Raw genomic sequence first — 72,089 nt, 5'->3', positions numbered from 1 at the left:
TAAAAATTATAGTATGGGGCCATCCCAAATATTGGTAAGGGGGTGGAACACTGCAAACTCCCATTTGTTTGTGTTAAAAATTTAATTGGCGTAATCCTTTCTGAAAACAAATTTTCATTGTTTAGTGCAATTGAATACATGAGTGCCTATGGCCCAGCAATTCTACTTTCAGGTATACTTTGGAGAAACTCTAGTCCATGTTTACCAAGACATGTGTATAAGAATGAAATTAATAACATTATTTCAGATAATCCTAAACCGGAAATAATTCATATATCCATAAATTCTAGAATGGATCAATTAATTTAGATACAGCTATAAAATGGATTACCATATAGCAATGAAGTTGAATGATTTGAAGCTATGTACAATGATATGGTTGAATCTCAAAAAAACATAATATTGAGTGAAAGAAGCAAGCTCAAGGAATATGAACATATAGATTAGAAAAACAGTCAATAGTAAATTATGTTGTTGAATGCTTCATACCTGGGAGCTAAAACTACAAAGAACATGCTTTTATGTTTTTGTTTTGTTTAATTTTTTTTATCAAAGCCAAGAAAGCAGTAATCTTTATGGCAACTTCTGAGGCGGTAACGTTCCATTTCTTGATCTGGGAGTCATTACTTGGTGTCAAAAGAAATGGTCATTATCTGTGTAATCAAAGCTGTGGGTTTATTGAAGCAGAAACTGCTCCAGCAGGGAGATCTCAAACTGGGAATGCTGGTGTGAACATTTCAGCGGCCATCTGGTCACAGCTGCTTATAAAGGAATTATAGGGAATTTCCAAGCAGGGGTAAAATGACTAATTGATATTTAAATTCCTTATTGTATAAAGGGGGTCTTGCAAAGCAGGGAGCTGATATCTGTTTCTTAGGAAGGTGTGCTTGTCCATTCTGATAAGCTGTATCTACTGAACCCAACTTGACTGCCACTTAGTTGTTGCTTAATTGCAATTCTGTAGAGTGTGTTCCATTTTCTCAGAAGTCCATTGCGGTCAATTGTTTTTGTAAAGTCTCTGCCATTTCTTAGAAAAGGGTCACTCTTGACAATGCAGGTGACCATTTTATTTTACTTAACAATAGGTATTTGCTGTATAATTTCTTATAAAATTAAATATACATGTTTTATCCATTTTTCTATATCTATGTTTTATTTCACAATAAAATACTTCATTCAACTCAAGTTTATTGGGTTTTTGAAGTGTTTTTTAAAGCCTAAGTTTAATATCATCCAAATAATGTATAAATGTCATTTTTGTACATAGATTAAACATCATTATAATCTGCCAAGTGAGATGGAAAGGGGGGAATAATCAAAGCAAATAGGGATCTAGAGATCAGGCAGGCAGATGAATGAAGAAAATAGAATAGTGATAGGAATAGAGTCTATTCTTAAATGTGACGATCTTAAATGACAGTCTGATCTCAAAAAGTTTTTGTATGCTCCTTGCTAGTCCTGGGATGGGAGATGGGCCTGGGCTGCTCTATCCCGGTGGGCAGACATTCAAGGAAGAAACTGCTGCTGATTGAAGCCCAAGAGGAACCAAGAATCCTCTGAAATTTCCTGGGTAGCAAAGAAGAAATTACAAGTACATTCTTCCATTGTGCACTGTCCTTGACTTCAGAGTAGTACATCACGGTTTTGCTTTCACTCCCTCAGAATCTGAAATAGCCAGGAGAATGCCTTTGGGCTTCTTACACCTCTGTCCTGGGCATCCCATAGTCTCTGGAATTCAGGAGTTGGAATACTCATTACCATGTGAAAGACAGCTGTGGAACCAACATTTATTATTATTTTTTTAATTGTGAAAATTAATGTTTTTTTAATTGTGAAAAATAACTTATATACAAAAAAAAAAAAACAAGCAATAAATTTCAAAGCATACCACATCAATTGGTTGTGGAACAGATCTCAGAGTTTGGTGTGGGTTGCAACTCCACAATTTTAGGTTTTTCCTTCTGGCTGCTCCAAGACACTGGAGACTAAAAGAAATGTCAATATAATGATTTAGTAGTAATACTCATCTGTTAAATCTTGTCTTCTCTGTTATAACTCCACCTTCTCCTTTGATCTTTCTCCCAATCTTAAGGGTTATTTGGGCTTTGCCATTCTAACTTTTTCCTGTCAATAATATGGGATAGGGAAATAGAGCTGGTTGATGTTCTGGAGAGGCTGGCCCCTCTGAGTTTCAGGACTTATCTGGCCTAGGAACCCATCTGGAGGTTTAGAAAAGTTATCATAGTACATGGAACCTTTGTAGAATCTCAGATAAAGCCCTAGGTATCCTTTAGGGTTGGCAGGAATGGCTTTAGTTGGGGTTTGGCAAACCATGATAGCAATATCTAGCTGAAGCTTGTGTACGAGTAGCTTCCAGAGTAGCCTTTCGGCTCTATCAAATGGTCTTTTGATTCACATTTATTTTTTAAGGAAAGGTATTTTTGTGACAGTCACAAAAATTCCAGATTTAGTCTCTTCTATCTGGGATCTTTGCTTCAGAATACAACAAACCTGACATCACTTGGCACCATGGCTCTGAACCACATTGCAAAGCCCAGAAATGTGGTGCTTGAGGCTTGCTACATATTCTATAAAGACTCCACCCTTTGCCCTTTTCACTTGTCTGTTTTTCTCTGGCTCTTACCATTCACTCATTCATTCATTCATTCATTCACTCACTCATCTACAATTATTTTTTAACACTGCCTTTGTGTCAGGGCTCCTGAATATTTATGGAAGGCTCTGGAAAGTCCTCAAAAAATGTTGACTTAGAATAGCTTCAAGGATCTTGTTGAATGATGTGAAATAAATGTAGGGGGTAGACAGACCTTTTTGACAGTCCTTATAGCTCATAGGGACTCGTTGGTGTCAATGGTGACAATGCACACCCTCCCCTCCCCAACCTTGTCTGACATTAACTCTTTTTTTCCCCCTTTTCCATTATGCTCTGGATGCATGGAGGAATGTTCTAGTGCCCAGGTTCCTTGCCAGGGCTCTTGTCTAGCTGTGTGTCCTGACCTGTAGTGCTTCACATTGCAGGTTGACCCAGCCTGAGTCCACCATACCCTGCTCATCTGCAGACTCATAGTTTCTGGGGTTACACAACAATAGTAGTGGCAACAACAACAATAACAAATAAGGAATGCCTTTTGGGAGACTCAAGTTTTGTGCTACTGTCTTATTGAAGTTATCCAGGTAGAGCCCAACCCTTCCTTCTAGCAATTTCTGTGTCATCCTGTGCCTGAAGAACTGCCTGGCTTTTTTTTTTTTTTTTTTTTTTTTTTTTTTTACTTTTTTAAAAGCAAAAAGACTTTAGGAAGAAGGAGGTGTGACATGGCTATAAAAACCTGGGGATGGGAAGCTAGGTATAGAGTTGCCTTATGACCTGGCATTCCTGCTACTTGGAACATACCCGGAAGATCTGAAAGAGGATATGAACACACACTTACACACCAATATTCATAGCAGCATTATTCACAATTGCCAAAAGATGGAAACAACTCAAGTGTCCATCAACAGAAGAGAGGATAAACAAAAGGTGGCGGTGTGGCATGGGGGGCAAAGGATTTGACTGAATGGAAAAGTCCCGCACATGTATCTCTACTTCATTTATACTGATGATGTCATGTTAACCAGTAACTTTTTCAGAATTAAAGATGCCTCAGGATCATTGTTATCTCACCTTGAGAGTCACGGATGGGCTGTTAATTGTGACAAGCAGTAAGGCTCTGGCTGCTCTGTTAAATTCTTGGGTGTTGTGTGGTTGGGTAAGACAAAAACTATACCTTCTGCTGTAACTGATAAGGTGCAGTGTTTCCCCATACCGCTAAATGCCAAATCAGCTAATGGCTTTCTTGGGGTTATTGGGGTATTGGAGATCTTTTGTTCCTCACTTAGCCCAAATGTTAAAACCTTTCTATGTTTTGATTAGGAAAGGCCATCTCTGGAAATGGGATGGTTTTCAAAAGGCAGAAAAAAAAAAAAAGCAATAGCACAGGTACAAGCACTGGGAGGCATAGATCCTGCCCTGCCCTGTGAGCTGGATGTAGCTAACACTGATACTGGCTTTGGGAGGGGTCTGAGGCAGAGACAACATTCTAAATGAATGCTCCTTGGCTTTTGGTCATAATTATGGAAAGGGACAGAGCTGAGATACAGCCCCCGGGAAAAACAATTGTGTGCTGCATATAATGCCTTACTGCAAGTGGAGGGGTTGATGCAAAGATGCCCAGTCACCTTGAAAATAGCCATCCCTGTTCAGGCTTCTAAGTTACGTTCTGGCAGTGCCCAGTTGAACACATTGACCAAATGGAAAGCCTACGTGCTACAGCACAACATTTTCGGTACCAATCCTTTGAGTGCAAAAATGCACAAAATTCTCAGACCAGTGTCCTATATAGAGGATTCAATAGCTAAAGTAGCTGCACTGAAAATAACTGTTGAAAAGCCCACTACAGAAGGCACAGGTACCAATCCCCAGACTGCTTGGTATGCTGATGGTTCTGTTAGTGTGTAGCCTCTCACGTGGACACCTGTGGCAGTACAACCCAGTACTGACACTGTATAGTAGGGGACTGGCATTATGCAAAGTGGTCATTGAGCTGAGTTAAGAGTGTTATGGATGGTAATAGTGCATGAACCAGGAGACGCACTGTCTGTACATACAGCTGGGCTGTTTACAAAGGCCTTACAACCTGGATGGCAACCTGGAAGTAGGTGCAATGGACAGTCATAGGTTGCCCTTTCTGGGGACAAGAATTGTAGAGGGACATCTGGGATGCCTGCCAATGATGAAAGGTAACTGTCTATCACATCCCTGACCATACTGCTAACATTTTACCCAAAAATGTGGAAACAGATGCACTTGCATTAGTTTAGAACAGCATAGCTGAAAATAGAATGGCTTCATCAGAAAAAGTGGACGCTTAGGTTATCAAACCCTGTGGCATCTGGCCCAACATTTCCAGCTGCTGATCATGTGCCAGCAGCTAGTGGACATCACCAGAGAGTGCCCTTCATGTTCCATGCATCAAACATGTAGCCTACCACAGCAGATAGGGTATAGCAGCTGGTCACAAATCCCAGTGAGCCAGTGGATTACATCAGTCTCCTTCCACTTTTGGAGGGGGTGAGATATGCTTTTACTGCTGTGGACACAGCTACAGGGCTGTTAGCTTTCCCGGTGGAGAAGGCTAAATAATAGGCCACCATCCAACCTTTGCAGAAAGCGAGCACTCTTATGGAGTGTCCACACAAATAGACAGTGATTGAGAGACCCCTTTCACTGGGCAGATAGCCCAATCTTGGGCCATGGATTAAGACATTATGGACATTCGTCTGCCCTACAGTCCCGCAGATGTGGGCCTCATTGAAAGAATGAATGGTTTGTTGAAGGAACAGCTAAAAGATGATAATAGGTCCTTGCAGCACTGGACTAAGAGGCTCTATCAGGCTTTAACCCACTTGAGTGCAACACCTGTTGAAATGCTAACAGCAGGACTGATAGTCTCTGACAATACAAATTATAAGACCAGCCACCTTACAGCCTATTTAAAACTTCCCCATAATGTTCCTCTGCCTGGTACCTTGTTTTCAACTAATGGAAATCTAGCCTGTATATTGTTAGATCAGCAGAAATACCCCTTGTTGTTCCCCATAAATATCTTTCTTTTCACCCATAGCACCCTAGCAAACACCTTCCTACAGTGGGTTTCAGTGGTCAGCAACTCATGCTCACAATCAAACCCAATGTTGGGTTTGCACAGAATTGCCATCTTCAGGCACTACTGGCCTTCCTTGAACTGTGACCCCTGCGAATTGGACTATGCGGTGCACCCTGCTGGCCTAGCAGAATTCAGCACATTGGAAAATCTGGAAATGGATCTTCTTGTTTAGCTGCCATTCTATATTGAGACCAGGGCTTGAATCTCCTCCTTTGTCTGGGAACAGGTGAACAAGCCCCAGCCTGCACTGAGGAATATGTATCTGATGGTTTAGGGTGGTGACGCAGAAGCTGTAACAGAAGACCATGTTGGCCCTGTTTGTATGGAATGACTTGATAGAATTCATGATATGGAGTGTCTACCTCCCAAATCGTGCAATTTTACTGTTAAGCTACAAAATAATAGTCTTCTACTGGCAAAATATCTCCAACCAACATGAAGCACATCTTTCCCTTAAGGGATGACTATGGACCTGTGGGCAATATAGTGGCCCTATTTACCCTATAACGGGACAGGACATTGTACATGGGGACAGCCTTATGTCCCTGGTACCTTATATGACTCTTTACCCTATAGTAGTAATTGGGAAATGATTAAAGCTAGATATAGAATAAAATGCACTCTTTTAGCCATTCTTGCACCAGATAGAGCTGCAAGAGTTACTGGAAAACATGTGGCAGCTTTAGCCAGTCACACTGCCCAAGTACTTAATGATTTCAAAATGGCTACATCCTTGCTAAGTGAAGAAACCACACAACTTAGAAAACTAGTTTTACAAAACAGAATGGCTTTAGACATCCTCACAGCAGCACAAGGTGGCATCTGTGCCTTAATTAACGTGCAGTGCTGGGTGTATATTCCTGATCATTCACACAAGCTTCACAAGTCTTAAATCATATGGCAAGAGCACATACATAATATTGATCAGTTATTAATAGACCCCTTCTCTAAATGGTTTAATTCCCTTTCTAGGCCATGGTGGCATCTCTTTGTGGGGTTGTTATCTCTGGGTGGGAGACGCCTACTGTTCTGTTGTCTCTTATACTGTTGTTGTGGAGAATGGATGCAATGTCTGTCCTGTTGTCAATGCAGTTTGCTGCATGGGGATGGACTGGGGGGACCCAGGATGCAGGATGCCCTTCCATACTGAGCGCAGGTCATTGCACATAGCCGTCTACATGACCGGGACAGATATTAAAGATCATCAGACCTCCTCAGGGGGGAAAATGTACAGACGGTATCATAAAGAAAGCATTGAAACTCCACTTCCTTCATTACTGCTGATAACAAACTTCCAAACCCCTGTGTCACGAGCCTCTGCTGAAACTCTGTTGTCACACCCTATGAAATTTCAAACAGATCTTTGGCACTCCCCGCCTTGGCTGCGTGCAAATCTTCATTTTCCAAGGCCGACCATCACCCTGGAAGATCCTCTCCTGTCCATAAGTACTTAATAAAATCGATGTTTAATTAGGTGTCTTAAGTGACTTTTGGTCTTTGGACTACTCTGACCCAAGCCCTCCAAGAGCTGGGTTGGAACAAGTTGCTTACAACGTGGTTAGGATGGGAAATGTTATGTTGTATATATATTACCAGAATAACAAATTTAAAAGAAAGGAAGAAAGAGCTAGCAAAGTTAGAGTTTTGTGAAAAAAGTTCACCCTTTTGTGTCCCATTTTCTCACTTAAAACCTTCACTGGTTCTCCCATTGCCCTTTAGATAAAACTTTTAATATAAAGACTTCAGTTCCTTCCTCAAGCTCATTTCTTGGCACTAAGTCATTTGATCCCCCTGATACCAAAATCACTGCACCCGCTCACGTAAACATATAATCTGAACTCCAGACACACTAATCTTTCAGTTCTACCCTGCCTTTTCTTCTGTTTTCCCCACCCCAAAGGGCAATGGGAGAATTAGTGAAAGATTTTAAGTAAGATGATGAGACAAAAAAAAAAAAAAAAAAATCTGTGCTTTAGAAAAAAAAATCATTTGTGTTTTTGAGGGGGCAAGACTGAAGGCAAAGACTAGTTAGGAGTTCGTTGAAGGTGAAAAAAGGATGGTGTTCAAATGGGAAAGGAATGATGGCGCATATTTCAGAGCTATTTAAGAAATAGAACAAGATTTGATGAGATATGTAATGAAGGAAAGAAAGGAGACACTGGGTAGAGATTAGTGACATTCACAGGTAAAGGTGACACAGTAGGGGGAGTAGATTTTAGGGGGAGAAGGCAAGTCCTGTTTTGAACATGTTTGATTGACTCTTGTAGAAAATGCAAAGGTTATCTATCCTAAAATGTCACAGTGTTGAGAACCCTGATTTAATCTAAAATTGAAGTTATTTAAAATAAAGTATTAAATATTTCCTTTGTTAATACATGTGTCTTCATGTGATTTTATTCAGAAATTAAAATAATGCTATGAGTAGTAACATTTCTTTTGTATCTACTTTGGTAGTTAAAACAGGGCAAATTCCCAACTGTTACATTTTCTAATTCACCAAAGAGAAAAAAGATGATGTGTCAAGGATAGCAGATAAACTAGTTGCAACCAGATACTTTTAGAAATAATTGAAGTAGCAGCTGCCCTTGTAGCAGTTTCTTTACATAAAGAGTTTAAAGTTTATGCTAACATCCAAGGCCCTTGCAAATGTGAAAGAATTATCAACTATCCAATTCTACAGCTATGTCATCTCACTGTCATATAAGAATCACCATAAAATTCTGTCCTAGGCACTTCCTAAATTACCAAAAAAAAAAAAAAAAAAGTAAAAAAACAACTTGATCAGAAACTGTGCCTTATAACAAAACATGCTATGGATAATGCAGAGTCATGCAGTTTATTAAGAAGAAGATTTTTTGTAGTTGGTTGAATGGTGCCACCGCCCGCACCCCACCATGTGTCATAATCTTCAGAATTCATGAATGTGACTTTAGTTAGAAAATGGGACTTTGTAGATGCAATTGAGATGAGGTCGTCTGGATTATCTGGATGGGCCCTAAATTCAATGGCAAGTGCCTTTTTACAAGGCACACGGAGGAGGAGGCAGTCTGGAGCCATACAACCCCATGTCAAAGAAAGCCTGGAACCATCAAAAACTGAAGAGATAGAACGGATTGTCCCCTGGAGCCTTCAGAGAGAGAGAGTAGACTTGCTGACACTCTAATTTTGGACTACTGGGCTTTAGAATTGTGAAAGAATAAACTTTTGTTGTAAATCACCTAATCTCAGGTAATCTGTTATGATGGCCCTCTGAAACTAAAATAATCTATTTCTGCAAAGAAAAAGTTAAGATCATCAACAGTAGTAAAAACAAAATAGAAAATTGAAAGGAAGAAAAGTTTCAAAACCTATTAAAGTTTCAAAAAATTAAAACAAAAATCCCCAAATGAACAAAAACAACATATTACATCTGAAATTGCTTAACCAGGAGGAAGAGAAATGCTATTGGTTAGTCATGTACATGGTTATTTTTGCATTTAGCATTAATGAAGCATGCAAAGTATATGATAGTATTGCAAAAGACAGAGTAGGTAGTAGAGGAAGGAGCTGTTTCACTGTTAGCACCCTTCTCTGCTCGAATTAAAATGCTGGCCAGACAATAATTGGTGTAATTAAAAAATCTTCTCCAAGAGAAACAGGGAAGACTTCACAGTGGGATTGACATTTAAACTAGAACTTGAAGCAAGGGTTGAAGTTTCCCACACAGAGAACAGAGTGGAGTTGGGACAGTTCACTCTAGGCAGAAAATATAGCAGATGCAAAGGGACACATATGGGGATAAACACATCAGATACTGGGGGATAATAAGTGACTCCATGTGGGGATAATAAAGCCCATTCAGATAAAAAGCGATTCTAGGGGGATGATAGAGGCAATACACGTAGGAAGAAAGTTTGGAAAGTAAGTAGAGACTAGACTGAGATGGGTCTTTCATGCTTTACTGCAGAACTTGGCTTTATGCTTGTGGACAATGGAAAACGAATAAAGACAGGGAGGATCCTAGTAAGATAGACTAGTTAGATTTATAGTAGATAGAGGAAAAGGCCAGCCCTTCAGTGCTGGAATGTAGGGTGAAGGTCTGAAGATGCTGCTGAAGCCAGTGTAGATCCTTGAGTTGGCCCAACTTTCTGGTCTTGGACACAACCTGCATGGGTTCTCCTGCCACCTGGGCTTGACGACATTGAGGCAATATTGGCTCTGCTAGAGGAGGGAACATTAGCCAGTTGATAATGTATATTGGGTTAGGCATGGCCTTTCCCATTTTCCCCCACATTAACTGCATTCTTTCTTTAAAAGGAAGCAGTATAGGATTGTTGAGTAAATTGCATGCATTCACCTGTGTATATGATTATGGTGTAATCATATATACGCAAATACATTATTCTGTAGTCAGGAGGGTAAGGGGATATTTGAACAGGACTTGCCCTCGAACAGAACTGTTTTTGGTTAAAGAATGCCACAGCACAGGACCACACAGTAGAATATAACAGAAAATACCTTCCATGCCTCTCCCTCCTCCCCCACCTGATTCTTTCTCATTCTCCTTTATTCTCTATGGACATCTGTTCTAATAATTATTCTGTAAAACTCATAGGTACATAGCATGGCAGAAGGCATATTCCATTTCTTACCTGTCTACTGTATTTTTGTTCTTTTTTTCCTCATGTCATTGTGGATTTTAAAAGTATTTTGTTTATAAAAAATATGAAAGTATGTTCCAGAAAATTTATGAACTGACTATAGACATTAGAGAGTAAATATTTTAACTCTGAATTTAATACAATTACATTTTAGGAACTCAGACTTCCATTAAGCTTTATCTTGACATAAATATGATACTAAAAAGACATGCTCAGAATGTGAATGTAATTTTCCTTTTCTACATTAATTACGATGGATTTTTTAATACTTTAAATAAAATAGAAATTATAAAAGTGGGCAGTGTTGAGACATTATATTTGGAAATTTGATGAGAATATATATTTGCGTCTGTGTTTCTCACAGTGCTAATGATAGTTGGATCAGATCATAAAGTATCATAGAGTAAAGATTAAAATGAAGTAAAAGCTAAAATTAAATATTTAATCTCTTTAGACATCTAATCTTCATTTGAGCCACGTTTAGTAAGGAGACCTACCTCAATTTAATTTTATGTGATATAATGATTTTTCTTAATGTCATACCTCCACACTTGAAAAATAGTCTTAAATATGAACGAAACAGTGATGTGAGATTTTGGAAGAGTAAAAATAGGTGCATCATGATTTTTCTGTAAACCTACCACCTCTCTAAAAAAAGAAAAAAATTAGAAAGGATTAAATATTTTTGAAATAGATGATGATGATGGTTGTACAATATTGTGAATGCAATCAATGCCATTGAATTATGCCCTTAAAATGGTCAAAATATCAAATTTTCTTTTCTTTTTCTTTTTTTTTTGTTGCAGGGGCAGGCACCTGGAATCGGACCCGGGTCTCCGGCATGGCAGGTAGGGACTCTGCCTGCTGAGCCACTGTGGCCCCCCCCCAAAATATCAAATTTTATGTTATATCTTTTGAACAACAATAAAAGAAAAACAAAAGTAAAAAGTAAAATTATACCTTGGGGGAATGGCGAGAAAGGGGGAAAATTCAACTTCCCCAATTGGAGAATTCCTGATATTCTCGCAAGCAGTGGGGACAACCAAATCAATAGGCTGAGCCCTCAGTGTTGGGGTTTGTTCATATGAAACTTAGACCTACTAAGGATAGACTAAGCCTACTTAAAATTCGGCCTAAGAGTCACTCCCAGAGAACCTCTTTTGTTGCTCAGACGTGGCCTATCTCTCTCTCAGCCAACACAGCAAGTGAACTCACCACCCTCGCCCTCTCTATGTGGGTCATGACTCCCAGATGTGTAAACCTCCCCAGCAACATGGGACAGAAATCCTAGAATGAGCTGAGACTCAGCATCAAGGGATTGAGAAAACCTACTTACTGAAAGGGGGAAGAGAGAAATGAAACAAAATGTCAGTGGCTGAGAGATTTCAGAGTTGAGAGGTTATCCTGGAGGTTATTCTTACACATTTTATAGATATTCCCTTTTTAGTTTAAGGTATATTAGGGAGGCTAGAGGGAAGCGCCTGAAACTGTAGAGCTGTGTTCCAGTAGCCATGTTTCTTGAAGATGAATGTATAATGATATAGTTTTCACAATGTGACTGTGATCGTGAAGACCTTGGGTCTGATGCTTTTATCTACCATATTTACAGATGAGAAAAAAATATGGATTAAAAATAAATAAATAATAGAGGAAACAAATGTTAGAATAAATTGAGTAGACTGAAATACTAGTGAACAATGAAAGGGAGTCATAAGGGGTATAGAAAAAAAATAAGGGGAACAAAGGTTAAAATCTATTCAGTAGATGGAAATACTAGTGGTCAATGAGAGGGAGAGTATGGGGTATGGTATGTCTGAGTTTTTTCTTTTTTCTTTTTATTTCTCTTTCTGGAGTGATGCAAATGTTCTAAAAAAATGATCATGGTGATGAATATACTACTAGGTGATGATATTGTGAGCCATTGATTGTACACCATACACAGAATGTTTGTATGTTAAGAATGTTCATGTTTGTCCATTGTTTTGGTTTGATAATACAAAATAAATTAAATTAAAAAAATGCTAGTTACCTAATAAATAAATAAATAAATAAATAAAATTTTAAAAGAGGTGCATCATTTAAATGTTCTTAGTATGTTGATAGCTGGTTTACTGTCTAAATGCAATTTAAAATTAAATTTTTAGCTCATATTATTGAGGCTTCTTATTATATTTATATATTTTCAACTTCTTCTTCCATTTTTTTCTTTTTAATGCAATTTGAATGAGATATATTCACATATCATACAATACATCCAAAGTATACAATCAGTGGCTTATAGATTATCTTTCCAATTTTTCCATAGGTTGATTCTTTTTCATTTTGTGACTTCTTGAAATTTATGTTTGAAGCATTCTTTAAAAATAAAAACCTTTTTATTATGAAAAATTTCAAATATCCAATACTAGAGCAAATAGTATGATGAACCCCCAAGTGATGTGTGAGTTTCAAGTGATATGCTAATACAAGTATTATTTCTGTTTAAGCAACAGATGTTCAGGGACACAAAAAATCCTTGTTAACTAATTTGCTCTTGAAAGAATTTGTGTAAATTAAATTTTTAAAAATATCCAACCATTTCCTAACCCACCAGCAGGTTGTGTTTCAAGCAGTTTGTTCACATTTAATGGAGAAAATGAAATGTCCACACTTGGAAAATAGTTTTGAACTAGTGGGACAGTTAAATATGACACATACACACAGCTAGTATGCATATTTTTACAATGTCAATTTGTTTTACAATGTTAATTTTACGAAACAGGATTATTCCTGCTTAAAATTTTTCAAAGAATCTCTTTAGTCTAGCCATTGTTGTCAAAACTTTAGTTACTTAAGAATTACCTGGGGAGTCCTGGTGTCCTACTTTCTGGAGTACTGAAAATGCAAGTTCCTGGGTTCTACTCGCTGGGCATTTGCCCATTGAGTTACAGGTTATAACAGCCAAGGCTCTTTATTTCTCTCTCTCTAATCTGGTCTGCCTGCAAGTGACCAGTCCTGAAAATTGTGCTTTTGATCCACCAAACTCATAATTTTATTTCCAATGTTTCTCCCATCCCTCTTCTACATTTACCCCATTTCTTTTTGGAAAATCATGTTTCTGAGAAGAGTTTCAGGTGCGGCTCGTCTTCTCAAGAACTTCCTTTTCCCAACTCATAGTTAACTTAATGCTTACACTATCTCTACGGATTTTATTCAGTCATATACTCTAGTTCATATTATATTATATACCATCATTTCTTTGATTGACACTCTCTCTCTTTGAAATCCTGTTAGGGAGAGATCAGGTAATTGCTAGAGATGGTCATAAAAAGTTTTATCTTTGTATGACCATCACTAGCATACTGCTTGGCATGTAGTATGCCCTCAGTAAGTGATAAATGAGTGGGGACTGTTTAATTGGAGTTAGATAGAGGTAATTAAAGCGAAAAAAAAATTCTCATTTCAATGCCTGGAAAGAAGAACAACAAAATACTTCCTTTTCTCTCTATATGGGAGCAATTACATCAAGAACTCCTGTCATTGAATCTAGCCCCAAGGAATTAGTTTCAATAGATCACCCTCTATCCTTATCTTTTCCTAGTGTTTATCTTTCATAGTCTGTGGCCACAAGGACCTCAGGCTTAAAATGCCTCTCCCTATCTCTAATTTCACAATCTTTCAAAACTCTAAACAAAGACTGCCTTCTCCAATATCTCCAATATCTATCCCAACTCCTGAGTTTAGCCATGTTCTTTGAGCTCCCATATTCTTCCTTGTGTCATGCTTTGTTAAGTACTGATCTCCTAAACCAGATTGTAAAATCAAGATCGCCACCTCCATGTTTTTCCTTTCTTCCCATTTTTCCTCTGAAATGAAAAATGGGAGGGGGAATTGGAGAAGAAACTACTCTTTCCCCTTAATTTTGCATGTAGTAAGTGTTCAATAAACGTTTGTTGGGGGGAAATTTATGAGCAGTATTTTGTGTTATATTTATGGGGTTCCAACCTTAACAAATGACTGTTATTGTGTGAACTTGGACTTATTACTGAATCAAACTGTAAGGAATTATTATTATTATTAAAGTTCTAGTTATTACTATTTTAGGTAGAAGACATAGGAAGACCTCTTGAACCTAGGAATGTTTAGCAGTGAGAGCTAATGGTATCCCAGGGGACCTTAATACTCTAAACAATGTCAAACAGGGATTATTCCTGCCAGGAATTGAGTGGATCATGGGATCTTTTTTAATTACACCTGTGGGAGAAAGTTAGCATTCCTCAAGCTTTGAGTCTTTTACTGTCTTTCTTGATTATGGCTTCCTTAGCCTCTTACTTAATTCCTCTCATTTTTGTTTCCGCCCTCTATTGCTTCACATGTCAGTTTCTTTCACAGCCCTTCTGACTTTTCATTTCTTCTCACCCTTCACAAGCCCGCTTAGCTTTTTCCTCTATTTACCTACTGGTGGCTCAAAAATACTTACAACTCATTTTTGTTTCCGCCCTCTATTGCTTCACATGTCAGTTTCTTTCACAGCCCTTCTGACTTTTCATTTCTTCTCACCCTTCACAAGCCCGCTTAGCTTTTTCCTCTATTTTACCTACTGGTGGCTCAAAAATACTTACAACTGAATGAATGAATCTGACTCCATTAATCTTTGTTTCCTCTTTTTTTGCATCCTTTTGCATCTTATGCCTTTGTGTTGACATTTATCTGCTTCTCTCATCAGCAAGGATTGTGTCTAAACTCTTTTTTGTGTGTGATCTCCACAGAACCTAACCCAGCAGTGCACAAAGCATTTCATAATAAATACTTATCTCATGGGTGAATGAAAGGACAGATCTCACCTGGGTAAGAGGTCCTCAATACTCCATGAACGAATAGCCATGATGCCAGGCATTGTCACGTTGATTCTCCTGGGTATTTGATTGCCGTAATTGTGCTCATAAGTAGAAACATTTGCATTGGGACTCCTGCCCTGAAGAAAGGTGTTCATCTTTGAGACTTAAGGCAACTAAGAGCTGTGGGACCAGCAGAATTGGGGAATTAATCACCAGATTAGAACAGGAACATTTGTGAGCCTCTGTGAGGATGCAATTGATTAAAAAAAAAAAAAAAAAAAAAAAATCTGGCTTCCTAAGTACAATAGACCAGGTATAACCTGCTAGGAATTTTGTTTATCTGTATTATTTAAGCAAAAATGGAAAATATGTATAGCCATGAACCACAGCTAACACAAAAATATTGTATTGAAAAAGGACTAGTTTAGGAATCAGAACATCTCATCTGAGATCTGGCTTCACTATGTTCCCTAAGATCAGGGTATGTGACAAGATTTCTGAAGTCCTAATATTGTGTAAGTCTAAAAAAGATTTTTTCACCATGAGATTCATTATGTATGGTTTTCCCCTTTTGTTTTGGCTGGGGAAACAATGCTATATCTTAGAGTGATTAAAAGCTTCCATCTAGATGCCAGATACTGTGGGTTTGTGTCCCAAGTTCTACCACTTGCTTGTTGTGTGACATTAAATAAATTGCTTAACTTTTCATTTTGTTCATCCAAAAATTGGGAATAATAGAACACACTTCATAGAATTGCTGTGCAGATAGAATATATTTTATTACTGAAAATTAAGTGTATGTATCTAGTTCTGAGACTAGTGAATGGGTACAGAGTGAGTGTACAATAAACACTAACCATTATTTGACCAGATTTGATGCCTTAATTATGCTTTGCTCAGGTGAAGACTACCATGAGAGGGCTTTCCTTGAGCACAGACTGGTTGAGGGACATAGTGGCTCGAAGTTGCTCTGTGTGGAGGAGGGAATAACATGGACCATTCTAGTAGAAAGTACTGAAGAACTTTTTCACTGTTTTGAAATTATGATCTTTTCTTTCTCACTGTGAAGCCATGTGGAAGCACCAATTCTAACAATGGAAAACCAGCTGTATGTCCTTTCCTCATTTTGATTCACCTGTGTTCCTTTCAGACTCCATCTAGGTTTTACGCGGTTCTTTCTCCATCAACACACAAAATCCCTGTCCCCTTCCCTGCCTTGCTTTCCTCATTAGCACTTGTATTATTAATATGCTGGGTGTTTCTTTACTTCTTTAACTTACTAGTCAGACTCTTCCACTACAATGCTATATGCTTCATTGGGGACCAGGACGTTTTTTCTCTTTTGGTCTCTGCTTTGCACTTAGCTCTGAGAATAGCTTTTGATGTCTTATAAGCATTCCATAAATATTTGTTGAGTAAATTAAATCTGGTATATACATATTTGCCTCATGAGAACTGTTCTTTGATGGGTCTTAATTTTACTGAGACTATATTGAGATAATACTAGGCACCCTGGATAAAAAAATTAACCAAATCTATTTTAATTCTCTCAGGAACTTTGCACTGCTGTTCCTGTTGGAACACTCTTTTCTCCAGATAACACAATAATGGCTGCATCCTTTGTTTGAAATCTTCTTGGAGCGCCTCTATAATACAGCAAACCCAGACCCTCCCTATGCCCCTTCTCTGATTATTTTTTTCCATACTACTAATCCCATCTAATTTATTTATATTTACCTGTTTACTTATTGATTGGCTCTCTTCATTCACCATGATGGCAGGGACTAGACTATTTTATTTTCTACCAGTGCTTAGAACAATACCTGGTATTGTTCTAATACCATTTAATACATATATATAATATATATAATATTTGGCATTTATATATTAGCATATATATATTTAATACATAATATATATATGTATTAAATGAGCTAATATACATGTTAGAGCATTTAAAAAGAATGGCAGCATTTACATTTTCTATAAAAAAATTTACTCCTTATAAGCATGAATCATACTCGTGCCACACAATTATTATTATTAAAACAAAAGAGAAAAATCCATATAGATAGGCCACAGTAGGTAATTTGACATTGTTTCCTTCTCAGTCTTTCTGATGTATGTAGTATGTCCTGTTTTTTTCTTTAATTTAGTCACAGGAAAATTTTATATACAGTTTTGCATTTGTCCACTTGCTGCATAATATTGAACTATATGAGTCGCCCATGTTGTTTTCAAAATTGTGATGATGGATTTAGAAGGCAACCTTAAAACAGACTTCAGATACTATTTCTTTTCTTTCTGTCTTCTCTGTCATTCTCTCACTAACTTAGATTGCTTTTTACACCTGAGCTATATGGCCAAGATGAGGTAAACACAAGAAATCAGGTACAAGACTGAGGAAGAGGGATTTCCTTCTTTTTCATCTATCAGGAACTCCTCCCTGCAACATTTACCCCCTTCATGGGACAACAATCATCCTTTGGGTTTCCTGTCTCTGGAAAGCCTTCCCTGAGTCTTTGCAATATCAGAGTGTGCCTCCTGTCCATGGGCATGCTACCTCTTAAAAAATGCCATTATTAGCTTCCCGCCTGCTTCTCTTCCCCTCTGGGTTGTAAATTCTCTAATGGCAATGATCCTCTCTTATCCCATCACACATACACACTTACCATAGAACCTGGAATGTATACACATGTGGTAAATGTTGAATGAATGGATGGAATACCACTGAAGGACATGCCTGAATCTCACATCTTGGCCTGTACTTGCTTGATGCATTTGTCTTCTCTTCTTGGACACTTCACCCTTAAAACTCATTGTATTACATGTTTGTCTTACCCATTGGATCACGAGGTCATTGAGGATAGAGAGTAGGAACATGTCTCTTTGGTGCCTCACACAATGCTTGATATGTAAAATGTATTCAAGTCCATAGTGTGGGAATGTGTCAGAAATCAAAGGAGCATATTTCCATCGCCATCCAACTCCCCTTCATCTTCATTGCCACCATCAATACATTCTTTGAGAACCCAGATATACAAACAGGGAGTAACAGTGCGTCCCTGCCCTGAAAGAGATATGAATTTAGTGTATAGAGAAAGTATAACATAATGACAAGCTAAATGCCAAATTAATTATGTAAACTGTTTGTCCTCTAGGAAGAACAGATTGTGGGTTTGAGTGATTGGAGGTGGCTTCCTGAGACCTAACTGACGGAGAGGATTTAGACAAAGGGATGGGGGAGTAGCGGGAGCCCAGGTGCTGAGACCCAGGGTCCAGAGCTGAGCTACACTGCTGTGGGGGCAGCCCTGATCCGGAACTGGGTACCTTTCAGGGCACTGGGCTTGAACGTTCAGGTTACATTTAAGAGAGCCTTGGACACTCTCCAGGGGGTGTGCTTCAGCTCAAGGCAGAGCAGCTGATGCAACAGAATGAGAAATGGACTGAGGGGATGGGTTGAGGCATTTGGAATAGGAGGCCAGGGCCCCTGTGACCGCCTAGATACCTAGAATTGGTGGGAGGCTCTGAGTTTGTGGAACTCACTGGCTGGGAAATCTTCTGAGCCCTTCTGTGCTATCTGGTGAGACCTCAGCAGTGAAAACTAAGATAAGGTCTCAGTTCTTCATAGGAGGCTTAGGGCTTTTGTTATAAACAGCATGACACCTTTTTGGGGGGAGGTGGGCGGTGGGTGGGTGCGGGCTGGTGGTGGTTGGTCTCCTCTTTTTCTAAGGTCTGCTCTGGGTCTGCATTCCCACATGACTCTGGTGTGTGTGGCAGATCCAATATCTGGTGGCTGTTGTTATTTAAGTATGCTCACAGATGTCAAGTTTCATGCATTTTTAGATACGACTGCTGTTTCAGAGAAGCAAATTCCCTTATTCTGGAAACTTCACCCATCTCCACCACCCCCTCATTAAAAAAAATTTCTACCTACGTGTAGGTACTGTTTACTTTCTGTGACTAAGAAGACCAGTGTTTAGCCTTCGGCCTGTGGGCCTGGCGTGGTCAAGGGAGACGAGATTCCTCAAGCCTCCTGGCCCTGGACCTTTAGACCCAAACAGGCAATCCTCACATTTCTTCCACTTCCTCCCATTTTCCTTTTCCTACTGATTCTGCATTTGTAGAAACAAAACAGAGAAAGATGAATGCTTTGCTTCTTTATTCGTTTTGTTCTGTTTTTGTTTGTTTGTTTTTATTGTGAAAAATAACATATATATACAAAAAAGCAATAAATTTCAAAGCACACGACAACAGTTAGTTGTAGAACAGATTTCAGAGTTTGGTGTGGGTTACAATTCCACAATTTTAGCCTTTTCCTTCTAGCTACTTCAAGACACAAGAGACTAAAATCAATATAATGATTAAGCAGTCATACTCATTTGTTAAATCTTCTCTGTTATAACTCCTCTTTCTCCTTTGATCTTTCTCCCAATCTTCAGGGGTATTTGGGCTATGCCCATTCTAGCTTTTTCATGTTGGAAAGGACTGTCAGTAATATGGGATAGGGGGATGGAACTAGTTGATGTTCTGGAGAGGCTGGCCCCTCTGGTTGTCAGGACTTATCTGGCCTAGGAACCCATCTGGGGGTTGTAGGTTTCTGGAAAGTAATCATAGTGCATGGAACCTTTTTAGAATCTCAGATAAAGCCTGAGGTGTTCTTTAGGGTTGAATGCCTTGTTTCTTATCATCAGGGCCATGTGCTTGTTTATGTACTTTTGTCTTTTCCTTCTATCATCATTAGGTCCCCTTAGAAGAGTTAAGGATGAGGTAAGAAAAATCTGTTGGAAGGTTGAGAGCAGAATATGAAATAATTAGAATGTGTAAATTCCTAGAGACTGAAAGAAGTTTACAGGTGGGGTGGGATTGGGGGGGATGAGGAATTAATGTTTAATGGGTACAGAGTTTCTGTTTGGAGAGATGAAAAAATTCTGGTACTGGATAGTGATGGTAGCCCAGCACAGTGAGTGAAGTTAACACCACTGGATTCTATGCTTGAAAATGGTTAAAATAGGAAATATTAGGTTAACTGCCTGATCCCAGGTCTGTGAAGTACACGTCACTATATATTTTATAACAATAAAAATTAAAAACAAACAAACAAACAAAAAACCAAAATACTGCAGGGCACCGAGGCACAGCTAATCTGTTATCTCAATGACAACATTTAGTTACAAGGCAAATTTGGAGACTCCTGAAAAGAATTAAATTGCTCTAAAATAATTTATATGTGGTAATATGTGACTAAAAGGGCAGTCTTCTCTCAGTAAGGATACAAAATACATAAAAGATCAACGACAAAAGTATACTTAAGACTCTTCAGGTGCAAGCTACAGAAAGCAGCTTAAAAACAAAGCTTGAGAGCAGAGCTCAGGTCTGGTTTATAGCTGTGTATCAGCTTTTTTGGGGGGGAGGATGTGGGTTTTGCGTGGGCCAGGAATCAGACCTGGGTTTCCTGCATGGCAGGTGAGCATTTGTATCAGCTTTTGATGGAGCTGTTTGTGAAAGCTGTTATGATATTTCACTATCCCTGGAATATGCCATGGATGAAGTTACTTAGCCTCGCAGTGCTTCAACCTCCTCCTCCTGGGTCACTTGTGGACCTGGTAAAGCTGTTCTTTGTCTCATTTCTTCTCAGAGTTTCTAAAAGTTTGCTACTTCTTTTCATCCTCTTGTCTTTCCACTGAGACCCACTTTATCACAGATCTTTCCCTCTACTGTCTTCTTTTCCTTCTGAAGACTTGGACTATTTAACTAGCGTTATAATTTCTCTCTCATCTTTACTGCCCCACCTTTCTGTGCCTACCTTTATTATTTCAATCCAGTAAAATAAAATTTAAAGCCAGAGCATAACCTAAACAGCTAACTGGATTTTACAGCACTCATGTGTTTCCACGGTATGCTGTGCAGTTGCAGAATATAATTTTTTCTTCCATCTAAATTTTCCATGCTGACTTTTTCTTTCTTTCACATTCCATTGTTCTTTTAGCTTTATTCTGATCATTTCAGAGGTCATGGTCATAATGATTTTGGATTGGTCTCTAAGAGCTGTAGTTGCCTTTTCTTGCAATTGCAAGAACTGTTCATCTTTGGTTTTCTGCAAGCAGGTGTTGGATACTTTTTTTTTTAAGTGATGTTTTTAATGAGATTCCAAGTCACTTCCAAATTATAGACTTCCTCCTTTTGCCTTTCTTTATCCTTCACTTTCTTTGAAATATTTGATTTGGGGCCATATTGTGCAATGACTCCCACCTGCTTGGCCTGTGGTGATTAACCCAAAGAATTTTAGTAGATCATCTACCAATTCTTTTCTTATCAGGAGACTGGAAGGGGTGGTAGTGTGTGTGGGGGGTGTGTCAGGGTTTATTTCTTACACAACTTAGCACATCTGACCTCTCTCTGCTTCCCTGCTTTGTTTCCTAGTGCCCTCCCCATGGGTGGCATGAGGACCCTCTCATGCCTGTTTTCTCTCTCCAAGGGAGTTCAACCAAGGAAACTCAGTAGCTCCCTGGACCCTGCAAACTCTCCCTTCTTGCTGTACCCTCTGCTTCAGCCAGTTTGCTGCCACCTTTAACCATTCCAATAGAGCTTGGTATTTCAAAGGTGTTTGAATTAAGTTTATAGGAAATGATGGGGGCAGCCCAGTTTCAAGATTGCTAATTTTCTCATTGCCTGATCCATAAGGAAGTTTTCCTGAGTCTTAGCTCACCTTGGCTTGGCTAAGCTTGTGGATCTGTTTCCTACCCAACTAATTATTTCATTTGTTAAAAAAAAAGAAAGAGCTTTTTAGCATCTATAATTTTTGAGACACAGACTCTGATTTCAAGCCTTGTAGAGTGAATTACAGTGAAAAAAATCTCAGAGGAAAGGCGTCCCAGTAGCCTTGATTCCTGAAGACGATTGTATAACTATATGGCTTTTACAGTGTGATCATGTGATTGTGAAAACGTTGTGGCTGACGCTCCCTTGATCCAGGGTATGGACCGATGAGTAAAAAAACAAGGACAAAAATAAATAAATAATGGGGGGGGTAAGGGGTTAAAAGGATTTCAAACTAGTGGTCAATCAGAGGGAGGGGCAAGGGGTATGGGATGGATCGGTTTTTTTCTTTTTCTCTTTTTCTGGAGTGATGCAAATGTTCTAAAAACGATCATGGTGATGAACACATGATATTATGAGCCATTGATTGTATACTTTGGATGGACTGTATGGTGTGTGAAGATAGCTCAATAAAAATATTAAAAAAGAAGAAAAGCATGGAGTAACTGACTTAGAAAATATAAGCATTAAATAGCCACCAAAACTGCCCTTGTAGAGAGGTGGCTGTGAGGTTTGGTTTGCCTTCTAAAAAATACAGCAAACTCAAGCTGTTTGGGCTCTGAAGAACAATGAAAACAATAAGTAACTCTTGCATCTTTTTTCTAGGGATCTAGCATATATGTTTTTTAGGAAAAAGTATTATGGTTATCTTCCCCTAGAAGAAACTAGCTTAAAGGCAACAGGAAATGGTACAATCAAGGATGATTTCCAAGTCTTAAATGCATTCTGATTACTGGTGAGTTCCTGATGTTTTTGCTTGTGAGAGTCTCTGACCTCATCCCGAGTAGCTGTTGAGAGAACTGAAAAAACCAGAGCCAGTTCTGAGAGATAAATGTAAAGCTATAGCGGGAATTATTAATAATTCTTAAACTACAAAGAGGTAAAGTGAAAATCAGTCCAAGCATCCATTCTTCTTCAGCTTGCTTGAATATCTCAGATACCTCACTTGCTATACCTAATAAATATTTTCCTAATGAATGATAGTTCCTTTTCATGAGATAGCGGTGTGGAAGGATGTGGAAAAAGTAGAAAGTTAAATGTTCTATACCAGAACTAGGCATGGTTATAGTCACAGTGTTCTTTTTTTTTTATTTTTTTAGTATCAATTATGATAAGGATAATGGCAATCAGTTTGGTCTTGAAAAGGACCAAAATAACAGGATTAAATAAAAGTGTTCTGGGAGTGATTCAGAGTGTTTTTTGTACTAGTGAAGTCCCAGACCTCTCAGTTATTTTCAAACTTTTTACTTTACTTTTCTGAGGTATTCCTGATAAGGGAAATAGATTGGACAAATAGCAGGAAAAGGCCTCTATTCCATAATTGAGAAGAATTAGTCTCTGTCACACAAGGAATATTGGAAAAGCTGTACTGTCCACTCTAGTAGCCATTAGCTCCACAGAAATGTTTAAGTTAATTTCATTTAAACTTCAAGTGTTCAATAGCCACATAGAACTTGACATTCTAGTATTGGACAACATCGATACAGAACATTTCCCTCACTGTAGAGATGACTGCAGAGAAAATTATCACACACTGCTTTAAATGTTGAAAAGCTCAATATTTCTTTCTTGCTTTACCCTGTTGCCTTTTATTTAGTTTCTTCTGCACTTCCTCCACAGACTGGAGGATATCAGTGGAGAACTTAGTGAAATTTTGGAACAGGATTTCATTTAGGAATTCAGTGAAGATTCCAATTGAAACATTTAGTGAAGGATCCATTGGGAAAGCCAGAGAGGAGAGGAAGCTGTCAGGGGAACATGCTCAGGTTCTCCAGTGAGGAGTACAGCTTGGAAAGCATTACCGCTGACAATGGGGAGTTTGATGAGACGCTCATCTGGGAATACAGTGGACACGGAAACAGAGAACATTAAAAGAAGAAAACTGGAAAGTAAATTCCTCTTTTTGATACTGTTTTTGGGAGTCTGGGGCTTTCCCTTCACTTCTAATATGATTTTTCTTTTAAGATGTTTTATGGCCTTTAACAGGCTCATCATCATTGTTCCCTGGGCCTCTGGCCCTGGAGACCCTCTGCTCCGGTTTAAGGCTCTTCTGGAGAAGATCAGGAGATAGCTGGGAAATTTGAGAGTTTCATTTTGCTTTTTCTTGTAGCCCTAGCCCCTGGAAAGGGCCACTGTGCCCACCCTACGTAAGCTGAGGCACTACATATGGCGGATAGGTGTGCCTGGGACTTTGATCAGCAGGTTCCAGCACCTGACTTCATTCTCCTTGGCCATCTAGTCATATGGGTCAGCAATGCCACAGTGGATAAATGGAGTTCTATTAGCACATCAGTATTAATCTCATGGAATTTCTTTCCCAGTAAATTTCTTCCTGTTCATTATTTAGCTTTGAGAACCTACTATATTCTGGGCCTAAGGCTAAACTCTGGGGAACCCAAAGAAGAGGAGACAGACCTTCTCCAGGTATTTAAGTCTAACATTCTCTGATTCTATCCCACAAGCTTTTTGAGGGGAGCATTTCTGGAATATCATGACCAGCTTTTCTTCTGATAAGACTCTCTAGTAATGGTCCAGCTGTTCTAGCTCCTTTGAAGTGAAACAACTGTATCTTGTTATATTTGTTATTCCAGACAAGTCCAGCTTTGGAATAGAATAAGTTGATTCTATACTGAGACCTCTAAGTTCATTTTTCTTTGTAAGAAATCTCTAATATCAGACTTTTTGAGTTTTTCCTACCTCCTCTTTCTCCATTTTCATAGAAAGGACATTGGAAAAGCAGCCACTATGAACAAGGAGAGAGAATTTACACATTTTTGACCCTATCACTGTAATTACCATTTTCTTCTGTAGCACATATGTCCAAAATTTTGTGATTGTGATTGATAAGATTCTAGATCATCTGCTTGCACCTTTCTTTGGGGGCTGTTGCTGATGCTTTCCTGACATCACACTTCTAGACAATTGTTGCTTCAGCCTTGCTCTGAATCCAGTTCCTAGGATGTATTTAGATATGAGCAAGAATTTACTTTCAATGCCTTCAGCTCCTCAATGAGAGTGGATGAGCTCCTCCCACAGAGAGGGATAATGTCTTGTGGTGAAAAAAATACAGGATTCATAGTCAGATTTTGGGCCCACCTCTTTTATGTGTGCTTGAGTGATAATAACAATGTTGGAAGTAGTGTCCATTTATGGAGTATCTACTAAGTTTACAGCAACTATTGCAGTTCTTACAACAACTCTATGAGGTAGGCATCCTCTCTCCCATATTATATATGAGGCGTAGAGACATTAAGGAATTTGATAAGAAGCAGAGTTGGAATTGGAACATAGACAATCTTATCTAATATTTCTGAACCACAGTCTTTTCCTCATTAAAATGAAGGTATGAGACCATATGATCTCTTAAGTTTATTTCCATTTAAATGCCTGTGATCATGGCAGTATGACAGTGACTCAGTGGCGGAATTCTTGCCTGCCATGCTGGAGGCTGGAGACCCGGATTCGATTTCTGGTCCCTGCCCATGCAAAAAAAAATCCCTGTAGTCAGTAAAATTGGATAATAACTTCTTATCTCCTCTCACCTTGCAGGGCTGTTAGTGAGGCTCAATTAAGATAATGCTTGGGGAAGGGTTCTGTGGATTGTCAAATTCTGTTTAAATGCAAGGAATTACAGGCATTGTCCTGTAACAAGGATTCACAGTTAAAGAAATGAGGGACTTGTTATTTTTCCATTTTATTCCTATGCAAATTGTAGGTAGGAAGCCCAGGCCAGTGTAATCCATCTTCATCTTCTTGTATAAAAAAAGTGGAGTACATTCCTGAATTTCCTGAGTTCCTTTCTCTGGTCTCCTGGGCCATTCAGCTTTCAGTCACAAACCATTACACCTTGATTGATCTTACTGGGTGAGATCTTATTGGAAGAGCCCTTGAGTGGCACAATTGAGGAAGAGAAGGAGCTCCTTGTCCCCACTCTCCCCTCTTATAAGTCAGGGTCTGGGAGCCCCTGGGTAGTGTGAGGCAGATCACCGGTGGGATGTGGCGCTTAGTCTCCTCAAGGAAAAAGAAAGATCACAGATAGGTTCTTCTTTATTAACTAACCCAGAAGAGTAAAACATAACCACAGAAGTCATACACAATAAAAACACCTGGACTTAACCAGAGGGCTGAAACAGTAGTTGTGCAATCAATGTGTGCTACTTGAATGAACTAATAGTAGAAAGCTGTTAATAGTCTATGTATGATCCAACATCAAATATTGTTGTGGGCCGGGGGAGAGATGGCAGTAGAAGGACTGGAAGGAGCTGAAGAGGGAAGGTATCTAAAAGGCTAGTAGAGAGATCAGGGAAATTCTTATGGAGGGAGGGAGAAGGGCCTAAGCTTTCGGACGGAAGACTAGGAAACAATGTGGTGATTTCACACAGCCCCTTGTCACACTGGGGACTCTGAACCTCCTAGCTGGCTAAGGTGGGATAGGGAAGCATGGAAAAGTTTTGTCTTTGATATTCAGAGACTGCCAACAGCTGGGTACCTGGTTGCGCCATCTTAACCAAAATCAAAAAGCCCAGGTAGGCAAAAAGTCTTGTCTCGCTTGATGTTCCCCAAGAAACACTCCTGTAATTAGGCATTCAGAGGATTCTTGCTTAAGTTCTTAAAAGATATTTTTAACATTAAGAAGTCAAATATTTTTTCTTACCTTAAGTGAAAGGACGTACTTGCAGCTGAACTTCCAGGCTGAAAATGGAGTGGAACGATGAACAGGTGTTTGCTGTATTTTTTTCTTCTCAAGGAAGAAAAAAATGGAATAAGCTGAGAATGTATTGATCCTAGTTACTTGCAATTGACTTAAAATTGACCTTATTTCCCTCATATACTGCTATCAATGTAAAATAAGTTAGGAAATTTTGCTTTGATGTTATTTCTCCCAAGTGGTAGTGAAAAAAACAGGACAATTGGAGTTTCAAACAGATAAGATGAGGAACTAATGCCTCTTTTCCTTTGCTGAATTTTCCTCCATCCCCCTAACTGTAAAAATTTCCTTAGACTGAGGTTCTGCCTCTCTCAGGTAAGGCCTGGTCTTCCTGTCCTTCTATATTTCTCTATGGGAATCTTATCCACTGATTAATTCACAGTCATCACTTGCAAGTGAATGGCTCACACTTCTCCATGCATAAACACAAATCATAATTATAAACCAAAATCTTCTGACATTCAGTCTCGTATTTCCTGCTGCCTGTGCAGTATTTCCACTGAGTGTCTAAAGCCCCTTAAATTTCCAGTAGCCAAACTAATCATTCCCACCTCTTCTACAAATCCCTTCTTTAACCCCTCTTCAACTAAGCTCCTACTTCCCACAATACTACTCGAAAAATGAGTAGTATTCCTGTTTATGTCACTAGAATAATGTAGATGTCACAGCTTGGAATCAGGTTTGGTTAGCTTCCAAAAGCACGACTTCTACTGTGCCAGTTGTTGATTTAACTACCTCAATGTCTCTAGTTTGTAGGCAGAATAATGACCCAATTCTTCAGTTTTTGAGGCTCTCCTTGGTTGAGTCCTAGATACCACTCCAGATTCTCTCTCACAAATTCCCCGATTACTATCTTCCTTCCCTTCCCTTCTCACTATATTCTCTCGTCACATATTTCTTTTTTTGACAGTTTTCACCATTTCTATTTCATTTGCATTGAAGGATAAGTCAAAATACGTATTTTTTTTTTTTTTTACCAATTTCACATCTACTTAATTCCTGTAAAGCCAAGACAGCATGTCTTCTAATATTTTTACCAAGTTTTCACTCAACCCCAAAGCACACAACAGATGCTTCACAAGTGCTTCTCAAGTAAATGAGCTTATATTCTAAGAGATTTATAGAATAATCTCTGAATTTACATACCCTTTATTGCTGCAAAGCACTGAGATATGATACTGAAATGCTGGTTAACGCTGAGGTCATTTATGTAAGCCATATTATGTTTAACTTGCCTTTGGAAAGTCACAAGCAGTTTTGTATGTACGTGTGTGGGGGCAGAATAAGTTTATTGTGATAAGTGACATGCATGGAAGCAGAACTAAAAGAAAGCTACTGATCAAAGAAAAATGGTGGTGCAACAGTTTATATAGCTACTTAGAACAAAGAAAGGGCATGGAGAGATGGAGAGGGGAAGGCAAGGAAGACGTGAGCTATGTGAGTTGTCCAGGGCCAGATGTCCTTGAGTAAATTTGCAAGGACTGTTTGCCAGGTGTTTGCAGGAGTGGGCTTATTTGATGAAGATAAGCAGACTTGCTGGACTTGTTTATTACAGCTCCTCCTTTCATGGAAGTAGGGTTCTTAGCACTGCAAAGGATTTTTGGTATGCCAGCATACCTCCATTGCTTTTTTTTTTTTTTTTTTTTTTTTTTGCATGGGCAGGCTCCGGGAATCAAACCCAGGTCTCCAGCATGGCAGGCAAGAATTCTGCCACTGCACCACCGTTTTACTGCCCACCTCCATTGCTTTTTGTTTCTTCTTTATAGTTTCTGAGTAAAAGTGGAAGTTTAAGAAAATTAATACGCTTTTAAAGCTCTGTATTGTTCTAACTTCGCATTCTCTCCTTTCGATCAAGGGAGTCTTTAGACTCCCAGAAGACCAAGGGGGATTATCTTGCTGTTGTTTTTATTTATAATTATAAATATAATCTGTGGGATACATGGCACTATACATTCCCTTTCAATAATATTCACCTTCACTTTGGCAATGTTACTTATAAACCCACTAATTAGTTCCCATTATTTCTATCCATTCCCTTGCAATCTTATTGAGTAGCTCTATTTGTAACTTTTGTGTACCTCTAGGTCTGTTGTATTCTACAGTGTAAACTCTGAGATTATTAGCCTTAGAGTCATAACTGTCAGTATCTGTCCTCTTGTGTCTGACTTATTTCACTCAGCATTATGTCCTTAAGGTTCATCCATGTTGTCATATGTTTCAGGACATCATTTCATCTTACTGCTACATAATATACCATCGTATGTATATATCACATTTTGTTATCCACTTGTCTATTGATGGGCACTTGGATTGTTTCCATCTTTTGGTAATTGCGAATAGTGCCGATATGAACATCGATGTGCAAATGTCTGTTTGTGTCGCTACCCTCAGTTTTTCTGGGTATACACTGAACATTGTTTTTGACAGGTTGTAGGGCAATTCAATATTTAGTTTTCTGAGGAATTGCCAAGCTATCTTCCCACCAACAGTGAATAAGTGTTCCTATTTCTCCATATCCTCTCCAACATTTATAATTTTCTGTTTGTTTAATAGTAACCACTATTATAGGTGTGAGGTGATATCTCACTGTCATCTTAATTTGCATTTCTTTTATAGCTAGTAAAAATGAACATCTATTCATGTGCTTTTCAGCCATCCATGTTTGCTCTTCAGAAGAATATCTTTCATATCTTCTGCACATTTTATAATTGGGTTGTTTGTTCTTTTGTTTTGAGCTATGTGATTTCTTTATGTACACAGGAAATCAAATCACAGCCTTTATCTGATATGTGGTTTCCAAATATTTTCTCCCATTGAGTTGGCTGCCTCTTCACCCTTTTAACAAAGTCCTTTAAGGCACAGAAGCTCTTGATCTTAAGGAGTTCCTAGTTGTCTATTTTTTTCTTTCACTGCTTATGCTTTAGGTGTAAAGTTTAAGGAGCTACCTCCTATTACTAGATCTTTAAGCTGTTTCCCTGCAGTTTCTTCTAGAAGTTTTATGGTACTGGCTCTTACATTTCAGTGCTTAAACCATTTTGAATTAATTTTTGGATAGGAGGTAAAGTAGGGGTCCTCTTTCATTCTTTTGGCTAGTGACATCCAGTTGTCCCATGCCTATTTATAGAAGAGACTATTCTGTTCCAGTTCAGTGGATTTGGGGGCCTTATCAAAGATTAGTTGTCCATAGATTTGGTGATCTATTTCTTTCTTTCTTCCTTTTTTTGAGGATGCAGAAGTTTTATTGGTCACCTATTCCCCAAAGGACACCCTGCATCTGCTGCCTCAGTGTCTCAGAACTTTGGTATCATTGGTCTCAGATACCACTTTGACATCCACGGTCCTGCAAGTGGTGGTCTTGTGGGTGGTTTGCATGGAGTTGCTGCTGTCCAGGGCATCACTGAGACTGAAGTCCTCCCATCTTCTAGCAGGCAGTGGTCAGTGGTGATCTCAGCCTCCAACTTCACCTTGATGTTCAGCAGGGCCTCGTACTCTTGGGCCTGACACTGCCCCTTTGCCTGGGTCCGTGCCAGCTCTGACTCTAGGTGTATCACAACTCCATTGAGCTGCTTTATCTGCAGTATGTAGCAGACTTCCAACTCCTGCAGGTTGTTCTCCAAGCTGGACTTTGGGTTTCTCATGGAGTCTGGGTCAATTTCTAAGGACTGAACGGTACATCTCTGCATTGTGAGTGTCATCTCAGCAGCTCCTATCCCAGTGGACTGAGAGGTGACCACTATGGTGCTCTCTTCAATCTGCTGAGACCAGTACTTGTCCAGGTCCTCTTGGTTCTTCTCCACCAACTCATCATACTGGACCCAGATGTTTGCTATGATCTTGCTGAAGTCCTGAGATTTGGGACATCCACGTCCACGGTCAGCCCAGAGCTGGCATTCTGGGCTTGTAGGCTCTTTACTTTCTCCTTATGGTTCTTCTTCATGAAGAGCAGCTCCTCCTTGAGAGCCTCAATCTCCATCTTTAGCTACAGCCAAATGATGTTGGTGTCATCAGTGACCTTAAGAAGCCCATGGATGTTGTTCTCCACAGACTGGCACGTGGCCAACTTAGTCTCATACTTGACTCTGAAGTCATCAGCAGCCAGTCAGCACTGTAAGTCTGCAGAAGGATGTGGGCACTGTCCATGGAATTTTCAAGGATCTGAGTCTTAGTTTCTCAATGGTCTTCAGGTAGTGGCCCCAGTCCCTGACCTGGGGTCCCTTCTTCTCCAAGTGTTCCTGAATTTTGCCCTCTAGTTTCTGATTCTCAGTCTCCAGGCTCCTCATCCTGTCCAGGTAGGAGGCCAAGCAGTCGTTCAGGGACTACATGGACTCTTTCTCACCCTAGATGCCGTCCATTCCCACTAGACCCCTGGCCATCCGACCAGCCAGGCCCCCCACCCACTAGCCACCTCAGGAGCTAGAGGAGCAGGATACAGAGATCTGGGAGCCTGAGCCACTGGCACCCGCATGGACACTGGCTGAGTTGCTGATAGGCCAGACCCAGTGGCTGGGCAACTGGATGGAGGCCAGGGATTGGTAGTGGTAGAAAAGGTGGTGGAGCAGGTGGTGAAGCTCATGTTGTTTGGGGAGGAAGGCAAGAGGCTGGAACTCAGGATATGGCTGCTAGTGATCTATTTCTGCACTCTCAATTCTATTCCATTGGTTGATACTTCTATCTTTGTACCAATACTATGCTGTTTGACCATGTGCCTTTATAGTGAACTTTAATGTCAGAAGGTGATAGTCTTTCCACTTTGTTCTTCCTTTTTAGGATATCTTTAGCTATTTGGGGTCTCTCTCCCTTCCAAATAAATTTTATCACCATCTTTTCCAGGTCTTCAAACTAAGTTGTTGGGATGTTGATTGGTGATGCACTGAATCTGTAGGTCAGTTTGGGTTGATATTCAATCTTCCTATCCACCAGCATGAAATGTCTTCCCATCTATTTAGGTCATTTTAAAATTACTTTTAGCAATTTTTTGGTAATTTCTATGTATAAGTCCTTGACATCCCTGGTTAGGCTTATTCCTGATACCTGACTCCTTTGATTGCTATTTTGAATGGATTTTTTCACCTCAATTGTCTCCTCAGATAGGTCATTGCTTGCATATAGAAATATTACTGATTTTGTACATTAATGTTGTACTCCACCACTGTTCTAGTTTGCTAGCTGCCGGAATGCAACACACCAGAGATGGATTGGCTTTTAATAAAAGGGGATTTATTTTGTTGGTTCTTCAGAGGAAAGGCAGCTAACTTTCCACTGAGGTTCTTTCTTACATGGAAGGCACAGGATGGTCTCTGCTGGTATTCTCTCCAGGACCCTGGGTTCCAACAACTTTCCCTGGGGTGACTTCTTTCTGCATCTCCAAAGGCCTGGGCTGAGCTGCGAGTGCTGAGATGAGGAATGCTGAGCTGCTTAGCAGTGCTATGTTGCGTTCTCTCATTTAAACACCAGCCAATTAAGTCAAACATCACTCATTGCAGCAGACACGCCTCCTAGCTGACTGCAGATGTAATTGACAACAGATGAGGTTCACGTACCATTGGCTTATGTCCACAGCAACAAGACTAGGTATGCTCACCTGGCCAAGTTGACAACTGAATCTAACTAGCACAACCACTTTGCTAATTTGTTCATTACCTCAAGTAGCTTTGCCATAGATTTCTCAGGGTTTTCTAAGTATAGGATCTTGTCATCTGTAAAGAATGGTAGTTTTACTTCTTCCTTTCCAATTTGGATGCCTTTTATTGCTTTCTCCTGTCTAATCACTTAAGGTAGGACTTCTAGTACAATGTTGAATGATAGTGGTGACAGAGGGTGATAAAATCTACTATTGTGTGTCTCTAGTATATATCTAGATTGGTCTACTGTATCTTTTATTTCTATGAGATCTGTCATTTTTCTATTTAATCTTTTGAATTCTTCTTTATACTCTTTTAATGTCTTCCTGATATCCTTTATTTCTTTATAAACATCCTTGAGTAGTTGTTCCATATTCTGTGTCCCCTCTGGAGTTTTGATTTGGTTGTTTGGCTGTGCTATTTCTGCTTGGATATTCACATGCTTTGTGATTTTCTGCTGGGCTTGGGGCATTTGATTATCTTAATATGGTTATTTTGCAAGTTGGTTTCCTTCACTCATCTGAAGTTTTGTATTTACTTGGTTTTGTGGTGAAGGTTTCCTTTTGCACTTGGTTTGCCAGTTTTCCCCACCAAACCAAGGTCCAGATCTCATGTAGGTGACACAATTCAACCTGAAGGTCTATTAAAAGCTAGGCCACAATGCACGGGCACTTCAGTGGCAGAACAGCCGGCTACCACATGGGAGACCCACCCTTGATTCCTGGCTCATCCACCCCCATAAAAGAAAAAAAAAAAAGAGAATGTAATAAAAATATGAAAAAACAACAAGAACGACAATAAAACATACCTCAACAGTAGTAGGCCCCAGAGTCAGAAGGAGATATACCACTACATATTGGGCATGAACTCAGTCAGGTGCCAACCAAAGGGAGAGAAAATTTAAGAAAAACAAAACAAAACAAAATAATAAAAGTATGTATAAAATAAGAAATAAAGAATCAGTAAAAATAATATACATATTATATCTATTATAATATATATATAAACAATTATGCTACTGATAAAAATAAATAGAAAACTATATCATGAAAAGAAGGGGAAAAAAAAAAGAATATTAGGAAAACAATAACTTAAGCAGATAGGGAGTTAGCCGGCCTGCACTTACCCCTTCTCACCAAGTGGCAATGCCAAGGCGCCTCCTCCTTCAGACTCCCCCCTCCCCCAACCACCCCAGATGGCCTGCACTTACCGCTTCTCGCCAGCAGGTGACGGGCCTGAGGTTCCTTCTCCCTGAGGCCTGGTAAGATAGCTGTATCTGCTCCCAGTCGACGCAGCGGGTCCTCCCGTCCTGGCTCTCAGGACTGGGGAGCCATCAACGCTGGGGGAATCAGCTGCCCCTCAGTGCCTGGTGCCCGTGGGTCCGCCACACATCTTGCCTGCGGGGACAGCTGTTCCTGGCACTCAGCTAGGTGATCACTCCCGGCACCCTGAGGCCCAGCCCCAGGTGGCGGACGGTCCGCCTCAAGGGTCTCTTGGGCGCTGGCAACTACGGACCCACATGGGGCGATTTCCCCAGCGGGGGCAGGCTGGAGTGGAGGGACAATCTTTCTTCCAGTCACAGCTCCCCTCACGCCACAGCCTGCCCTCGGTGGGGATGGCGGTGGAGTCACCCACCTCACTCTCCCTGTCCCGACCCCCCACCCCTCTCCTCCCCCCAGTAGTCTAGAGATCCTGTTTGTTTACTCACACCCCGGGACTGCATTCTCTCCCCATCTCCTATTTTGTTCCACGGAGCAGGAATAAACTCAATCCATCCTGCTCATCTTCCTGGAAGTCCCCCACATATTTCTTTTTAAGGACAGTATTTACTCTTAGAGTCTTAAATTAGGCTTCAAGGTCCATCTCAAGTTATAATGATGACAGCTGCCATTTTTTGCTCAGTAACAATTTACATGGATTAGCTTATTTAATTCTCACAACGACTCTAGGAAATGGTTACTATCACTACCCCTCATTTGGAAGGTAAGGAAACCGAGGCACAGACTAACTTGGGTAAGACCTTAGCCCAAGGTCTCACATTTGGTAAAGAGCAGATCCTTAATTCAAATCTAGGTAGCCCAAAGACCAAAACCCCAAGTTCTTAGCCATTGTACTATCAGTCAATTGATGTATTTGGTGATACCTTTCCACCTACCCCATGTTAGGATTTAATACAACTGAACATTTATGTCGCACTCGTTATGTATAAAGTGCTATAATAGACTTTGCAAGGGTGGGGTGATGTAAAGTTGATTAAGATGATTCCAGCCTTCAGTGGTTTGTAATTCAGGAATTAATATGCTGCTCCTCTGTGATCCCAAATTTATTGGAGTTCCCATGGCATGACACCTTGAACATTGCTATTCTTACACATTTATGTTTCCTCCAATACATTGTTAGTTCCTATTGCCTAAAGGCCTTTCTGTTTACCTATCTGTCTCTCTAAAATCCAGAGGTATGTTTATTGGTTTCAGGGAAATCCTGCTCTTCAATTTGTTCCATCTATCCCATGAACTTTGCAGGATAACGCTCCTTCAGATTCTCACTGTAAGAGAAAATTATCAACTCAGGGGGGACCTGGGCCATTTTAATTTTCAGCATATCCTGAAAATAGCTAATACTGACTGTGTGCTTTTCTTATGCTAGGCATTTTACCTTATTACCTAAATTTAATCCTCACAACAATCCAATGAAGTAAAAACAATTATTTCCAATACACAGAGGAGAAAATTGAGATGCTCTAATTCAAGTACCTTGTCCACTGTCACATCATTATTAATGGCAGAGCCAGGTTTTACACCCAGGACGTTGGATTCCAGAATGTGCAATTTTTTAAAATATCTTTTATTGTGAAATATAACATACATAGAAAGAAGGAATGAATTTCAAATACAGTTTAACGAGTAGCCATAGAGAAAATGTCAAAGTTTAGTATGGATTACATTTCCACAATTTCAGGTATTTCTTTCTGGCTGTTCTAATACATTAGAAACTAAAAAGTATGTCTTTTTAATGATTCATTAGTCATAATCATTTGTTAAATTCTAACTTCTCTGTTACAACTCCTCTTTCTCATTTGAGCCTTCTCCCAATCTTCAGGAACATTTGGGCAATGACCATTCTAACTTCTTCATGTTGAAAAAGGGTGTAGAAATTATGGGGTAGGAGAATGCAACTGGTTGATTTCAAGGCTCTAAATTTCAGGGCTTATCTGGCATAGGAACAATCTGGAGGTTTTAAGCTTCTGAAAAATAAACTTAATAAGTAAAGATTTTATAGAATCTTAGACAGAGCCCTGGGCTTTCTTTAGGGTTTTTAGGAATTGTTGTTGGGGGTTGGCACACCATGGCAATTTGCAATATCTGGCTGAAGTTTGCAAAAGAGTAACCTCCATAATGACCTCTCAACTCTATTTGAAATCTCTTAGCCCAGAATATGTAATTTTAACTTTTTGCCTAGTGCATTTTCTACTGCTTTAGTCATTGCACTCCACAGTCATTCTGTACATATCTGCTAAATAGTCTTTTCTGTACAACTGGCACTTGATTAGAGTTCTTATGAACTATCTTTGTTTTATATATGTGTTGACTTGTGCCAGTTATAACTTTAAAGAAGGATTCAATTTCTGTGCTTCTTTTGAATTGCCCAAAGCACTTAATAACCCAGTGTAAAAACTGGGTCACTAAGTAGATACTAAAAAAAATGCTTGACCTGACACTAGAAGACTTGACTAATTCTTATCATCTCTCATCTGTGAGGTCAGATGGCCTAGGTCACAATATCTGTTTTTTAAATATGAAATATATATATAGAATAAATTTCAAAGTACACTGTAACAAGCAGTTATAGAACAGATTTCAGAGTTTGGTACGGGTTTCTGTTCCACAATTTCAGGTTTTTCCTTCTAGCTGCTCCAAGACACCAGAGATTAAAAGAAATATGAACATAATGATTCAGCAGTCACACTCATCTGTCAAATCCCATCTTCTCTGTTATAATTCTTCCCTCTCCTTTATCCTTCTCCCAATATTTGAGGGTATTTGAGCTCTGCCCTTTCTAACTTTTTCATATCAGAAAGGGGTTTTGATAATATGGGATAGAAGGATGGAACTAGTTAGTGTTCTTGGAGATGCTGACCCTCTGGGTTTCAGGTTGTAGTTTTCTGGAAAGTAATCTTAGTGCCTGGAACTTTTGTAGATTCTCAGGTAGAACCATATGTGTTCTTTAGGGTTAATAGGAATGGTTTTAGTTGGGGTTTGGCAAACCGTGGTAATTAACAATATCTAGCTAAAGCTTGCATAAAAGTAGTCTCCAGAATAGCCTCTTGACTCTTTGAACTTTCTTAGCCATGATACCTTATTTTGTTACATTTTCCCCCTCCTTTTAGTCAGGAAGGCACTGCTGATCCCATGGTGCCAGGGTCAGGCTCATCCCTGGGAGTCATGTCCCATGTTGCCAGGGAGATATGTGCATCATCTAAGCAATAAAAGAGGTTTTCTGGAAGTAACTCTTAGGCATAATTATAGGTAGGCGTAGGTTCTCCGCCACAGAAATAAGCTTCGCCAAAGCACCAGGTCATATATCTTTATCCCATTCTGAGTTCCCATTCTCCAGGAGAGAAACTGGCATCTTGGTCTCTAGAAACTGCTTCGCTAAGGGATGACTCCCTGAGGAATGTTCGTTGGGGTTTTGGAATGAAAGAAACACTTTGCTTTCATAAAAATGCGTGGCTCCCAGATGTCATTTGGGGGTGAGAATTAGGGAGGGGGATAGAGACACATCTGCAGCATATCATTCCCCAGCTTAACCCAGGTCCCAGAAACTGGTCACCTATGAAGCAAGAAGATGTAAAAGGCTTTTGAGTTTCTTAAACGCTGTCAAGAAACATTCCAATTTTTCTGCCACACTTACCTACTAGTCTTAATGTAAAAAAATCAGCTTACTGCAATTATGTTAAGACCACATGTTTTCCAAAATAAAGGGTAATGCTAGTTTTTTTCCTGCTCTAATTAGTTCAAATCTGGGATAATTTGCTTTCGTTCTAGTATTTTCTTTTTAGAAGACCACAGACAAGTAAGATTGCAGATAGGTAAACAGAAGTGCTACAGTCATTCAATTATAAATTTAATAAATATTTCAACACTTCTATGTGAAGACACTATGATAGGTGCTGGGGAAATTTGAGGGAACATGATAGGAACAAATTTATAATTTTAGATTATGATGAAGAAATTAGAAAGTAAAATGATAGCTGCTGTCAGCATCTGAAGAGGGAAGAAGAACCTAATTTTATAAATATAACCCCTGTGGAAGGGGACGGTCTAAGTATATTCTGTTGCCTTTTCCTATAGCCTATAAATAAACCCTCTTCTTGGGACTAAACATGTTAGCCTGGCTCTTAGGCTGGGTTGACCTCCTTCTTGGGAGTACCTGGAGGAAAAAGCACCTCCCCTAGCAGATAGAGGCCATCCTGCACATTCTTTCTTCTTTTGCTCAACATTTTTGTAAAAGTCCAGTGGAGACAGCTTGACTAGGTATGTGCATTTTATGGTACCTGCCCTCCCCTCCCCAAACATATCTGTTGGTGGAGAGGGAGTGGGATCCCTGGCTTACAGCACCCAAAACAAGTCTATGGCGTGTACTTTATCTCCCTGTGCAATGGTGGAGTCAGATCCATTGGCCATGGGGGATCACTAGCGAAGCTGGCCTTGCTTTGTTTCTTTTCTATGTAAGTAAACTTTGTTCCATCCAATGCCTGTGTAAGTTATTCTTTCTTGGCAACCCTGACACCTGTATGGAGTAGGTTGCCATCTCTCTGCTATCCTCCATGAAGTAGACTCCTTCCTGGGAAGTGGTAGTGTGTATTTCTTCCCCTGAACTGGGGATAGAACTAGGGCAAACAGGTTGAAATTACAGGAAGGCAGATTTTAGATATGGAAGGAATAATTGTCCAAAGATGAACTATTTTTCTCAAGGTGGTGCGTTCCCCATGACTAGGAATGACCGGCCACTGGTCAGGTATGTTACAGAAAGAAACAAATACTCCTATTTTTTTTTAAAGACCTTAGATATTTGATTGAGCTTATCTTAAGATACCTTCAAACTTTGAGATTACATGACTCTATAAAACTTGAATGCATATGTAAAAAGTCAAGAAAGTCAAAACTTCGCATCAATATAATAAGAGAACTATAATCCCACATTAATTTAAAAAACTCTACAATTATAACCTTATAATTTTATTAGCTCTCACCTTAGCAGAGGCCTAGTTCTTTCCTGGAACCCACTATATAAATGACCTAACAATATTCAGGTATTGAGAAAGAACAAGACACTTATTTTCCATGAAGGGAGACCACATTTCTCCCATATTTCAATATGGCAGTGACCAGGCAGACACACGTTCACTGACTCTGGGGAAAACTGAGACACATAAATATGGTGCTGTGACCTTTGGAAAACCATCTAAAGCAGTGTCCATAATTTCAGGTGGTCGGAATGCAAGACAAAGCTTTTCGAGGAAGTATGCCACTCATCCCTGCCCCTTCAATACGTTATAACTCCCAAGTCCAGCTCTCTTCAAAATGTTCAGACATTCAACATAGCACATTTGGCAATTGAATCTTGAATTTTGCAGTGGTAGGAAATACTCTTACATTGTGGCCAACGCAGATAAAATCCTCTTCTTCCGCTGGCTTGTGACTTATCACATTATGGTCTCATTTGAGTCTTAGTGTTTGCTGGTGCTATTTGCCAGCAAGTTTTCCTGAGCTCCTTGCTTCCTAAGCTCCTGACTATTGTGTTTGGGTTACACCTCATTGCATAGGGCTTGTTAAAAAAAACCGTTTCCAGAAAAACAAAATGTTCTCCTGTGTGTGTTTGTGTGTGTCCGTGCCTTTAAGGGAAGCTTCATACAGGTCACACTTATAAGCTGTAACCAGCAATGAGGAGAGCAGAGGGATAATGGGGGGAGGGGGGGAATGAGAGCATGGGATCTAGCATCAAACTGCTTGCAAGTCTATTTCCTAACTATAACACTTACTGTGTGACCTTTCATAAATTACCTAACCTCTCGGTGCCATGGTTTTCTCATCTTGAAAATGGGAATAATAATATTACCTTAGGCTTGGTAGTAGGGTAAAATAATACATGCCCTGGCACATTATTAAGCACTCAGTAAATGTTAGCAGTGTTTATTACCATTACAAAGAGGTTTCTGTCAACACATATGGTCAATCCTGTGGTTTCTGAGCGCACAGATCAGCTGTGACCTTCTAACTAAAGAAAACCTAAAGGCCTCAGGGGAATGTTATACCTTTGATGAGAGCCCCGCATAGAGCATACCAGTTAAAGCTGCTTTCCAGATAGGGGCATGGACTTTTAATTGAGCTTGGAGCTGAGGCTGAGTTATGGGAGCCAGCCTCTTACATATTCTCCGGATTTCTTTGAGGATAAAAGAGGCAGGACCGCAGCCACGGGTTTATCACAGATTGATACGTCCCCCAGAAGGACTGGGAAATTCACTATCAGTAGCCTGGTCCACAATGATAAAAAGTATGGAATGTTCACACTGACTGTTTTCAGGTGACTCTGGAGTCCCTTAAATTCTCAGCCTCAGGCTACTCAAAGGAAAAATAGGGATAATAATGCCCACCGTACAGGATCGTGATGAGAGTCAAATGAGATAGCACTGGGTAAATTTTGTAATATAATCTTAGGTACTGCTGTTATTGTACAGCAGTAGTGGTAGTTACTATCAATACCAATTCTCTTCCAGGGCGTCGCAGCCTTAGAAAACTGTTTGCAATCGGGTGCTCTCTTAGTGTCGAGGTAGCCAGCAACGACCCTTTAGGAAGCCGAGGGCTTGGTCAGAGGCTCGTGGGCTAAAGCTTCATGAGGGACCAGGATACCAGAAATCCGGCCTTGCTTAAACCATCCTTCCGCGGGCTCAGTTACTCACTAAGGCAACACTCGGCTTCAGCGTGATGACAAACTCGGCCTTGGGGCCGGGAGGTCAGCGGCCTTGGCGATCTTCTGGAACTGGAATGTCTCCCCTGACCCTCGGAGAAGCAGAGGGGGTGGGCACGGGGAGGAGGCAAACCAAACAAATTTCGCAAAGGTGCTTATCAGCCTTTCCCTCCGAACCTCGGGTGTTCCATTCCCTCCTCCCGCCCCGTGGGCGAGGCTTCTTTACACCCACCTGGGAAAGCCGCGTAAGGGGCCCAGGGCTGCGTGCTGTATAAAAGCCCTGCGGAGCCCAGGGCTGCTCACATCCCGGCGTCTCTCGGCTGCTCTCCTCCCTCGGCTCTGCTCCGGCCACGCCCGCTGGCACCATGCTCGGAAAGGCGCTGCTTTTCTCCGCCCTGTTTGCCCTGGCTGTGGCTTTCCCCACGTCAGGTAAGTGCACACTGTCTGGACGTATTTTGAAAAGAGGGGCCAAAATCCTTTCATGAGGTTCTCGTGTTTGTGTGTGTACCCTTGTGATAAAAGTTGCAAAAGTTGAAAAGAGAAATGGGGTTGATATTAAATGGGCTTGATTTTGAGATGGGCGGCAGAGCTCTGTCTTTTGGGTTTTGCGTTTGAATTGACGTCGTAAAAGTAGTATGAAGGAGCCAGATGTGATGAGAGTGGTTTATTAGAGAATGGCTAAGGTTTTTCTACGAGTCCCTATCACTACTGGGTGCTTTCGAAGCGTTATTTAATTCAGGTCTCAAATGCGGGTATATCCACATTTTATAGGGAAATATAGTAAAGAACGGGTCCTTTAGCAGATATGCAGTCACGTGTAATGGAAAGCAGTGAGGTTGGAAAGGGAACTTGTGAGGCACATGAGAAAGGAAAGAAATAGAGGTCCTGGAAGAGGGGCAGGAAGCCAGCTTTGGAACTTTTCTTTCTAGGTACTGCTGCATTCAGGTGAAATTCTCAGGAGGATGGGTGTTCATTCCTTTGCATTACAGTATATTTTGCTCTGTCCTCTTCTTCCCAGCTCTCCCTCTGGCAGCTCTCAATTTATCAGATGCTGTGCTTGGGGTTCTTTATTGCATATGACTGTACATAAAAAATAATAAATTAAAAAGTGATTTTGGTGTCTTAGGAAGGGTGTCTGTAATCAAACGAACTAGGTTGACCTACAACCTATGCTAATGTGCTTTTGTGGTTAGCAAACCCTAAAAGATCTAGGATGTACATTCTATGGAACAATCTGGAAAGGAGGTCCTAGACAAACTTCATTAAATGAGGAATGGTAGAATTTAGTAGGATCTAATCCATTCTTGCTCATGTTCTTCTGAAATATTGGCTTGTGACCACACTTATTTTCCATTTTGTTTTCCCAGATTTCTTTCCTGATACGGTGTCAGCCTCCTCCAGCTTGGAGGACAAAACCACTGAGGCCACAGGTAAGGATCTCCTTCTTCAAAATTGCTGTAATTTCTCCCTGCCTCCTCCTTTGCTTACATCTCATTGCTTACCAATGTCCTATGATCAGTTATAGATTTCAGATTCTGTTCTGTTTTGTTCTCTGAGGTAAAGAATTACCAAAAAATTTTAGAAAATTTGAAAAAAATTGGAGGAAAATTTGAGCATTTTTCCAGGTATGACAGGAGATAGAATCAGTTGAATACCAACATAGTTCACAGACCTCAAGTCTACCCAACCTGGTCTCCTGGGCCAGACTTCTGGGCTTCTAAAAAGGTGGAAGGACTTGCTGAAAGGGCCAAGGATTTCCGCATCCTTTACTCCTCTGTTTAGCTTTCAGGAGACTGGGCACACTAGGAGGAGGTCTTTGGAATTTTTATTCTGTTGCAGTTTTACTAGTTTCATTTGGAGGCACAGTATCAAATGTTTCTCTCTAAATTGACTCCCTCAAGGAGAGTGGGGACAGGGGCATTGAGATTCAGCTGGGAACCACTGGACATACTAGCTGTTGGCAGAGGCTTGTGGTCAGATTTATGTGGTTCAGTAGAACACTTGATGTTCCATGTTTCCCCAGAAAAAATCTAGGTGGAATGGGAAGGGTATGGAAATGATGTTGTGATCTCTTGTGGAAGTGCTGAAGCTGGTCTTTCCTTTTTGGTTCTTCTAGAGTCTGTCACTGAAGGGCGTCTGCAGGACCCTGCTTTCTTCCAGTGTACTGGATTCCCAACATTAGCTCATGACCACACCTGTGTTCCATTTTGCTTTCCCAGATTTCTTTCCTGATGTGCAGTCAACCACTTCCAACCTTGAGGAGAAAGCCACTAAGGCCACAGGTAAGGATTCCCTTCTGCAAAAATGTAACACTTTCTCTCTGCCTCCCCTTCCTTGCTCACATTTCATTGCTTAGCAATATCCTTGGGCCCCTTACAGATTTGGGGTTATCTTACTGTTCTGTTTTGTGAGATAGAAAAAATTTTGCCAAAAATTCTTTGAAACTTGAGGAAAATTTGAGCATTTACCCAGTGGTGTAAGGAGATAGAATCTCTTGAATACCAATATAGATCGTAGTTCTAAAGTCTGCCTGAATGTAATTTCTAGGAACAACCTTCTGTACTTCTATTGAGGTGATATCCTTGGTCTCCATGGAGTTGAAGAACTTGCTGATAGGACCATGGTTTTTCTTACCCCTTCTCCCTTTTCTTTCTAGTTTTCAGGAACTAGACACCTTATAAAGGATGATGGAGTCTTTGGATTTTTCATTCTGTTCCTGTTTTACCAGGGAGGGCTGACATCTCTTGCATTCCTGAGGGAAAGCCTGCCTTCCTCCAGTGTACCGAATTCCTTAACATTGGCATGTGACCCCACCTGTCTTCCATTTTGTGTCCCCAGACTTCTTTCCTGATGTGCAGTCAACCGCTTCCAGCTTTGAGGATGAAGCCACTGAGGCCACAGGTAAGGATTCCTTTCTGCAAAAATGCAATAATTTCTCTCTGCCTCCTTTTCCTTGCTTACATCTACATTTCTCAACAATGTCCTATGATTGCATAGGCTTGATATTCTTTTACAGATTTTTTCTTGGGTAGAGAAAAAATTTGCCAAAAGTTCTTTGAAACTTGAGAAAAACTTGAGCCTTTTCCCAGTCATGTGATGAGATACTATCTGTTGAATATAGTTCATAGCCCTCAAGTCTGTCCCAGTGTAATCTCCTGGACCAGCTTCTGGACTTCTATTGAGATTGATCTCCTTGGAGTCCCCATAGGTTGAAGTATTTATTGACAGGACCATAGCTTTCCTTGCCCTTTATCCACCCCCCCCCCTTTTTTTAGCTTTCAGGAGACTGATCACATTATAGAGGAAAATGAAATGTTTGGAATTTTCATTTTGTTCCAGTTTTACCAATTTTCATTTCTGTTCACATTTGTACACATAGTATTAAATGCTCCTCTCTGAATTGACCCCTTCATAGAGGATGGGGATGGGACATTGAGAGACTCTTCTGGGCACCTCTAACAGTTGGCAGAGAGAGACTTGAGGGGAGACACACTCACTTGGTTAGTGTAACAATTTATGTTCCATGTCCCACCCCCCACCCCCAAAAAAAATCTGTCTGGGAAGAAGTAACATATGGAAATGGATGTAATTACCCATGGAAGTACTTGAGCCATTATTTTCTTTTTGTCTTCTCTAGAGTCAACTACTGAAGAGCCTCTGGAGAACACTAAGGAATTGGGTCAGTGAGTGTTCTGGCTTTAATAAGTCGTGGGTAGGGTGGGCTGGCATTTTTTGCATTCCTGAAGGAAATCCTGCTTTCCTCCAGTGTACTGGATTCCTGACATTAGCTTGTGGTCACACCCGTCTTGCACTGTGTTTTGCAGATGTTTTTCCTGATGTGCAGTCCACTACTTCCAGCTTCAAGGACAAAGCCACTGAGGCCACAGGTAAGGATTCCCTTCTTCAGATGTGCAGTAATGTCTCCTTGTCTCCCTTCTTACCTCTCATTGCTTAGCAATGTCCTTTGGTTGCTTGTAGATCGGCATACTTCTGCAGCTTTATCCTCTGAGGTAAACTTTTGCCAAAAATTATTTGAAATGTGAGGAACATTCGTGCATTGTTCCATTTGAATCAGATGAAGGAATCTGTTGTATACCAGCAATCTCACTGCCCTGAGGTCTGCTCCAACATGACCTCTGTGATCAGTCTTCTGGACTTCCCTAAAGAGAATGATCTCTTCTATATTTGGTGTTGAAGAATTTTGGTGACAGGATCAAGATTTTCTTTTCCCCTTACCCGCTATTGTTTTTGCTTTTATTTTTTTAGCCACCAGGAGACTGAACAGATTATAGAGACAGGGGAGTTTGAAATGTGTGACAGTCTTACTAGTTTTAATTCTGATCACATTATCAGGCACTGTATTAATGCTCCCTTCTAAATTAACACCCTCAAGGAGGTGGGGCAGGGGCACTGCTACACTCCTGGGTGTGACAGGGCTTTCTGGCTATTGGCAGAAGACAGACTTGTGGTAAGACACATTTCGTTCAGTGTGCCACTTGATGTTCCATATTTTCCGAGGATAAAAACTGGCTGCAAACGGGAAGGGTGTGTTGATAGTGGATATAATCTTTTATGGAAGCACTTGAGCTGTTCTTTCCTTTTTGGTTCCTCAGAGTCCACCACTGAAAATCCTCTGAAGAACACCAAGGATTTTGGTAAGGGAGCTTTCCCAGCCTCAGAGGAGACCTGGGCAGAGTTGGCGGACTGATATGTTTTGTATTTCTGATAGAAAGCCAACTTTCCTGCAGTTTACCTGATTTTAATATTAGTTTCACATTTTGTTTTTCTCAGATTTATTTTTTAAGGCATAGCCAATCATCTTTAAAGCCCTGAGGCTAGAGGTAAGGATTCTCTACAAAAATGCATTAAATTCTCCCTGCCTCCCTTTCCTTTCATGCATTTTTTAATACAGCAATGTCCTTTAGATTTGGATGTAGATTTGGAATAGTTTTGCAGCTTTGTTCTCTGAGGTAAAATTTTGCCAACATTTCTTGGAAACTTGAGAAAAATTTAAACATTATCTCATTTAAGTCAGGAGAATCTCTTACATGAAGAAACAGCCTTATGGCCAAGATCCATCTATGAGGTTATGTTTTTGACTGTGGCAATTATGTATAAACTGAGAAGATTTAGTTTTTAGAAGGAAGAGGAGTTCCTATGAAGATTTTTACCTTATGACATGAACTCTTTTTTTTTTCTAAGAGATGTCATTGCTCTTTCTTCTGAATATTCTGAAGAGCACTTGACTGAATACCAGTTGAGACCCACATTTTGTCTTGGATTCTTGGTCTTAGACTGATTTCCACCACCACTCCCTGACTGCCCCCACCCTTTAGACTATTTCATTAGGAATTTCAAAATGTAAATGGAAACCAACCTAACCCTTCTAATGTAAAATGCATTTGTATTTCATTGGAATTCAGTTGATAAGATTTCTGGAATGGTAGAATATATTGGCAGTTAGGAGAGGGATGGTTTTGGTGCCACAGAACTCAAGTCCTACATTTACCAAGACTACTTGAATCTGTTAACAGAATGCCAGAGATGTTGTGAAATGTGATACTTAGTAAAAGTGAATAAAACTATTTATTTAATTTCAAACCAGACCAACAGCGTATCATGGAAAGCAGCAGGGCTATCTCTGTGCAGGCTTGTAAATTTCTTTTCTCTTACCCCTGATATCTTATTAGAGGTAAAATAATCATTCAATTTGGTTTTTATATCTATTGGAAAAAAATTTCCAGATGCTAGGATCAGGTATAAAAATGGAGATTAAGTCAACCTCTCTGTCTTATTTCTAAGGTCAGTTGTCTGGATTTTCAGTAATCAAAGAGCTTTAGGATAAAAAAGACTTAACCTTCTGAGTTTTCTGCCTCTAGGATGTAGATTCTATTCCATTCTATGGAATCTCATCTAAGAGGGGATTTGAAGGAAAGATAGGTGTCTTAAAAAAAAGTGGCTCTTGCATAGAACATATAAATTCAGTTAAAAACTTTAAAGCCTTAGTGTTGAGAATCAAAAGGTTCTAAGTTTTAACACCTGACCTTACCCAGATTTTTTGTAAGCCATTACATGATTTCTTTATATAATAAAATGTATAACCAGACAGTGCATAAATTTTCTACTTAAGGCCCAAAGAGGAAGGGAAAATAGGGGAAAGCAGCTTAAGTTACATATACATTGGTTAAGTGGGAGAGCTGAGGCTTATCTTTTGACCCTAGGTTCTATTGCTTCTTATGGTAACTGTCTTTTTTTTTTCTTTTAGGAAAGGGAGCAAATATTCTCTTAGGTGTAGCTGCCCTCACTCTGCTACCTGCCACTTTTTAAGAAGATTCTAAGTTTCAAAAAAAGCCTACCACTACTCTGTCATGGATTGCATGGAAACCAATGAAATAAGTGATGGGCTCCCAGCCTAAGAGAAACATAGCATGGCATTAATTTTGGGGTGGGAGGAGGGAATTGAATACATAAATTTGGGAAGGAACAGTTCTTAAACATGTTGTATTTCATGCCAGCTCAATAAAGCTTCCTTTCAATTGAAATTAAAACTGTGTTTTTTTTTCAGAGAAGTGATAGGTTTACAGAAAAATTATGCAGAAAATACAGAGTTCTCATATATCCACCTGTCACTCACAAAGTTTTCTCTTAGTGTGGTACACTTGTTAAAATGATGAACCAACATGATTATATTAGGGTTCACTGTTGTACAACTCCATGGTGTTTTTCTTTTGTTGTGGTACCATACATGCCCCATACAATTTCCCATTTTATCCACTTTTTAAGTGTATATCTCAGTATAAATGATATTCGCAATGTTATACTGCCATCACTGTTATCCATTACCAAAATGTACCCATTGCCTCAAAAGAAACCATACCCCTTGATCACTGACTCACATTTCTCCATCCACATCCCTGGCAACCTGTAATCTACTTTCTATGAATTTGCATATTCTAGTTATTTCATGTCATGCAAGCTGTACTTTTGTGTCAGACTTATTTCATTCACCATGATGTCTTCGAGGTTCATAGTGTAGCAATGTGCAGGTGCTTCATTTTATGACCGAATAATCCATTATATATACCACATTTTGCTTATCCGTTTCTCTGTTGATGGACACTTGGGTTGCTGCTGTCTTGGCAATTATAATTAATTCTGAATATTGGCTTGTAAATCTGTTTGAATCCCTGTTTACAACTCTGGGTATATACTTAGAAGTGGTATAGGAGGATCATATCGAAGTTCTATGTTTAATTATTTGAGGGACCACCAAACTTTTCCACAGTAGCTGCACAGTTTTACATTCCCTCCAACAATATCCAAGGAGGGTTCCTATTTCTCGGCATCCTTGTCAGCACTTAATTAGTTTTTAAAAGATAATAGCCATTCTGGTTGTATCCTTGTGGTCTTGATTTGCATTTCCTTGATGGCAATGAGGTGGGTGGGTCATCTTTACATGTGTTCATTGTCCGTTTGTTTTGTTTTGGAGAAATGTCTAAATGTGTTTGAGCCACTTTTTAGTTTTGTCTTTTTCTTACTCAATTTGTAGGAGTTCTTTATATAGTTTGGATAAAAAAATCATTTCAAATATATGGTTTCCAAATATTTTCTCCCATTATGCAGGTTGTCTTTTTACTTTATAATGTCCTTTGATGCACAAAAGTTTTTAATTTTGAAGTTCAGAATATTTTTTGTTATTGTTGTTTTCATGATTTCCAGCATAAGTCTCAGAATCCATTGCTTAATACAAGGTCCTGAAGATACGTCCCTACTTTTTCCTTTAAAAGTTTTACAGCATTCATATTTAGTTCACTGGTCCATCCTGAGGTGATGTATTTGTATGTGGTGTGAAACAGGGACCCACTTTCATTCTTTTGCGTGTAGATAGGTAGTTTTCCCAGCACCTGGGAAGAGACTGTTCTTTCTCCTGAGTAGACTTGGCAATCTTGTCAAAAATCAATTTGCCTTATGGTCTTACTAATATGAACTAATTTTAATGAGCAAACTCTGGGAGTTAAATTCAAAAGCATAGGTTATCAGGAAATAGAGAGTAGAGATTGGGCAAAAGATGCTTAAGGAATCCAGAATGTTTAACAAGATTGATTGTAAATGTTCAGAAACGGATAACAAAATATTGTAAGTATAATTAACAATGCTGAATGTAAGTATTGTTGAGAAGGGAAGGCTAGGGTCGAGTATGTCACTAGAAAGAAAGCTAGAGAATAAAATTTGGGACTGTAAAACAGCAAAACCTATGGTGAACAATGACTGGTTAACGGTACAAGTAGGAGGAAGTTCTTAACATGAACTAGAACAAATGTGTGTCACTATTACAAGGTGTAAATAATAGGGTTGTTGCTTTAGTTTGTTAAGGCTGCCAGAATGTAATATACAGGAATGGAATGACTTTTAAAAAGGGAATTTATTAAGTTGCAAGTTTACAATTCCAAGGCCATAGAAATGTCCGAACTAAGGCCTCCAGAGTAAGACAGCTTAACTCCAATGAAGGGTGATGATGTTCTGGGTTTCTCAGCTCAGAAGACTCTGCTGCTTTCTCTCCTCATTTCATAAGGCTTCCCTGGGGGCATTTTTTTCTTCATCTCCAGAGGTCTCTGGCTGTGTGGGCCTGTGAGTCCTCTTAAAGGACTCCAGTAGATGACCCACCTTGATGGATGGAGACACTTCTCCATGGAAACCGCCTAATCAAAAGGTACCACCCACAATTGGCTGGGTCACATTTCTATGGAAATAATAGAAAAGATCCCACCCAGTAATATTGAATGAGAATTTAAAAAACATGGCTTTTCTGAGGTACACAACAGTTTCAAACCATCACAGTGGTATGTGGGAAAAAAAGGTCAACAGTTAACAGTAACACTGTAATATTCTTTCATTAATTATAACAAAGGCCCTATACCAAAGCTAAACTGAAATAATAGGCGGGTATAAGAGGTATGGGATTTTTTTCAGAAGAAATGAGAATGTTCTCATATTGATTGTGGTGGTTATACCAAGATTATACCAAGAGCCATTGATTGTGCACTTAGGATGGATTGTATGTTATATGACTAAAACTTAAAAAAAATCAGTTTTTACCATAGATATATGGGTTTATTTCTGCTTTCTCGATTCTATTCCATTGCTCTATATGTCTGTTCTTATGCCAGTACCACTGTGGTAGTTTGAAGCTGAATGGACCCCAAAAGATCATTTTTTTAAAGCTAATCCATTTCAGTGGATATAAGTATGTTGTGGGTGGGAACTTTTGATTAGGTTATTTCAGTTGAGGTGTGTCTTAATCCTCTTACTGGAGTCCTTTATAAGAGGATAAAATACAGAGAAAGATGCAGAAGCTGAGAAAGCAAGCCACAGAAATGTAGAGGAAGCCACTGAAGCCAGAAGCTGGAAGCAACAAAACCCAGAATAGAAAGGAGAGACCAGCAGATGCCGCTCTGTGTCTTGCGGTCTGACAGCAGTCCAGGTCATTTACAGCCTGTCTAAAGGAAGAAGGTATCATTTTTTGTTGCCTCGATTTGCAACAATTTAACAGCCTCAGAACTGCAAGTTGGTAAACTAATAAGCTCAAATTGGTAAAAAGCCAGCCCATTTCTGGTATATTGCATTTTGGCAGCTTTAGCAAAGTAAAGCAACCATACTGCTTAGTTACTGTAGCTTTGTAATAAATTTCATAATCTGAAAATAAGTCCTTCAACTTTGTTCTTTTTTCAAGATGATTTTGGCTGTTTGGGGTCCCTTGCCCTTCCACGTGAATTTGGTTATTAGCTTTTCCATTTCTGTGAAGTAGGCTGATGGAATTTTGATTGGGATTCTGCAATCCCAGTGTTGGTATATTAAAAATATTTTAGTCTTCCAGTCCATGAGCATGAGATCTTTCCATTTATTTAGGTCTTTAGTTTCTTTCAGTAATGATTTGAAGTTTTCTGCATACAAAAGTATTTTACATTCTTGGTTAAATTTATTCCTAGATATTTTAATTCTTTTAGTTGTTATTGTAAATGGAATTGTTTTCTTGGTTTTCTTTTTGGATTGTTAATTGCCTATTTACAGAAATTCCAGACTGACTTTGCTTGGGCCATCATTTCCTGTTTCTTTGTATGTTTTTAAACCTTTGTTTCACGTTGGACATTTTAATATTTTAATGTACTATCTCTGGGATTTAGACACTGAGGGAAGTATTCCTTAAGCTTGTATCCAGCTAGTGTTATGACAGAGATTTCCTTGAATACAGGGCTTACAAAAAAAAAGTAATAATAATAATAAATAAAGACCTTTAGCAGTCTTTGCAGATTGTCCACAGGGACTCCCCAGTCTTCTCTGCATAAATTGTCTTGTCCTGGGCATGCGTGTGAGGCTGTAGGAATTCCCCATTTACATGGATCCATATGTCCCTGTCCACAGGAAACTGCCCTTCCTCATGGTCTCAGGAGTTACTCTATTTCACAGCCAGCAACCTTTGCTCCAGGCAACTGCAATTTGACTGTTCTTTTACCACATTCTACAGGAGAGCTTTCTGAGCTGCCACTATGCATACAGCAATGTTTGGGATGGTGAGCCTGTAATAAATGTCCTGGGTCAGTCTCTCAGAGAGCCACCTGACAGAGTGGCACAGACATACATACACCCAGTATGTGTATGAAGGTTACTCTACTCTCTCTGGGACCAGGACTAGGGAGAGTATAGGCTGGGAGTATAGGCTGGCTCTGTGCCAATCTGGTGAGGGACTGGGGAAGGGGCAAGCCAGGGAGCCATAAAGAGGCTTTCCTACTGCTTTCTTTAAGTGATGTATTGAAATATTAACTTTCTTTTAGATTGTTATTTAAAGGGTTTGCTCGATAAGTAATTTTTTTATTAGAAAAGTTGGAAGTTTAAAGAAAAATCATGCACAAAATACAGAGTTCCCATATACCCCCATATTACTAACACCTTGCATTAGTGTGGTATATTTTTCACTTGTTACAATTCATGAAAGACCATTTTTACAATTGTACTGTTAACTATAGTCATTGTTTGTAATAGGATCCACTGAGTTGTACAGTCTTATGTTTATTACTATTTTTTTAACTTTTTAAATTGTATAATATATACACAGAGCAAAGAGAGAAAAAAGCAATAGCTTTCAAAGCACTCTTCAACAAGTAGTTATAGGACAGATCCCAGAGGTTTTCATGGGCTACCATATCATCATCTCAGATTTTTCCTTCTAGCTGCTCCAGAACATTGGAGGCTAGAAGGAGTATATATATTTTCATCATCACTTTTTATTTGTTTTTTTTTAAAATTATTCTAGTAATATACATGACCTAAAATTTCCCCTTTTAGCCACATACCAATATATAATCAGTGCTATTAATTACATTCCTGCTACTTTTAAGTTGCCTTTTTCTTGATTCATCACTTGCTCTGTTACTCCAACCCTTTAGTTGTTTTCTAGAACTTTGAGGCAGATGTTTCTGTCAGTTCTTGTTGGTTGTTCAAGGTTTCTGTCCGGGAATGGAGCCTTGGAATGTTTCACACTGCCATCTTGATCAGGATAGGGTCCTCTTCCAGCAGTTTTGTGGTTTTATCTCTTATCTCATTCTTAGTTCCTGGTTCTTTGATCCATGTTGGGTTAATTTTTGTTATGGTGTGAGGGAGGGGTTCACTTTCTTTGGCATGTGAATATCCACTTTTTCCATCCCTATTTGTTGGAAGACTATTCTTTCTCCATCGTGTAGACTTGTTACCCTTCTTTGTATTGAATTTTTTTTTTTTTGCATGTGTGTGTGTATTGAATTTTGAAAGTGGTTTTTATTTAACGAGGGAACTGATAGCATGATGGAAACTGGACTGGGGCCCAGGACTGACCCGTGGGGGTCTACTAGGCAGTTTTCCTCCCTCATGACTTACTTCTTCATGAATTTGGGTGTCACCTGTGTGCAGAGGTCAATTTTAGTATATTATGTGTTTCTGGAGTCAACACCTTTATGCCTCACTTCTGATTTAGGATTTCTAGGAGGTTCTAAGCACTTCTCAAAATTATATCACTGAACATAGTGGTGGCAGGGAGTGCACTTCCTGGGGGAATCTGTCTGTCTAGACATGCATATAGTTGGTTTGGCATGACTAACTTTAAATAAAAGCAGCCATTTTTTTTTTTTTTTCTCTAGCGACCCACATCAGAAACTCTGAATTTTTTTCTTTATAAGCTCTCAATCCTGCCTCCTCAAGTATGCATGCCAGTTCAGTCTGTACCCCTCTCTCATAATGTCATTGTTTATTTATTTGCAGGATGTTAAAAATATTTTCTAATGAGACTGAAAGGGAAAAAAAAAAACAATAATGCTTTTGGTTTTGATGTTTGTGTGGGCTCCTTCTAAAGAACAAGGTCAAGGACAGGGGCCCTTCTTGGAATATGGAATGCCCAGCACATAAATAGGGAAAAGACCCACATCAAAGCATATTGAATTAAATTTTAGGGATAAAAGGTCCTGAGGATTTCAGGGAACAAAAAGCAATTATGTACAAAATGTAGATCAGAGTGATAGTAGCGGTGCTAGATGGAGACAGTGAAATGGTATCTTAAAAATCAAGGTAAAAATAATATTTAAACTGGAATTCTATATCTAGTCAGATTATCAATCAAATATAAGGCTAGACTAAAGTCATTTTCAGACATGAAAAATTCCAAATTATTTTGCCTCTGATGCACCCATTTGCAAGAACCTGTGATGGTATTGATCTGCCAAACAAAGAAAATAGCAGGAAGGAGGAAGACCTGGATACAGGCAATCCTACTTAAGAGGGAGAAGAAGGGAATTTCCAGAAAAAAGGCAAATTATATGACAGGTTTGAGGAAGAGGAAAATTTTATTGAAAAGGATTTTGAAGGCCTCTTGGAGTTTGTAGGTGTTCAAAGAAAAAAGAACAATTGAGAAAAGGGAGATAATTATTAACTCCTGGCAAAACAAAAAGTTTTGCAAGTGAAGACATGTAAGTGCAATTACCAGGTGGTTTTAGTTATAGAATAGTGTTGACTTTAGTGACTATAGGACATAGCTATAAACAAAAGATAATAAACAATTTCTCTTTGTGAAAAAAAATCACAAATCCACCTTCAGCACCTGGAGCTGACACTTCACTGCAGAGCTTACGGGAGGAAGCAGACCCAGCTTGATCATTCCCCTCATCTCTGTCCATGTAAGAAACAATTTGAGGAGGGTGAGGTTGCTATCAGACCTTAAGTGGGGAGAGTGTAGACTGGAGAGGGGGTCTTTTCCTTCTCCTCCACTCGTGGTACCTTCCCCTCTCTGAAGCTGAATGAGGGAAGGAAGCTCCAAGAGAATCCCTTGTAAAGGGTGGTCTTCTCCATAGGCTACACATCATGACAGCTGGCTTCCCAAAGAGTGAGTGAGAGTGAGAGAGATGGGGGTGGTGGGGGTGGGAAAGAGGCAGGGGGTGCAGCAGAAGAGAGATCAGAAGAGAATGACCAAGACGAAGCTACAATTTCTTTTGTAGCTTTATCTCAGAAGTGACATGCCATCACGTTGGTTCTGAGATAGGCAGGAGCCCAGTCATATAGGCCTTGGCCTATATATAATAACAAATTTGGATTCTGTTCTGCTCTTATAAAAGTGATGGAAATTCCCTGGAAAGTTTTGACCAGGACCTGAACATGCCTTTTGTGAGGGATGTGATTCAAACCCCAACAGCCCTAAAATTCCAGACTCACAAACATCCAGAAATAGATGGTAATATGAAATTAGATGCTGATTATTTTATTGGTAGATTGAAGACAGTTATGATTGCATTGATCCAAAGTCAAGGCTTTCTGAAGGACCATTATCATCATACCCGTTTTCTAAAACAAACAAAAAGGAAGGTTAAAGGGAAGACATTACACACAGGCAGTTTCTAATCCTTTGCTGGTATTACTGGAAGTGTGGTATGTGAGAGCTATCCTCCCTCCTTCCTCACTTCCCTCTCTCCTTCTCTTCATTTTCAAAATTCACTGTTTTTATATGTCTAGCAAATAACGTGCTCTAAATTGGTGCTGATAAGAGAAACATATTCTTCAGTTATTGATCTTTTGGTTGATACTCAAAATATGCAAAGATATCTAAAAAAATGATCACTGAAACATTTCTTACAATGCTGAAAAACTGAAAACAGCCTAAATGCCCACTGACAGGGGGCTGGTGAAAGAAATCATGGCACAGCCACACAATGAAATGCTTTACGATTATTACAAGAGACTAACTAGATCTTTATCTCTATGAACTGATGTGGAAGTTTTCTAAGAAATATTGTTATTGGAAAAAAACAGCATATAGGTCTGCGTATAAAGTATGATTCATTTGTAGAAAAAAGGATTATACATGCTTATATAGTAAAATATTTCTAAGAGATGTCCAAGAAAGAGCTAACAGTGGTGTTTTGGAGTGGGAAAAGGGAGAGGTTAGGATGAGATACGCCTTTAAGAGTCAGCTTCATACCCTTCTGTTCTGTTTGATTTTTTTATTTGTTAGCATGAGGATGAATTAATCTAAACATAACTATTTTAAAAACTAGATAACGTTTAGCAGCATGAGTTAAAATATAATGTAGCAGGCATACTGGACCCAAGAGGCCTCAAGTGAAGCTGAAGAGATGGATCTGTGAGAAGGCAGAGGGCCCAAAGAGAACCCTGTCCTTCTTCCTGAATACCAACCCAATTTTAGACAGGTAATCATCAGGAAAAAGGAAAATTTGCAGCTGTGTTTCTAAAAATATGGTCCGCATCAGTATTATCTCTGAGAGCTTATGGGAAATACAGGGTCTTACTATCCTATCCCAGAATATATGAATTAAAATCTTTAGTAATGGGTCCAGGACTATGTCACTTCAACATATCTGTACATGAATCATAGGTGCACTAAAGTCTGAGAACTACAGGAGCGAGGACATTGGATGGAGAGTGACCCTTGGTCATACCTGTTATTGGGTTCCTCATAACTAGGGTTCATATTTGCATTGGCACGCTTCACACAACCACGGGCAGGTGGTGGTCTCTGGTAGTTTCCAGGAGAAGGTGGGAGGTCCTTATTGTTAGGGCCTCCTGATTGGGCTGGTTCTTGTTGATTTTTAGGAGGAGGATTGTATTGACCGTCCCCTGGTGGAAATGATTTCTGTTGAGGACCATTATCTTGGTTTTTGTCATCAGGAGGGGGTCCCTGAGGCCTCTCTGCATCTGTATGGGTACACACAATAGTAGTTGAGCACAGTGATGGAAGACTCTACTTTTATTTTACCTCTGTTGACACTATAAGTCAGTCCTTTCATTCCAAGAACCTGCTTCTCAACTGCTAACCTCTCTCCTGCCCACTGCTTTCTCATGCATTTTTTTTTCTTAATACATATACTGGTAATATTGAAAATCTTGTTTCTCTGTACTTTGAAAGGGACAAGCACGTATCCTCACAATTGGCAAACAAGGTCTTGGATATTTTCCTAGAATTCCTAGACGATATTGCCATAAGTAAATGCTAGTTATGTTGCCAGGTATATTTTGAGCCTCTGAAATAATTTATCAACTGTGACTTCACCTCTGGGCCGCTGAGCTCTACCTGGAAATTAGAGCTGGTTCTCCAGTGTCCAAAACCCAGGTAGAGAAATAATAAGATGGATAAGAGAAAGACAAAGAGAGGGACTGCACAGTATTCATGGAAGAAGTGTGGCACAATTTTATCATCTGCAGGGACACAGATGTGAACAAAACACAGAGAAAAGGGCCTCAGACCCTTATATCTTTTGCATTTCAACTGAAAGCTAAATATTAATAGAGTAGAATAACGGGGAAGAAAGAAATAGCTGATAGGTTCTCAATTGGAGGGAAGTGTAGAATTGGGACTATTTGCCTTCTGAGCCCTCTGCAGTCTTAACTGACCTGGGAGAAAAGGACACCTACTACTCTTGTCATCCAAGCCAGGAATCTCAATTATCCAGGCTGGTAGCCCAGCTCATGGTCCCCCAAATCAAGGTTGGGTAAGTTTGCTTTTGTCTTTAGGGGAACAAACACTACTCAATTCCTAGTGAGGAAATGATAATAACCAGGCACTGAAAACTGGAGAATTCATAAGAAAAAAAGGGAAAGAAGGTTGAAAGATGGTTAGTTATTAAGGTATTAATAATACATTAATTAAATGATACCTGCTATTGAGGTGGAGTGTTCATCATTGATGACATCCAGGAAAAGAAGCACAGGATGAAGTGAGAAGTCATGTATCTTTCACCGTTCACCTGTTCTAGAGAGAAAGGGATTCTTCCCCTATGTTAAATGTGTCAACCACTGTCTGTAAGGCTGTTGAAAAGGGAGGAAGGTGTTGGGGAGTGGGGGGAGTTGTTACTATGCTGAGTATCAACCACTCATCAAAGATAGAAAAGCCTTCTCTAGTCCTCCCTGGGATTCTGGGTATTTCAATGAACTATTTAGCACTTTCCCACCTCCATTAAATACTTTACCTTAACATGCTTTCTAAAAAAGGGGGCTAAAAGGAGTAAACATTTGGACATAATCTTCCAAATATTGCTTACAGCACATTGAATATTAAAGGTGAGTGGGAGAAAAATGAGAAAACTAGGCCCTGCTATCTCTATATCTCTATGCAGAGAGAGTAAAATTTAATATCCCGTTGTCTATCTCTGAAATGGCACTGGTGTGTAATTATCTCCCCCATCTCTCATGCATCCCCTAGCAAGTCCACTTCCATTCACCCTCTATTCTGATTACTCTAATATCCTTACAATTGGACTACCCTGTGTCAGTCTTACCATCTGCCAGTGCCTCCTTCATATCACATTCAGAGAGTCCTTTCTAGAAATGCAAATCTTATCTTGTCACTCTTCATTGGGTTTCAATTGTGCTTTGAATAAATTGTATGAGCTTTGGTGTGAAGTAAAGACAAGACCGGCCTTATCTTTATCATAAATACTCTGCAGCCTCAGCTTTCCTCTCCAACTCCTCCCTTCTCCAGACCCTCCCTTATTGCAGTGATCTCTAAAGCCCCAGGCAGAGGTGTAGCACCTCTGCTCACCATCTTGTACCGTTATCTTGAGCTGAGCTCAGGACCAGCAAGCCCGCTGCGAGCAGTACTAGCAGCATCTTGGAGAAAGCTCTGGAGTTGCTCCCACTTCTGTGCTGGGAGAAACTGGGCAGCTTCCTTTATAAAGACCATCAGAACAATGGCCCTTTGAGCTCTGTCCTGGATAGAACTCTCACCTGATAGAGTTGTTTTAGTTTGCTCATATCAAGTCACCTGCATCCCTTATTTATCTTTGGAACTTAGCCCAGCAGGATGGGATGGATAGGGTGTTGTTAGCATCTCATTTCTAAAAGGTACAATGTATGACTTGGGAAACATTTTTAAGGCAAAGTGCCCAAGTAATCAACACATTTCGGAATTGAATTATGTCATCATTTGATTTTCATTTTCAGTGTATTTGGCAGGATTGTTTCTCTGTTCATCCACTGTGGTGTGTGTATATATGCATGTGTGTGTGTGTGTTTTGGCAGTGATTCTACAGCCTAAAGTGAAGGTCAATATCTTTGGCCATTAATATAGGCCACATTCCATCATTGCGTGTATACATTCGCATATGATATTTAGCTAAAGTTTTCAATGAAATATAGACCATTTATTTTTAATTTTGAAATTCAGTGATGAAAACATACCCTTGGGCAGACAAGATCACAGGAGGTTGGCTCTCAGACTGCTCAGGCTCAAAAAGATTGTTCAATATTCTCCAGATCTGGCTATAATTGCAGAAAGCTTGATGTTGTAGAACACAGTTGACCCCGAACATTATATTTTTGTTAGTATCCTTACTAATGATACCTATGATACTTAGTGAAAACAAAAATGGCCACAGACACCACCAGAGGCTATCTAGAGCAGAGCAAAAGTCTATCTGCATTGAGTCCAAGATTCCTTGAAGGAAACATGCTTTTTATTTATTTATTTATTTTATTTAGGGCAAGTAGGTAGAAAATTTATTGAGTTTACGTGCAAAGAGGGAGTATGCAGGCACTCTCACAAGATGATGCAGGCAAAGAGGCCCCCAATATTGGGACCACCTGCTTATTGCTTCTCCGTACTTACACCCCCTCCTGTTCCTAGGAAAAAAGCTATTTCATGTCTCAAAGACTTCTCCCATGTTGTTCCCCTTTCTTAGGATGTTGTATAAGTTCAGTGTGGGCCTTATTTCTTCTAGGAAATATTTGCTAACCACCTCCACTGATAGTTTAGTGGCCACACATTCATTCCAAGAAGGATGCCACATTTATGTACTCCAACTGCATTTTATTGCCCATTTTTAAAAAAAAATCAAGTTTTATGATAGAACTTTTTAAAATATGTCTTCTCTTTCTAAAAAAATATTTTTATTGACAAGTCATCACACACATACAGTCCATACACAGTGTACATTCAATGGCTTACAATATCATCACATAGTTGTATATTCATCACTATGATAATTTTTTAGAACATTTCCATCATTCCAGAAAAAGAAATGAAAAGAAAAACTCTCTATGCTAGAATTTTTATAGAATTTCTATAGATAGAAAAGATTGTTCTTCAACACAGGAAATTTTTCTGTGCAATATTCTAATAACCAGTTCTGCCCATTTTCCTTCTGAAACATATTCATAGATATTTTATCTTCTGAATCAATCCTTTTGTGTTATTTGATCTGCATTTTGGGAGAATTCCTTTATTTAATGTTCCAAATCAGGGTTTACTCTGCTCTTCACTAGCTTTGTTGAATTTTTATTTTAAAATTTTGACTAAGTTATTGTGTTTTTGAAAAGTCCTTTTGGATTACAGTTATTTGCTGTACTGATCTCTTCCTTTTCAGCTGCTGATTATTCTGTTATATCCAGTGGTTGCCTCCTTATCATTTTCATTGAAGGTTTAGATTAGTCAGTATCATCTACTGGTTTGAAAGGATGTATGGACCCTAGAAAAAGCCATGTTTTAATCAAAATCCCATTTCGTAAAGGCAGAATAATCCCTACTCAATACTGTATGTTTGAAGCTGTAATCAGATCATCTCCCTGGAGATATGATTTAATCAAGAGTGGTTGTTAAACTGGATTAGGTGACAACATGTCTCCACACATTTGGGTGGGTCTTGATTAGTTTCTGAAGTCCTATAAAAGAGGAAACATTTTGGAGAATAGGAGATTCAGAGACAGCAGAGAATGCTGTACCACCATGAAGCAGAGAGTCCATCAGCCAGCGCTTTGGAGATGAAGAAGGAAGACGCCTCCCAGGGAGCTTCATGAAACAGGAAGCCAGGAGAGAAAGCTAGCAGATGACACCGTGTTTGCCATGTGCCCTTCCCCTTGAGAGAGAGTTCCTGAATTTCATCAGCCTTCTTGAACCAAGGTATCTTTTCCTGGATGCTTTTGATTGGACATTTCTATAGACGTGTTTTAATTGGGACATTTTCTTGTCCTTAGAACTGTAAACTAGCAACTTATTAAATTCCCCTTTTTAAAAGCCATTCCATTTCTGGTATATTGCATTCTGGCAGCTAGCAAACTAGAACAATCAGCTACTTATTAAGAACGCATATAGATATTATTGTTCACCGTTTTTTTGTTGTTGTGTTATAGCACAACTTATATATATATCAATGACAAAAAAATTAGTATCATTTAAATATCTCAAGATAAAATACCTTTGAATGGGAGCTTCCTTTCCAGCACTCTGAGGTTACAAGACTTATCTAGAATATTTACTACTGTGTAAAATGAAGACTGCTTAAATTGAATGGGGGTGGGGGGAGGGCCTGTGGTTTTTCTTTTGATTAATTGCTGTAACACTGTCCTTCAGGTGGCTGAGGGAGTTTCATATTTCCTTTAGACATCATTAGGCACCAAAGCTTTTGTAGGACAACTTTGATGCTGTATGAATTCTGCCATCTTGCTAGCACTGATATGGCTCTTGGGTCCACCACTCCATTAGAACTATTAATTCCATTCATATTAATTTTTCAAATCTTATAAAAGGGGTGCTTCTGGGTATTTAGGTCCACAGTCTATTTTAAGGCTGTGTATTCTGTTTTCATACATTGTACAAGTCCATGGTGCTGCCATCTTGCATTTCTGTCCTATTGTTCAGTTTTGGTGCATTGGCAGGGCTAGTGATTATTTGAGAGTAGTTTGGCAGGGGGTGTCAAATGGATTAACTATGTGGCTGGAAATCCTAAAAACAGGCCCCTTGACAAGTGTGGATGAGTGGATGCTGTGCTATGCATATAAGTGTCTGGGTCTACTCCTTTCTGAAGAGTTGCAGAAAATATCACAGAAAGGCTTCCTAACTCAGTGGGGTTTGCTGTACATGACTTTGCCCTTGCAAGGGAACCAGGCAGACTGGCATTTTTTTCCTGGTATAGTTATGCATATATTCTAAAAGGGCTAAGATATTTGCAGTTGCAGTTCTTCTCTGGCTGTATGGGAAGGCAGAATGGTTCTAGCTGGGCTTTGTGGAGGGAGGTCTCCCTTTAAGGAGTGAGGTCTGCCCTTCCCCCATGAATCTGGAGGAGTGTTATGACTGCTTTGACTAACAGAGTATGTCAGAAATGATGCTTTGTGACTTTTGAGTATAGATCTTAAAAATGCCATGAAATTCCAACTTGTTCTTTTGGGGACCTGGCTGCCATACTGTGAGGAAGCCCAAACTAGCTAAGCATAGAAACCACAAAGAAAGGCCTTTGTGTTCTGACAGCTCACATGGGATGCTGCATTAGTCAGGGTTCTCTAGGGAAACAGAACAAACAGAAGATAACTATACATATTATGAGATCTTCATAAGAATCACCTCACATGACTGAGGGGATGGGTAAGTCCAAATTCCACAGAGCAGGTCACAAGCTGGGACCTCTGATGATTTTCATGAATTTCCTAGGAGAAGCTGACTGGCTGAAGTAGATATGGAAATTTTCTCTTCTGAATGCTGAAATCAACACTTCTTTTGAAGCTTTCAACTGATCAGATAAGACTTCTCTCACTGTTGAAGGCAATCTCCTCAGCTGCTTGTAGATGCAATCAGCCCTAGATGCAATCAATTTACTGATGATTTAAGTCCAAAAAATAGCCTCATAGTAACAGTCAGGCCAGTACTTGCTTGAACAAACAACTGGGCACTATTACCTGGTCAAGTTGACACATGAACCTAACCATACCAGTTGCTAACTAATAACCAGCATCAACTGCTAACATGTGAGTAAAGTTACCTCTAGGTGGTTTTTTATTGAGTTACCCTCTGTGTCTTGTCCAAATTTGACTCAAAGAATCGATGAGCATAATATAATTGTTCATTTATGCCACTAAGTTTTGGGGTATACCAAAGGAAGAGTAACTGGAACAGGATGAGTCTTATAGCTGACAATGTATTGGTTGTGGGCTTTTGTTTTTTAGTGATACCTAAAGTTATGGTGTGTTTGACAATCCATAAGCATCCTAGATTCAGGGAAATATAATGAGAATGAAAAGTCTTTATATAGTGGTGCCAAGAATGTCTTAGACCACTGATACCACTTTTGTTTATTTCATCGTGTATGCCATTGTAAGTGTGTGGAAAGAAGTGGAATTCTGGGTCAAAGAGTGTACAGTTTGAAAATGTTAATATATACTTCCCTAAAAAATACCTGTACTAATTTATGATGTTAGGAGCAGCACCTGAAGATAATGGTTTGCCGATATGTTCTCATTCCTTGATACCTGTTACTTTTATTTTTTAAAAGTTTTACTGAAATATATTTACACACCATACAATCCATCCAATGTATACAATTAATGGCTCACAGTATAATGATAGGGTTGTGCATTCATCACCACAGTAAATTTTAGAGCATTTTCATATACGGCCCTGATTAGAAGAAAGGTCATTCACAGGAGCCATTGAAATGGATCAAGTAATATTAACTTATTCAAAGAATAGAGATGGGGACAGAATATGACAGAGGGAACAGCAACATCACCCAGGACAGTGGAGGCGTGGGGTGCTGAACCCGAAAAGACTCTCCAGTGTGTTCATGACCATACAGGATGAGTCTGGGTGAGGGTCAAATTTGCTTGAAACTGAACTGTCCCCTCCAGACTCTGCAGTTCGTAAGTCAGGCTGCGGTGGCTGAACAAGTGTGTGGGCTGAGGTGGATTAATACCTTTATCTGACCAGGGCACCATCTATCATAAGGTTTTATAACTTACATTATGACCGCAGAATAAATTACCATACATTCAGGCAAGAGCATATTTATCACCCTCAGCTCTTCAGCCTAATAAACAGGAAACCAGATGCCTTTATAAGTCATGCTAACAGTCTCATATTAGTCAGAGAATGTGTTTTGCAATAATATTTGTCCATTTTTATATTTTTGTAGGTTGTTTATTGTTCGGTTTAATTTCTTTATATATTATAGGTATCAATCCTTTGTGCAATATATACTGTGTAAATATGTTCTCTTGATTTTCCAAATGTCTTTTTAATTTTGTTAGTGGTATCTTTTGCTGTAAGCATGTTAATATTTTGATGTGATCAAATATCATAACATAAAAAAAAAATTATGTGTTTTGTGTCTTGTGCTAGAGTGCTTTTTCTATCTCACCATCATAAACTTCTTTATTCTATTTCCTTACCTCAGCATCATAAACATATAATTTTTTAAACATTTTAAAATGTGTAATATATACAAAGCAAAGAAAGAAAAAAGCAATAGTTTACAAAGTAGCATCTCGACTCTATTTGAACTGGGACACATAGGTCTATACAACTCCTTTCAATCATGTTCACCTTCAATATGGTAATATTACTTATAGACCCACTAGAGAACCACCTTCACTTCTATCTATCCCCTTACATTTGAGTTCAACCGCATTAACTAACTGTTGACCCTTCTCTAGCTTTTATACATCTTTAAGTCCCCTATATTCTGTATTATAAGCTTCTGATTTTACCACTACCATGCTCATAAAAGTGGAGTCATATAGTATCTATCCTTTTGTATCTGGCTTATTTCACTCAACATACAAATATTTTTAAAAATCACTTATATCTCTTTAATCCATTTGAAATGAATTTGACTGGTATGAGGTATAGCTCTAAAATTAGTTTTTAAAAATATTTGAATAGGTAATTGTCATCAAACTATATTGAATAACAAAGTTTTCATCAGTGATTTGAATTACCATTTTATCATATACTGAATTTCCATATTTCCATTTCTTTATAGGTAACATTTGTTGAGCATTGCTTCATACCTCGTATGGTGAAAGATACTTTATATTCATTAACTATTTTAGTCCTCACAACAGTCCCTTGATGTTTCCCTGCATGATTTTCACCTTTCAGGTGAAGAAACAAAAGTTTAACATGATTGAGTGACTTATAAAGTGTCTAGCTTTGGGAAGTATAAGTGTAAGCTTTGGAAAGTATAAAGAATGGGAAGAATTAGCTTTGGGAAGTTTAAACGTACTATACACTTTACAAGTACATTTTATAATAAGAAATACAATGGAAAGCGAGAAGGAAAACAACTTTACTCATAAGAACAACTTAAAATTCCTAGGATCAATGAACAAAAAGTGTCTGGGACTCAGTTGTAGAAAAATGGCCAAACTTTGATGCAGATTATACACTAAAATGTGAATAAATGGAGAATGCTACTAAACTTCTATACAGGAAAATGTAATATTGTAAACAAGCCAATTGACAGTGTGGGACACTGTAGAATAGAGTGATTTGCACTAATATCCTCCCTTACATGACTGGTTTAAGCTTTTCTGTAATAAGTCTGCTAACTTTCATCTAGTCTTTCCAATTCCACAATCTTGTTCACATTGCTTGTATGTTACTATCTAATCTCTCAGTCTCCTTGTCCTTGGGCATTAATTGTTTTCATTCCTTGACTATAATTTTATTGGGGTTTTGGAAAAGAGCAGAAATAAACACATGTTGATTGCACCATGTTTAAATCAAAATGATGAGTGATCTTTCCAATGTGCAGTTCTGATCCTCTTACTTCCTGGGTTAAAATTCAATAGCTTTCAAATATCCTTAAAATAAAAATTTAAATTCCTTAGTATAGCTTAAAAGATCTTCCATAAATTGTCCCTTTGCTTAATTCTTTTTTAAAAAAACTGTGCTCAAGTTATTTTACAAGGTAGAATGCTATTATCTATGCTCCTAATTTTATCAGAACTTGCACATTTCCTTTTTACTGATGCATTGACTATAACATGACCATGGGTTCATGGCTAATTTTCATATGATCGGTGAGTAAGTTCAAGCTAGTTTTCCAACTCTAGAAATAATTTTCAGTGACCAAATACTGCTTTCAACTTGAAGAGTCGAATAAATATGGTTTCCTGTAACAAATGTTCATAGTTTCAAGCTTACCAGATTACTGTCTTTAGAACTACTGAAATAAACCTCTCATATTATAGGAAAATTCTTTATTCCTTCTAGTAAACACACACAGGCAGACATTTACATTGTCTAGGAATGGGGTTTTCCTGATGATTAGTCACCTGCTGCTGTATCAGCATTCTCTCAGGTTTCATCAGTGGTCATCCTTTTCACATTGGCATTGGTTGAGATTTTCAAGGTTCTGCCTGGTTCTGGCTGTCCCTGGCATGCATTGTTTTGTCCCTCTGTCCAGAGGATGACCAGCCTCTCTAGGTTGATCATCTTCCAAGCTATGTTTATACTGATCATGGCTCCCTGGGAAAGATTTTGCCCCTGACTATGCCATACTGGAGGAGACAGGATCATTTATCTAAACATCTTTTTGCAGCTGTTTCTAATCCAATGTGCAGCTCCCTGCTGGACTTTGTAAGTGGTTGCAGTCTCCTCAGTCTCCCCCAGGAAGCAAGACACAGGTTTCCTTAGCTTTCATATTTATTTATTGGTTTGTTACTCCTTCCTGGGTGCTTCAAATCTGATGTAGCTTTTGGGGTGGGGGCCAAGTTGTGCCACCTTTTCAGAGTCCTAGCAAGCGTCTCTCTCCATTGTTTTCCTCTTCAGGATTCTTTCCTATTTTCAAACCCAGGAAATGTTTATCTTCAGCAGGAAACCCTTTCTCTCCAAGTGTTCATGAAAACTTATAGTTTAGACCCATATCTTGGTCAAAGAATTAACTTTTTGTGTCTCTGTATTTTTGCAACTTGGATCAGCTTAGAAAATCAGTATTATGGTCAATAAGAGGACTCAAGGCTATAGCTAAAAATGGGGAACTACTTGTAGCATCTGATTTATAAGGTGAGATGCAAATGGGAGTTTAAGTAAGGGGCTCAAAAAACAGTAAGATCACAACTGGGTGAGGATATGGAGTAAGGAGAAACTCAACATAAGGGGGACTAAGACTTAGGGTGATAGAATAGTAAGAGGATATTTGAAGCTTGGAGTACCTGGGATGCTTCATGAGGACTGAGTTAATCTGAGGAAGAGTTATAGTGTGAGGAATTACAGATGGAAAGACTGAGAGGCAGAGATATTATTGGCTCTCTCAGGAAAAGCATAGTGAAAATGAGGGCATGGCGAAAAAAAAAATTAAGCAGAACAGTTTTTTTCAGGAAGAATCTTCCCTTATCAAGCTCATCTATCTTGTTCTGTCTTCAAGATACAGGGTATTTGAGCCAGATCCTGAACCTATGGCCTCATAAGACTCTGCAATGTTTTTCAAAGTTGACTGAATTGAGTTTTCTCCAAACTCAGTCATGAGACTCCTAACTGATATCACAAGCAATGACATACCTCTAATTATTTTTTCTTAAAGGTAACTCATATTAAAATAAGAATATTTCCCCTATTCACAGGTCTATGATCTTATCCTTTAGAAACCATCATTTTCCACAATGCTAAAGACCATTGGCTTCTTTTTTGTTCTTACTGAGGACTGAAACATCCTAATAGAGCCATAGCAGATTTCTGTTGTGACTGTTGAAAATTATGCTTGCTTTTATTAAATTCTTCTGATTCTTTTGATCAAATCTACCTTTGATGGATGGTATAGAACTGGAGGTTGGCAATTCTACCTCCCAGAGACAAATAATTATGACCTGAGTATGATAAGCCTCTCCTTTTCTTTCTTTAAAGATGTCATTTACTGTTCTATGAGTGGCCTTCAGGAATCAGTCTTATTCTCTATTGTGCCTTCAGGGTTTTTCCCACTCTTCTGCTCTATTCCCGATTTCCAACAATCTATAATCTCCTATTTCCAATCCTATACACACACCAGAGTTTTTACAGGATAATTTGGTAGATTGACTGCTTCTTCCCTGAAACTCTCTAGGGTCTCCATTATGTTAAAGATCAAATAAATTGGCTATCAGAGAGAACACATCATTCTTTAAATCAATGAAACTTTCTACAGGATAGTGATATATATGGGAGGTACAGGGATTGTAATTTTGTCTAATGTAGTTAGAAGTTTTAGGTCTTTAAAAAGAAGGTGTCAAGGAGAATATTTTCCATCTTTGTCCTCATCACTGTCTGCTTTACTCATGGTTCCCCTTTTCACAATTTTCTCCACTACTTCCATTGGGAAAATCCATCTCTTCTCACAGAAGAAGTTACTTCTGCTACTCAGGCTCTTGTTATGACTTGTAAGCTGGAGCACCTCAAGCTTTAGCCTGATGCTAAGAGGGGGTCTTCTAGGCAGAAACTCCAAATCCAAAGGGTAGGGATAAGGTACAGTTCTATGAATTTGAGTGAAGGTGTGTCCCCCAATTGTATTTCAGAATCCCTTCCAAAGTTCACTATGGCTAAATAATCATTGTTGTTTGTTTTTTAAAATCTAAGAAGCAGATATTTTTCTTTCTGTCTTCCTTTTATTTTTAAAAGTATGATAGAAGTTTCCAACTCAGGGATGGAATATATTTTTTATTTTCTTCTGAAAAAAGAAGGGACATGGGACATCCAAATTCATTCCAGCACAAATATATTCCATCAAGAGGAAACAGGAAACTCTAATATAAACCATGGACTCTAGTTAATAAGTACAACTATAATAATATTCTTTCATTAATTGTAAGAGGCGTATTACACTAATGCAAGGTGTTGATACTCCCATATAAGGTATATGGGATCTCTGTATTTCTGCATGAGGTATCTGTAAATCTACTACTTCTCTAATAAAAAGATTACCTAGTGTATTAGTTAGGGTTCTCTAGAGAAGCAAAACAAACAGGAGATATCTGTAAATATGAATTTATAAAGTCCAAGTTAAGAGTCCATCCTTGTCAACTTGGCAGCTATACACCTCACTTTGAAACATGCTTAATTTCCAAATAGAACACAATAACAGACATTGTTTTACCTAACAATACTCAACTGCCCTGCATACAACTGAAAACACATTACATCTCTCCAGAATAGGGTACAAGTCCTTAGGGAACATTAACTCTTAAACTTCATATCCTATGACTTAAATACTATAACATGAACAAGGCAACTTATGTCATACGATAAGAGGAAAACAAGATATTTGCTTATGTACAAATGCAAACATACTCATAACAAAACAGGGAAGAAATAGTCATACAATCACAGTCCTCACTTCTGTAACTGGCTAAGTGGTCATAGTTCATATTTGTCACTACCTTCTACTACCCACTCCATGTTCCCTTTACTCTCAGCAAGCACTTCAGTTGGCCATAGTTCTTTGCCAGGAGAGGTGACCCAAACCTTCATTCCTGAAGTTTCCAGGCCATTGGTAGTCCTGTCTGGAATGGGTTGTTGCAGTTTTCCATTGACTTTAATCACAGGGCGTGTTAGTACTAAGAGATACCCTAGAGGATCTCCTGTATTCCAGGAAAACTCTTTACCTTCACTGTATAGTTGCAGTCTTATTACCCCTTGATAATCAGGGTCAATCACCCCAGACAGAACAGTAATCCCTTTTCGTGCCTGTTGATTCAGTGGCATGAGAAATTCAAAATGGCCAGCTGGCAGTCTTAATTTCCAGCTCAATGAATCACTGTTGGATCTCCTGGTAGGAGCACTCCCCCTTTAGGAACAAGACCTGTAGACCAGCAAAGCTTAGGCTTTCAGGGACAGGAAGCAAACATTTTTCAGTGGATCGCTAGGGGTGATAGTGAATGGTACCACTCCCATTTCTACCCCTTGACTCCTGGACCCATGAATCCTGGCTATGGGAGAAACAGCACCATACAGTGGATAATGTTTCAGAGCATACACAGCTTCCTGGAAAACATTGCCCCAGCTCTGTATAGTATTTCCACCTAGTTGACAAAAAAATTGAGTCTTTAAAAGGCCATTCTATCATTCTATCAACGCAGCTGCCTCTGGATGATGGGGAATATGGTAAGACCAGAGAATTCCATGAGCATGTGCCCATTCCTGCACTTCATTTGCTGTGAAGTGGGTTCCTTGATCAGAAGCAATGCTGTGTGAAATACCATGGTGGTGGACAAGGCACTCTGTGAGTACACAGATGGTAGTTTTTGTGGAAGCATTGCATGCAGGACAGGCAAGCCTATATCTTGCTTATGCTGTCTATCCCAGTTAGAACTAATTGCTGCCCCTTCCATGATGCAAGTGGTCCAAAGTAATCAATGTGCCACCAGATAGGAGGCTGACCACCTCATATGGAATGGTGTCATATTGGGGACTGAATGTGTGTCTCTGCTACTGGCAGGTTGGGCATTCAGCTGTGGTCATAGCCAGGTAAGCCTTGGTGAGTGGAAGTCCATGTTGCCTAGTTCATGCATAACCTCCATCCCCACCACCATGTCAACTTTCTTCATGAGCCCATTTGGCAATGGCAGGAGTGACTGAAGAAAGAGGTTGACTTATATTCACAAGATTGGTCATCTATCCACTTGATTATTAAAACCTTACTCTGCTGAAGTCACCCTCTGGTAAGCATTCACATGGGACACAATGATCTTCATGTTCTTTGCCCACTCAGAAAGGTCTATTCACATACCCCTGTCACCAATTTTTCAATCATGCTCCTTTCAAATAAGTCCCTGGCCATCCAGCCAAACCATTAACAATAGCCCATGAGTCAGTATACAAATGTACCTCTGGCCAGTTCTCCTTCCAAGCAAAATGAACAACCAGGTGCACTGCTTGAATTTCCACCCATTAGGAGGATTACTCCTTACCACTGTGCTTCAGGGACATCGTAGAAAGGGGTTGTAGTCCTGCAGCTGTCCATTTCTGGGTAGTCCCTGCATATCGTGCAGAACCATCTGTAAAACAGGCCTGTGTTTTCTCTTCCTCAGTCAACTGACTGTAAGGAACTCCCTAAGAAGCCATAGCTCTGGTCTGGGAAACAGAAGGTAATGTGGAAGGAGTGGGGGCTTGGGCATTTGGGCCATTTCCTCATGTAACTTACTTGTGTCTTTAGGAACTGTTTGAGTCCTATCTCTTGTATATCATTTCCATTTTATGATGAGTGTTGTTGTGCATGCACAAATTTATGACTTGGTGGGTCAGACAACACTCAGCTAATGATAGTCAACTCAAGTCTCATGATAACTTGGTGGCCTATGATTAAGTGTTCAGTCTCTCCTAAGGCCCAGCAGTATGCTAAAATCTGTTTCTCAAAAGGAGGCTAGTTATCTGCAGTGGATGGTAAGGTGTTGATCCAAAATTCTAAGGGTCTGCATTGTGATGCTCCTATAGGCACCTGCCAAGGCTCCAGATAGCATCCCTATTTGCCACTGAAATCTCCAGCATCATTGGATCTGCTGGATCATATGGCCCAAGTGGAACAGCAGCTTGCATAGCAGCCTGGACATGTTTCAGAGCCTCTTCTTGTTCCTGTCCCCTTTCAAAACTAGCAGCTTTTCTGGTCACTCAGTAAATGGTCAAGAGTAGCACACCCAAATGAGGGATATGTTGTTTCCAAAATCCAAGGAGACTAGCTAGGCATTGTGTCTCTTTTTTGGTCATAGGAGGGGCCATATGCAATAGCTTATCCTGCACCTTAGAAGGGATATCTTGACATGCCCCACACCATTGAATACCTAGAAATTTCACTGGAAGACCCCTGTATTTTTGTTGGATTTATCTCCCATCCCCTAACATGCAAATGCCTTACCAATAAGTCTAGAGTAGTTGCTACTTCTTGCTCACTAGGTCCAATCAATATGATATCATCAATGTAATGGACCAGTGTGGTGTCTTGTGGGAGGGAGAAATGATCAATTTCCCTGTGGACAAGATTGTGACATGGGGCTGGAGAGTTGATATTCCCCTGAGACAGGGCAGTAAAAGTATACTGCTGGCCTTGCCAGCTGAATGAAAACTGTTTCCAGTGGTCCTTACTGACAGCTATTGAGAAAAAAACATTTGCCAGGTCAATAGCTGCTTCCCAGGTACCAGGAAATGTGTGATTTGCTCAAGCAATGATACCACATCTGGAACAGCAGCTATGAATGGAGTCACCACCTGGTTAAGTTTACAATAGACCACTGCCATCCTCCAAGACCCATCTGCTTTCCATACAGGCCAAATAGGAGAGTTGAATGGAGATGTAATGTGAAACACCATCCCTGCATCCTTCAAGTCCTTAAGAGTGGCACTAATCTCGGCAGTCCCTCCAGGAATACAGTATTGCTTCTGACTTACAATTTTTCTAGGTAAGGGCAGTTCTAGTGGCTTCCACTTGGCCTTTCCTACCATAATAACCTTCACTCCATGAGTGAGACACCAATGTGGGGATTCTGCCAGTTGCTGGTTATGTTGATTCTAATATGCATTCTGGAACTGAGGAAATGACTGCAGAATGGGTCTGGGACCAACTGGAACCACTGTGAGATAGACCTGAGCTAAAACTCAATCGATCACCTGATCTCTATAAGCCCTGTGTTAGTTAGCAACCGCCAGAATGTGATATACCAGAAATTGAATGACTTTAAGAAGAAAAATTTAATAAGTTACAAGTTTACAGTTCTAAGCCTATAAAAGTGTCCTAACTAAGACATCTAGGGAATGATACCTTCATTCAAAGAAGGTTGATGGGTCAGGAACACCTCTGTCAGCTGTATAGTCATGTGGCTGACATTTGCTGGTCCCTTGCTTCTGGGCTCTGTTGCTTTCAGCCTCTTTTCCTGTGGGGGTTCCTCACTTTGCTTTTCTGGGACTTCCATGGGCTCTCTCAAGGTTCTGACCTGCTTAACATCTCATGGAAATGTCTTCTGGGCTTCAAGCATCTCCAAACATCTGTATCTCTGTTCTCCAAGTATTGGCATCTGTGTCAGCTCTGCTCTGAAGTCTCTGTTGGCTCTCTCTGTCAGCTCTGAGGTTTCTGTTATTTTGACTCTCTCCAAAATGTTTCCTCTTTTAAAGGATTCCAGTAAACTAATCAAGACCCACCTGGAATGGGTGGGATCACATCTCCATCTAATCACACCTACAATGGGGTGTGCCACATCCTTATGGAGATGATCTAATCAAAGTTTACAACTTTGAGGATGTTATGCTGAGTGAAATTAGCCAGAAACAAAAGGACAAATACTGTATGGTTTCACAGGATGACCTAACATTAATGAGTGAATGTGGAGAATTTCAGTTAAGAACACAGGTTATCAGGAGATAGAAATAGGGTAGAGATTAGGTAATTGGAGCTAAAGGGATACAGATTGTGCACCAGGACTAATCGTAAAAATTCAGGAATGGATAGCACAATAGTACCTGATTGTAGCACAATAATGTAAGTACACTGAGTGAAGCAGAATGTGAGAATGACAGAGGGAGAAGGGCTGGGGGCACATATGAA

At 39.4% G+C, this 72,089-nt stretch overlaps 2 protein-coding genes and 2 pseudogenes across 4 annotated transcripts; 1 reads left to right on the top strand and 3 right to left on the bottom strand.

Annotated features, from left to right (window-relative positions):
• Nucleotides 1-29,989: 29,989 nt before the first annotated feature.
• LOC143689785 (keratin, type I cytoskeletal 18 pseudogene) lies at nucleotides 29,990-31,280 on the bottom strand (annotated as a pseudogene).
• A 9,228-nt stretch (nucleotides 31,281-40,508) lies between these two features.
• Nucleotides 40,509-46,844, top strand: LOC143689784 (uncharacterized). Its single transcript, XM_077167923.1, has 9 exons — nucleotides 40,509-40,725; nucleotides 41,664-41,726; nucleotides 42,516-42,578; nucleotides 43,135-43,197; nucleotides 43,934-43,975; nucleotides 44,121-44,183; nucleotides 44,910-44,951; nucleotides 45,088-45,137; nucleotides 46,562-46,844. The coding sequence occupies exons 1-8, from the start codon at nucleotides 40,662-40,664 to the stop codon at nucleotides 45,105-45,107; spliced, it is 420 nt and encodes a 139-aa protein (XP_077024038.1). The 5' UTR covers nucleotides 40,509-40,661; the 3' UTR covers nucleotides 45,108-45,137; nucleotides 46,562-46,844.
• A 7,205-nt stretch (nucleotides 46,845-54,049) lies between these two features.
• Nucleotides 54,050-57,510, bottom strand: LOC143691514 (uncharacterized). Of its 3 annotated transcripts, none has more exons than XM_077170071.1 (3): nucleotides 57,375-57,510; nucleotides 55,266-55,521; nucleotides 54,050-54,153 (listed from the first exon to the last, which is right to left on the bottom strand). In XM_077170071.1, exons 1-3 carry the CDS (start codon nucleotides 57,430-57,432, stop codon nucleotides 54,141-54,143), a joined length of 327 nt encoding a protein of 108 aa, XP_077026186.1. In that variant the 5' UTR covers nucleotides 57,433-57,510; the 3' UTR covers nucleotides 54,050-54,140. The 3 variants fall into 3 exon arrangements, with proteins under 3 accessions (XP_077026186.1, XP_077026185.1, XP_077026187.1); XM_077170070.1 differs by having other exon boundaries at nucleotides 55,266-55,524; nucleotides 57,375-57,509; XM_077170072.1 differs by having other exon boundaries at nucleotides 57,355-57,485.
• A 2,633-nt stretch (nucleotides 57,511-60,143) lies between these two features.
• LOC143690504 (ubiquitin-conjugating enzyme E2 variant 1 pseudogene) lies at nucleotides 60,144-60,432 on the bottom strand (annotated as a pseudogene).
• Nucleotides 60,433-72,089: the final 11,657 nt, after the last annotated feature.

The sequence above is a fragment of the Tamandua tetradactyla genome, chromosome 7 (genome assembly GCF_023851605.1).
Source record: "Tamandua tetradactyla isolate mTamTet1 chromosome 7, mTamTet1.pri, whole genome shotgun sequence".
NCBI lineage: Eukaryota > Metazoa > Chordata > Mammalia > Pilosa > Myrmecophagidae > Tamandua > Tamandua tetradactyla.
The sequence above is the reverse complement of the archived record's forward strand: the minus strand, read 5'-3'. Positions and strand labels throughout refer to the sequence as shown.

Coding starts and splice junctions, on each gene's coding strand:
- LOC143691514 (XM_077170070.1), bottom strand. CDS start 57,432: ATGCTGCTAGTACTGCTCGCAGCGGGCTTGCTGGTCCTGAGCTCAGCT. Junction 55,525..57,374: donor GAGCTCAGCTCAAGATAACG/GTACAAGATGGT, acceptor TGTGTACCCATA/CAGATGCAGAGAGGCCTCAG.
- LOC143689784 (XM_077167923.1), top strand. CDS start 40,662: ATGCTCGGAAAGGCGCTGCTTTTCTCCGCCCTGTTTGCCCTGGCTGTG. Junction 42,579..43,134: donor GAAAGCCACTAAGGCCACAG/GTAAGGATTCCC, acceptor TTGTGTCCCCAG/ACTTCTTTCCTGATGTGCAG. Junction 43,198..43,933: donor TGAAGCCACTGAGGCCACAG/GTAAGGATTCCT, acceptor TGTCTTCTCTAG/AGTCAACTACTGAAGAGCCT.